Source organism: Bubalus bubalis, chromosome 20 (genome assembly GCF_019923935.1).
Source record: "Bubalus bubalis isolate 160015118507 breed Murrah chromosome 20, NDDB_SH_1, whole genome shotgun sequence".
Classification (NCBI taxonomy): Eukaryota; Metazoa; Chordata; class Mammalia; order Artiodactyla; family Bovidae; genus Bubalus; species Bubalus bubalis.
The window spans coordinates 30,322,514-30,394,602 of NC_059176.1; the positions used below are offsets into that span (position 1 = coordinate 30,322,514).

Consider the following 72,089-nt stretch of genomic DNA (forward strand, 5'->3'; position numbering starts at 1 on the left):
CTGGAATGCCATTTCCTTCTCCAATGCATGAAAGTGAAAAGTCAAAGTGAAGACACTCAATCGTGTCTGACTCTTAGCGACCCCATGGACTGCAGCCTACCAGGCTCCTCTGTCCATGGGATTTTCCAGGCAAGTTGCTTAGTCATGCCTTAAAGGCTTCTTAACAGGAGAGCTAAGAGATAAGATGATGGGGGCAGGGCAGGGGGCGAAGATGTTCCAGGCACAGGGAGTCTGCACAAACCTGTGGAGAGTGAAAACATGGCTCACTCAGGCAACTGGAAGAGGTTCATTATGGCTGGAACAGAGTGAGAAATGGGGATGGAGAAGTACATAGGTCAGACCTTGAAAGGCTTTATATAAGATTTAAGGAAGCTGAGGCTTCAAATCAGTTACGTGCTCATAGAAAAGGGAGAAAAAAAAAGGTAAGGAAATGATTATTCTTTCTATATTCTCCAAAGTATGAACACAAATAGACGTTTTATATCTCCTGATTGGAAGGACGTTAAGGGTCCCCCAAATTATGTAAAGCAATGGTTTTCTAGTTGATCCTAACCCGTATTCTTTATTTAAATAACAACTATGGTAAAGCCGCTAATATTATTGTGTTTTTACTATGATACAGGCAGTATTTTAAGAAACTTATAGATGTGATATTTTTTAGCAATCAAAATAACTAGATAATTACTAATTATATCTGAAATTTACAGATAAGGAAGAAGTAAAGGGAAGTTAAATGTTTTGCTCAATGTCACATAGATAAGTGGTAAAGATTTTTAAGAAGGGAGGGAGTAAAGCAGTTGCTTTTCCTTACGTCTTATGAAGGTAGGCTGGGCATCGATATTGTACATGCATAATAAGGGCTACACTGATAAGCTTGCTTTAGAGAGAGGCAACACATTTTGCATGCGTCTTATACCATGGCTTAGAGAACAAGCCCAGTGAATGGGTAAATTAAGATTTTATCTGTTGAAACCGATGTAATCGCAAACACAGCAATTAAATTGCTTTTCTAAGGGAAAATTTAACAGAATTTTTTAAAGTCAGGGGAGCCATGGAAACTGAAAAATGAAGCTTGAATCCAAACAGATCAGGAACCAGGAAGTCAAGGCAATGTCTGATGCCTCCACTTTCTTCATTTTAGAATAAAGTCACTTTTTATCTTGCCGTATTAAAAGTGTTTAAAAATTATGCACCAGACAACCATTTGAAAATAGTCTATATTATATCTATATATAATTTGAATTGAATAACTTCTAAGCCTTTAGTTTTAATTCATGCATAACATTTATCTTTTAAAAAAAGTCTTTGATTGTTTGACACCAGCAGATGGCACCCTAACAAAATAATTTGTGTGCCATAGGTGAACTTTTTAGTCTTATACACAAATCCTAGGTTCACTGGATCTGGACATGAGGGTAAGAAAGAAAAACCAAAGATAAAACTTGATCTTTTAAAGTCAGACAACTCTTATTTTGAGAGGAAAATGGCAGAAAGAACATTTTTCTTATCATTCTTTATTTTCTGACTACTTAGGTAGTTTGAATCATTATTGTAGGAAACCCTCTATAAATTTGTATTAAAAACCTTACTATCATAGGTACTGTGATTACACTGAAAGGAATAAAATGGACTGATATATTTATTTTCCAGCCCCATCGCCCCCAAAATTTGCAGAACCAAATATTGTTTTTTTTAATCTTTTTTTCTTTTCTTTTTTTATTTTATTTTTTATCTTTACAATATTGTATTGGTTTTGCCATATATCAAAATGAATCCGCCACAGGTATACATGTGTTCCCCATCCTGAACCCTCCTCCCTCCTCCCGCCTCATACCATCCCTCCAGGTCATCCCAGTGCACCAGCCCCAGGCATCCAGTGTCGTGCATTGAACCTGGACTGGCGACTTGTTTCATACATGATATTATACATGTTTCAATGCCATTCTCCCAAATCATCCCACCTCTCCCTCTCCCACAGAGTCCAAAAGACTGTTCTATACATCAGTGTCTCTTACTGTCAAAGGTGACACTAGAATTTTGTTTGGCTTTGCAGTTTGCTGCTGCTGCTAAGTCGCTTCAGTTGTGTCCGACTCTGTGCGATCCCATAGACGGCAACCCACCAGGCTCCCCTGTCCCTGGGATTCTCCAGGCAAGAACATTGGAGTGGGGTGCCATTGCCTTCTCCAATGCATGAAAGTGAAAAGTGAAAGTGAAGTCGCTCAGTCATGTCCGACCCTTAACATGGACTGCAGCCTACCAGGCTCCTCTGTCCATAGGATTTTCCAGGCAAGAGTACTGGAGTGGGGTGCCATTGCCTTCTCCGGCTTTGCAGTTTAAATGAGAATAATTTAAAGAGAAGTCTACACAGAAACATTTCACCACAATATCCATTTCAACATCAGGCCTATTTAGTTGAATTGTTCCAGTTAGGTAACTGGTGTCTGAAAGCCCTCTCTGCTCTTCATGTGTTAACTGTTATTTTGAAAGCAAATGCAGGGATATTATGTAAAGATGCCTTTATCATGATATTGTGTAAAGATCACAATAAAAACATGTATCAGTGATGAGTATCTTCTTGTTTTGAAAGGCATCAGGCTTACTACTCTTCCTTTCTTATTCTTCTACTTATCCTTTTGCTTAATTCCAGGTATTTGAGCTAAGAAATCAACCACATTTATAATTTGCCTATCATTTACTTGTCTCTGAGAAGAGTAATGACATATGCTACTAGCCTTTTTACTAAGCCTTCTCACATGCCTCAGTTTCCCACCAAATAATTCTTTCCTCTATAAAGATATCAGTTGATAATTAATTTGCAAGGTAACAAAGGAAGCAAACTTTGGCATAAAAAGATTCACCGGATCTAAGAGCAGCTCTCTCTCTAAGATGAAAACACCAGGTCTGAGGCGGCCGCATTCTACAAACAGGATCCATCCACCTCCCTTGAGCACTGCTGCAAAGAAGGAAGAAGGACATGGAGGGTTGTGTAGGGCTGACTTCTGAGCTGACACAAGAAGATGTGATCAGTTTGTGAAGATCAGCAAGGAGCTGAAAGAAGAACGGAAGATTCTTCACTGCTTCTCTGCCTCAAGGTCTTGCTCAAGAGAAGGACTGAAATTAAATACTTAATTCCATCCTCTTTAAGATCTTGACTGAGAAGACAGAAAGGCTAGATAGCCCAATTAATTATTTTTGGGATAGGAGTGTGTGGGAAGAAATCAGGATTTGCTTATTGAGAAGAAGGAATGGTTACTGGAGGCAAAACCCTCCTAAGTGAAAGAAGCAGCTCACTTCTACCAAAACCTTGGCAAACACCTGAAGCCAGCACTTGGAAGACAAAATACACTTTGAAGAAAATGAAGCTCAGTGAATTAACAACCTGACTTGAGAAGATCATTCAGCAGCAGATAATAATTGTTAACATTTATTGAATGCAAACTATGACCTCAGGATTCTTTTCAGTAAATATTTTAGATTAATTGATGGATTAATTAAATAATTGTTTAAATTAAATAAATAAATTAATTAAATTAAATAATTAATTAAATAATCTATGTTCTTGGTGCTATTGTACTTATATTTTAAAGCCAATGAATCTGCAGCACAAACAGTTTTACCCAAAATCACCCAGGTGATCTGAGTCTACTTTTAACTACTAATACCTACCACCTTGCCAATAACTGTCTATGAATCTTTTGTGAGTACTGAATTTATTCTGGAAGAAGTCTATCTCCTACTCCTATCACCACTGTCTAAATAAAGATGGAAAAGATGGGGGTTTTATACAGCCAAAAGAGAAGGTGCTTCTTCTTAATTTGGGGATGGTGGAACATTCTGGTTTGATAACAAAGCTCAACACGTCTAGGTGTTTTCACTATTGGGAAGTGTGGTTTAGCTGGACCTGCCCCAGGGTGCCTGGTCAGCAGAGCAGATCCACCATCAGCGTCTGCCGAAGGGGAGAGTTTCTGCTCCTCAAGAGTAATGTCAAGGTAAGCGTGCTCTGAGAGACGGTGGGAGGCACAGAGAGGAATGTGACAGCAGGTGGGAAACTGAGTAAAGGAAACTGGTGCTTTAGACAAACGCAGGAACGCCATTTTGGAGTCACTGGAAAGGAAGGGTCAGTCAGGAAACGTATCAGGATGGTCACAAGTCAGTGAAGTCAGGATTTCACCCTCCACACGGAGAGGCTGTTTTCTCTGCATAAGAGAAAAGGACTATCAGTCAAGTCTCTTGACAACTCTTCTAGCATTCTAAAGTGAAAATCATGTCTGGGGACTCCTTGGCCAAATATCGAGTTACCGGCGTCACTTGTGAGTCAATTCCTCCACCAAATAACACAACGCTTCCAGTCCTGGCAGGTAACTCCTGGATCAATAAAGAGCAATCTTAGGCCTATTTTCTTCACTTTTCTTTCCTTCTTGGGATGCCAAGATGGGGCTGGTTTCTGGGTCTTCTTCTTAGCGACTATCTTTCACAACTCACCTCCCATCAGCCCAACTTGTTTCCCACTTTATCCTCAAGTACTCCACTGAGGGAAGCGAATAAAAACCATGAAAGGCAGAAGTTGGGTAACTACAGTCATTAGCGTCTCTGAAGTTTTTTTTTTTTTCTCCTTCTGTGTATTATCACCATCAAGGCTAGGCTGATGTTTAGCAAAGAGCACCTGTCAAAACAAAAGAAGAGTTTCACACCTCACAATTTTAAGCCCCAGGTAAGAAACTCAGCCTGGTGGATGGGCAAAAAGGAAGACGGGAAACCTGAAACTCTGAGACTTGAGAGTAGAGTTAAATGAGTTTCCTCTGGGTACCAACAGGCTTTTGTTTAACACGATTAAATCCTCTTTGTTTCATTACAGACATCAATGCGAAAACAAACAGTGTGATCAAGATAAGGGCCTGCAGCAGCATTCTGTTTCTCCTTTTCTTCTTTTTCTCAGAGAGCTATCACCACCTCTCAGTGGACAGGCTTAAAGGAACTTAACTGGCTCACAGAAAATTGATGAGCTGAGCTGAGCAGGTGTACAAGAAAGCTTTGGGCTGCAGGGTTAGGGGATTGGAAAAGTGTGAAACACTTATGTCCATGACCAGATCGAGTGATAAGAGCACAGGCTTCCTTTGCTATCTAATTAATTGTCTTTCTTTTCAAAACACAGTCTTTGATTTTGAGAAGCATCTGAAAGAGATAAGACCTAGTCCTAGTGAAATACTACAAGCAAACCCAAAACTCATATTGAAATTTGAGGCAGGTGATGGAAGGATGAAGAGGGAAGGAGAGAGACTTAAACTTAGTCAATAAGCAGAACAACAAAACTATTGACCAGTCAGGAGACAGCAGTCAACTGAATTCTATCAGGGATGCAACAACATTGGAACCGGTGTGCATTTCCAAGGCAATCCTTTCCATATTATTAAATTGCTTCTCTTATTGTTGTTCGACAACACGAACTCCTCTTCCCAAACAAAACATGGACATTGTCGGCGTAACAGCTACACTGAGCTGACAGAAGCTGGGGTCATCCATATACACATTTTAATTACCTCTTTTTAGTTAGGAACATCATTAGAAGTTTATTATTACCAGCCACTATCTTGTGATCTTAATTGGCTTCCTTCACAGACGACACCGTGATGCCAATGCAGAAGCGCTGGCAGCCTCCCAGAGATAGTGACCAGATCAGTGACACTTTACACTGATACTGTCTTCAGCTGAATAACAACCGTCAGGTTAAGTTTTAATGCTAGACATGAGGTGGAAGCTTCTTTTAACACCTGTATGCAGAGATGTTCCTGATTCCGTGGTGTTGAAAAACACACTGAGAGGGAGCAACTTTTCACACGCCTTTTCTAGAGTTACAAGGAAATGGTCTATAGGATAGGACAGGGTTTATGCCAAGCAGCCAGTTATTCCCTGTGGCTCCCTTGGATACTGGTAAAATGAAAAAAGTTTGCTCACCGAATGGAAAAATCTAGATGCGTTGACTCACAAAGTAAATTTGCAACATGGGCCATGGTTATCTGGTTGCTTCCTATTCAGACAGTATGCAAACACCCTTAAATTAATAGTTTTCATTAATAACACTGAGTTTGAATCATTAATAGTTATTAATTTAGTTTTCAAAGCATTGGGATCTTGTTTGGGGATAACGGCAAACTTTGAGGCAGGGGGGAAGAAGAGAATGACTACCCATCCAGTCACGTCCTATAGTATAGATGGGAGACAGAAAGGTCTTTCTGTGAATAGAATTAGTATATTTCATTTTGCAAAAGGAAAAGACATAAGTTCTAAAGTTTTAAATACTGAAGTTAACTCTGTATGACCAGGCTTATGATAACATCTGGGAACAAAGTTACTTGGCTACCTTCTCATTACAGATAACTATATTATTGATTTCTAGCCCTTTGGACAATTCTTCAGATATTGGTAGAAAATGACTGAAGTCACATATATTCTAACTTTAGGTAGTTCTAAAAATTTGGTAAAATTTTGAACTTCACCAAAGAGAAAACAATCAGTTTAAAAAGCTACAAATATCAATGGATTACTTATTCAGAATAATGATGTTTAGAAAGCTTGTTATTTTTATGGTTAAGATTCAAATAATTTTGGTATTATCAATGTATTCCTGACATTCTTTTAAACAAAGTTCTTTTTTATAATTTTATTTGTTTATTATTTTCGGCTATGCTGGGTATTTGCTGCTGCGCCTGGACTATCTCTTGTCACTGTGAGCAGGTGCTTCTCTTAGTTGCAGTGGGTGGGCTTTTCCTTGTGGCTGGGGCTCTAGAGTGTGTGGGCTCAGTGGTTGTTAGTTCCCAGACTTAGTTGCCCTGCAGAATGTGAAATCTTAGTTCCCAGACCAGGGATAAAACCCATGTCCCCTAAATTGGCAGGCAGATTCTTAACCACTGGACCATCAGGGAAATCCCTTAAAAGAGGTTCTTGTCATTTATGATGACCTGCAGATTTAAGGGATGCAGCTATTAATACAAACATACAGAAAGAGCCTAGTAAATGGGTAGACTCTGAGGAGTAAAATTTTCCTTTCAGCGAATTGAACTAGTGTAGATATTAAAGTCTTGAAAAGAACCATCAGTTCACTGTTCTCTCTCTAGAGTTTTAGTTATCAGAAGATTAGTATATTTGCTTTCTTTCTGGACTTTACTCGACAGCAACTCAGAACATGTAGGCTATTTCCACAGGGCTTTATATTAATATTTTACTTTTTAATTGTTCTCAACCTTTTAATTATAGGTAAATGCTATCAACATTTTTGAAGCATAAATGACAAAAATAACTTCAGTTTATGGGATTCCTGCAATATGAGGTCATATCATAGTTATCCATATATAAGTATAATTGCCATGCCATATTTATAGGTTTAAATTTTGAAATGTCTCTTAAGACACAGCATTGATAAATTTCATCTGCAAATATAGCTGAATTCTCTGTGAGAAGAATTTTGAAATTTAAAAAAATGGATGAAAAATTCGAATCACCATAATTACTATGAGCCTGCTACATATGGTTTATACTACATACGTAGTATAAGCCTATGATGTGGGGACTTATAAAATAATTATTTTCCTTCACTACCAATTATAACCTCTTGGTGGCTTTGCTTCTATTACTGGAATGGTCATCTTTTGCCTCCAGAAAAATAAAGGGTTTCCTTCTCATCCTCATTTTTTGTTTATCTGATGGCTTTAGTCTTTTAGGGAGACATGAAAATTTGCTTTACATTTCAACTGCTTTACTGTATTGAAACAGGCTGGTGAAAATACAGCTGTTTGAAACATACTGTGTGGAAAAAGGAAATATTATTTTTAAGAAGAGTTATCATAATCAGGGTGCCAATCACTCTTAGAAGCAGGGTAAAAATTACTTACACTTCAATATTTATATTTTTATTTATGATAAGAAAAAAGTTTTTGTTGTTTTTTTTTTTTTTTTTTTCGGTGGAAAGAAGGTGCAGAAAAGGGCACAGTATTAGCTAAATATTGTACCTTAGAACATCAGTCATTTCCTTCTCAATAGTACTGAAAGGGTCTAATTTATAAGTTTTTCCATCTCCCTGTTATGCTGGTTTGTAAGTTCTGACACTGCTACTGGTATGTTAATGAGAAGCTAGCGTTCCATTAAGAGAAAACCATATGCTCTGCTGCCTACTGTGAAAGAGAAGCATGTAATGTGGCTGTTGCCTTAGTAACACATTAATTCATTTTGTCAGTGTTGGCACAGATCATTTCATTTATAAGAAAACAAGTATAATAGTTTACCACATCTATAATATTTACAGTGTTTCTGTTACAAAACAGTGACAAAATGAGTTTAAAAAATAGAGTTGGTATAATATCATTAAAATACGGAATTTGTGGTAAAATTTTCCCTGTAAAAATGAAAAAAAAATAAAGATTGGTGTAAAATTTCCTTTCACAATTCTACTTAAAGCATTTTAACACCAAACTGTTTGCTTTTTAGCATATTTGTATTATACTAATAATGTGCGTCTGCTGCAAAAAAATTTAGTCCATGAAAAACACAAGTGCATTAACAGTTTTTAATGAATGCTAAACAAAATATTTCATACAACAGTTTTGTTAAATTACAACCATTATAAACCTAATCGTATGCTAGTGTGTTACTCATAACAAGGCTAAACATTTATCTAGTTTTATCTGTTCTTCCAGATGTTTATTAGTATTCTAGCACTCCTAAAATATTTAAATTAAGCCACTCCATTTTCTCATGTGAATGCATTTTGGGTTTTATTCACAGAAAATCTAGTCACATGTATATCTAAATAAATATAGTACACTGTATATGCTTTATGCACAAGTGATACTTAATGTGAATTGAAATAATCCAAAAGCATGATAAAGGAGAGAAGTGATTAGAGGAAAGACAAGTTCCTATTTATTAAAGTCTGCACCTGCAGCAGGATATCAGTTCTATCCATCCTTAGGGTATTCCACACCTGTAAACACACATTCTTAACAACAAACAGTTTGCATCTGTGATGTTCACCTACCTTCTTTAACCAATAAAAAGGGACCTGTATACAATATAGTGAGCAACTATCATTTACTAGTTTATGTAATGATCAAGTTTTATCTCATTTCAAAGGAAGCATTTATACATTTACATAACTCATACAAATGGGTGCAAAGCACCGCAGAGCTGGGCATCTACATAATGAATGGCCAATTATACTTTCAACATTAAGAAATACCTTCCTAAAATATCAGTGTTCAGTTTGGGTTCATCCAAAGCTTCATGAACCATACGTGGGTGTTTCTGTTTTTGTTCTCTCAACTATATTCACAGCAATTCTCCAAGCTTGATGGGATTCTTTCTAATTAGAACCCAAGACCCAAGAGGACTTTTGAGAGTCTCCCTTACAGACCTGCAATGTGATTACTCTGGGAAACACTTTAGAAAATAAAATTTATGATTAGCTTTGATGAAAATGACTTTAGCTTTAACTTCATAATAATCTCTGCTTTGATATGAGTAAAATACTTTGAATGGCTACATCATGAGAAGAGAAAATATAACCAAACATCAATGTGATTTTATATGATGGGGAATTAAATATCTCTGAAATGTAATCATATCACATTGACTCACCCAATAAAAGTAACTTAATGAAGTATTTTATCTAATTCATATGTTTTTACTTATTAGTTTGTGGTGCTTGAAAAAATGAAGCTGAAAACTTTTCAAGATCCTTCTTTCAACTCAAGCTATTTCTATCAATAAAACTGGATTGTCAGCAGTTAAATGGCACCACATTTATGCTCTAAGTACACTAAATTATGGGTAGCTTTATAATAAGATTCACTGATTAGACTTACTATAAATAATGTGATAGATATTACTATGATTTTGGTTAAATAAAAAAATTATCTTGTGGTTGATAACACCTCAAGTTTTAAATTCCTTTAATTTTTTTTTAAGTTTGTTGCTTATCCCCCTCTTTAATTTGATAACTAATGTAAAGATAGAGATTAAGGTTATGAACTAGAAAATATACATATATAAGTGTATTTATATTTATACACATACTTTTATACTATTCCTTATATTATGTTCTTTTGATAAATCACATATTTTATATCTGTATGACCCTAGTGAATTCTCTTATCATTTTTCTCATGATTATTTCCAACATCCACATACAATATTAAGAGCAAGTAAAGCTATTGTTGTATCTGCCTGACCATAACAAAGATAAAAATGCAGCAAAAAATTATTATGTTTACATATATTATAACCTGTAATCACGTTAACTATCCTTTCCTCACTGGAACTATCAGTTTTGTTCACTTTGTTTCCACACAGAAATATGAATAATACAGAATGACAACTGTTAAAGTCAATTTTGCTCAAGGTCAGTTTTATGTATACTTTTGTTAATATATCTGACTCTAAGGAGTTCAATTCGGGTAATATTAAATTATTATGTTGCTTCATAACTGCTTACAATATTATGAAATGATATAATATTTGATCTATAAATAATATGTATTATAATCACTACTTTAAAATATACATGAAATACAATCAATACGTATCAAATAAAAGTAGATTTTTTTCAGCTTTTTGGAGTACTTTAAAAACTGTTCAGTCGCTCAGTCGTGTCTGACTCTTTCCGATCCCATGGACTGCAGCAGGAAATGAAATAGTAAATATATATAAAAATCCCAACATTAAAATATTTAAAAACTCATGTCAAATAATAAATGCTTCATTAATATTTATTCAATAAATGAATGAACATAAAAAATATAAATATACTTGCATTTATATAAACCTTCTTAGTCAAATATATGATACATTTATCATATAACTTTATTGGTGGACCATTTTGATTATAAGAGTGCTGAAAGTATTTAAAACTGAGCAGTAACTAATCAGGCTTAGCCTTTGGATCTGATCTTTTACAGAATAATGTTTCAGTCTAGTTTCATTCAATGTGAATTTGCTAAGTAGTGAAGAAGGGGAAATAATTAATGACCTCGCAAATTCTTAAGAATTTTAAGGTTTGAACAGATAACCTTGCCATTATTTGGAGAAGGATTAAATAATATCAGCTGCACATTTATGCCTTTACAATATCTTTACTTTTGTTTGACATATAGTTCAACAAACTAGTTGGTCAGTAGTTTCAGATGAACTCAGATTAACAATGTAGTAAAAACTCAATTTTCCCAAGAGACAAATCATTTAAAATACATGTCAGAATATGTATTATTCCTGAGTTAAGTAGATTAGCACATTTATATGATATTTTATACAAAGTGTGGAAAATGTACACGTTACAAATTATTGTAAAATTAAAATGGAATAATAATGTAAAGTTTAATAGCAAAGAATTTTAATCTGAGTTATAATTTGTTATTGTCATAACTTAACACAAAATATGTAATATGATACAAATATTAAGCTTTGAATAGTTGAATATAGAAAAAAATTGGTCTGATGCATTATGGGAATAAAGACAGAAATATGTCAACATAATGATAATGACAAGATTTGGGTTTTGTTGTTTTCTGAGAAAATCAAGACCCCTGTTTTGGCTGGTTTATTATCTACTTATATAAATAATATTTCCTAATCAAGTGAGAAATTAAAATTAATATATACACTGTAATATTTTAGTAGATATATGTAGCATTGTTCCATTAATTAATACACTAATAATTACTGGCTATTAGCTTCCAGTGATTAGGCCATTTTAAAGAATCTAGTCCTGAGATATTGTTTTCTAAGGTATATGGTATAGGAGGATACATTATAGCACATGCGACCCACATGTCACATGTGCTATATGTTTACGATAAAACATATAGAAAGGCTTTCCAAAGGCTTGATTTAGAATTTTGGCATGCTAGATAGTTATCTCATATATTTAGTTAAGTTGACTTTAAAAGAACATGTTGTAGATAGAAATTTTTCAAAGTTGATGTAAAGACAGTTTAAACATTGACATTTTTTTGTTTTGTCTCCTATTTAACTCTTGGTCAAATTGATAAGCCGCCCAGCTTCATAGCAGTGTAATATGGAAGCATAATCATCTCTGAAGATAGGACTTTTGACTCTTAGAATCTTAAGTTCTAGCCAGTCCAGTAAAATATTTTCTTTTGCTTGATTGTTTTGTTTTTTCCTCTTTTATCTAGATAAAAGAATCATATGTCTAAAGAAGATTCTTATAGGAAAAATTGTAGCAAAGAAAAATATACAATTCAAATTTGAACTATTTTCTAGAAAATAAAATTTAGGCATTTATACATAAAACCACTAATCAAACCTATGTGCTCATAAACTTCACCTTATTTTATAAAATCAAAGAATAAAATCAAAGAATATTGTCATAAACAAAGAGTGTATACTGAAACACTCATGTCAGAACTGGACCTTTTCATCTTTATTAGACAAATGCTACTTCAGAACTTTCACCATGATAAACTTTTCTCTTATGTTCAGTTCAGGTGCTCAGTCATGTCTGACTCTTCGTGACCCCATGGACTGCAGCACGCCAGGCCTCCGTGTCCATCACCAACTCCCAGAGTTCACTCAAACTCATGTCCATTGAGTCAGTGATACCATCCAAGGAGGTGATACCATGCAGGAGGAGAAGGGGACAACAGAGGATGTTGTTGTCCTCCTCTTGCAGTCAATCTTTCCCAGCATCAGGGTCTTTTCAAATGAGTCAGTTTTTCGCATCAGGTGGCCAAAGTACTGGAGTTTCAGCATTATCATCAGTCCTTCCAATGAATATTCAGGACTCTCTTATGTTAATAAAGGGCAATATAAATTTTTTTATAAATCCCAGTCTAAGTCCTCTGAAGGCTACTTTATTGGTCATATACAAACCTTTGGTTATAACACTCATGCTGATTTTTTTTTCTTTTTTGCAAATATGATGCCACCCAAACCAATATGTAGTTATTTTAGATTTGGTGTATGAAGAATGCTAGACCCATGACCTCACTGAAGAGTTAATCATAAAGACTTGAAAGGTGGGTTCTCTGATTTGTGAAAGATTACTATTCATAAAGTAAATAACTTTTTCTTCATTTTCTTTTTGCTTGAAAAGCAGATCTCCAGTTCTTTTGCTCAGTTCACTCATGCTCCAAGAGGGTGGGAATTTTGTCTTCATCTCTGTATTCTTCATAGCACTAAGTCACTGCTCACTAAACGTTTGACAACATGAACTGAAACCCTGTGATAGGTGAGTTTGTCTACTTAAAAGAGATGATGTTGCACCTTGTAGTAAAATATTTACTAAATTTAGAGAAATAATTAACTTCATAAGCTCAGTTCGGTTCAGTTGCTCAGTCGTGTCCAACTCTTTGCAACCCCATGAATCTCAGCACACCAGGCCTCCCTGTCCATCACCAACTCCCAGAGTTTACTCAAATTCATGTTCATCGAGTCGGTGATGGCATCCAGCCATCTCATCCTCTGTTGTCCCCTTCTCCTCCTGCCCCCAATCCCTCCCAGCATCAGGGTCTTTCCAATGAGTCAGCTCTTCCTATGAAGTGGCCAAAGTACTAGAGTTTCAGCTTTAGCATCAGTACTTCCAATGAACATGCAGGACTGATCTCCTTTAGGATGGACTGGTTGTAACTTCTTGCAGTCCAAGGGACTCTCAAGAGTCTTCTCCAACACCACAGTTCAAAAGCATCAATTCTTCAGTGCTCAGCTTTCTTCACAGTCCAACTCGCACATCCATATATGACCACTGGAAAAACCATAGCCTTGACTAGATGGACTTTTGTTGGCAAAGTAATGTCTCTGCTTTTTAATATGCTATCTAGGTTGGTCATAAATTTTCTTCCAAGGAGTAAGCATCTTTTAATTTCATGGCTGCAATCGCCATCTGCAGTGATTTTGGAGTCCCAGAAAATAAAGTCTGACACTGTTTCCACTATTTCCCCATCTATTTCCCATGAAGTGATGGGACCAGATGCCATGATCTTTGTTTTCTGAATGTTAAGCTTTAAGCCAACTTTTTCACTCTCCTCTTTCACTTTCATCAAGAGGCTTTTGAGTTCCTCTTCACTTTCTGCCATAAGGGTGGTGTCATCTGCATATCTGAGGTGATTGATATTTCTCCCGGCAATCTTGATTCCAGCTTGTGCTCTTCCAGCCCAGTGTTTCTCAAGATGTACTCTGCATATAAGTTAAATAAGCAGGGTGACAATATACAGCCTTGACGTACTCCTTGTCCTATTTGGAACCAGTCTGTTGTTCCATGTCCAGTTCTAACTGTTGCTTCCTGACCTGCATATAGGTTTCTCAAGAGGCAGGTCAGGTGTTCTAGTATTTCCATCTCTTTCAGAATTTTCCACAGTTTATTGTGATCCACACAGTCAAAGGCTTTGGTATAGTCAATAAAGCAGAAATAGATGTTTTTCTGGAACTCTCTTGCTTTTTCCATGATCCAGTGGATGTTGGCAATTTGATCTTTGGTTCCTCTGCCTTTTCTAAAACCAGCTTGAACATCTCGAAGTTCACGGTTCACGTATTGCTGAAGCCTGGCTTGGGGAAATTTGAAGTCCAGCTACTTCATAAGCTAGACCTAGACAAAGTGTAATTCCCCTTCTTGGTTGTCATGTCCTAAATATATGAGTAATTTTGGCCATAATTGTTTTAGTGAATTGTCAGCCTCTGTAAAAGTGTAAATAATATCCAGTTGATTGTATGTGAAAAGTTTAAAGAAATACAGATGTCATAATACCTCATGCTAGAGTAGGTAAGCAATCAATGCTCATATCAAATATTTTTCATGAAATTAACTTTGCCAATCAAGAATTCTTATATATATATATTTGTTATCAATGTTGCTCAATATATACTTATAACCTATCCAATTACATAGGGAAGTTTCCACTCAATTTAACATCTAGTTGTTGAGTTTCATATGTAATTACAGAAAGATTGCATTATTTATTCATGATTAGAACTTAAATACTACTGGAAATACAAAACTTTTGCTAGTTTAGATTGTTTCTAGATACAGCTAATTAGAAATTTATAATTGTAAACTGGTAGCATTAAGTACAATGTGGTTGGGGTTAAGAAGTAAATAAATCTACACAGAAAATTTTAAAACAGACTTATTTCCCTCTCACTCTGCTTAATGTTTAAGGCCAGAATACTAGAGTGGGTAGCTCTTCCCTTCTCCAACAGATCTTTCCAAGCCAGAACTTGAACCAGGGTCTCCTGTGTTGCAGGCAGATTCTTTACCAACTGAGCTATCAGAGAAGCCCCTTCTGGTTATTAAGACCACAATAAATTTTCACTGAATATAGCACCACATAGGTACAAGTCAATCATGACTTACTAACACAGTAATTCATTGAGATTATATATTTTCTAAAGGTATTTATATGTTTGCCCTTAAAACACAGTATTGCTATAAAAATTTTTAGAATTTTAGGCTTTATCAGGATGCTAATGGGTCAAATACTTCCCATCTTGATTTTATAAGTCAAAGGTATTTTAGAGAGTCCTATCTTACAAATAGTTACAAGCTAAAATTTAGAAAGCGGATCTCTGGAATTTCAATATCTTTTTCTACATGTATAATATTATAATAACTAAAAAGGAAGAGGAAGAAGCCTATAGAGGAGGAAGGAGAAAGAGGGGTGAAGGAGGAAGGAAAAGGGAGAATGAGAAAAAAGAGTAGATGTGGGGAAACATTCTTAGAGGAAATTTTTCTAAATTACTAAACAAAAGTGGGAATAGAAAAAAGAAAATTTAAAAAGATGTGTGTGTGTGTGAGAGAGAAAGAGATTAACTAAAGGTAAGTTACGTTATGAGTTTAAAATCAGAGAGAAGGATGAGAGGCAAGAACACTCTAAGGGTCTCATTCCCCTTAAAGGAGGAAGGAGATGGACAGAAATGCATGAGGCAGATAAGGGCCAACAGGTGGCACCAATGGATTGAGACAGTTGTGTGTTTTGGCAAGTGTAGCTGATCAGGTTGGAACTGGAAAGAAGAGGAAAAGACTGAAACTATTGCAGAGACACATATTTGTCCTGAAGACAGATTAAACACAAAATGGTTTCTCCAGTTGAAAGAAAAGCAGGCAATGTAATTTATTTAACAAATAATCATTGAACCACCAACTAGATGCCAACTATTGCTACAGGCTTTGGAATTTACTGGTGAGCAGATAGACATGGCCTCATGGGAGTTTATAGTCTGTTGAGGTCAATAACCAGTACTTATCAACACATCACCAAGTAAGCATTTAAGTATAATGAGTGGTAAGTTGTTTGGAGGAAGTGACTTAGGAGTGTGTTTATAATACAAATACTATACTTGTCCTGGCGGTGGTGTTACTTCTCCATGAAAAGAATGTTCAAGCTGAACTGGAAGCAGAAGAGACATGAACAAAATTAGGCAAAAGATGGTAGAATAAAAAATTTCAGGAGAACCCTAAAACAGGAAAGAAATTAATGTATTTGGGGTACTAGACAGAGGCCAGTGTGGTCTAGAATTTGCTGAGAGGAATGATTAAACATGAGATTGGAGAAGTGGACAAGGAGGATCAGTAGAGGTTTTATGCAATTTTAGGGTTTTATGTATCATGGAAAAATGGTTGAAAGTTCCAAACTAATGCATTGCTTTATCATATTGGTGGTTTCAAAAAATCACCCTGTGATCTGGAGAAAGAATTTGGAGCCTGCATTTGGTGAGAGGTACAAGGGGTGGTAATGGGGGAACAGAGTGTAATTAGGAAAACTACTTTGGAGGCTCTTGGAGTAACTGAGAAGAAAGATGATGGTGTCTTCAAGTAGGGTGATAATGGTAAAGGTGGAGAAGAAAGGCAAGATTCAAGATATACTTAGAAGGTAAAATTTACAAGAATGGCATTACATTGGGTATGGGAAGTGAGGAGGAAAAGGAATGTCAAAAGCTACTTTGGGGATGAGGGACCTTTTCAGATACCATAACTAACAATTATTTTTTCACATTATCTTGCAGTCTGGTATGGAATTCATACATGATTGTAAAATTTAAAAATGTGATTATTTGCAAGACATCCCTAAATAGAAAATCACACTGTATTGGTAGCTCTGCAATCATGTCCTTCTCCGAACTCTGAGTGACTGGGTGTTCTATTGCTCCTAAGGTTCCTTTCCTAAAGGTGAGAATTACAAGCATCCCTGTTCCCTGCTTATTCCTCTTACATTCCATTGTTCAGGATGCCCCTAAATTCCATCATAGATTATTGACTTTTATTCTTTACAAGTGGTCCCCATTTGGTTATGGTAAGACTATATAAGTTCAGGGTTGTATCAGCTTCAAGGAAAAAAAAAAAGGCTCTTGGCTACTTATTATCCAATTTTACTGTCAAGATAATATAATTTAAAGTATTTAAGTTGAAAAAAGTATAAATAGAATTCACATTATTGAATTTTCTTATTCTCATTTGTTATGAACATTAAGCATGCCATATAAAATTATACAATTTTTAAATTTAAAGGATAAGGAATTAGCAGGTATTGAAATGTGGCCATCGAAATAAAGCCACTCAATAATGGTAAATGTGATTTCTTTTGAGTCCACAACACACATTTAAGCTTTTTATCTAATAATTATTGTTCACTCACTAAGTCAAGTCTGACTCTTTGTGACTCCATGGGCTACAGCAAGCCAGTATTCCCTGTCCTTCACTATTTCCTGGAGGTTGTTCCAACTCATGTCCATCGAGTCAGTGATGCCAACCAACCATCTTATCTTCTTTTGTCCCCTTCTCCCCAACCCTCAATCTTTCCTAGCATCAGGATCTTTTCCAATGAGTCAGTTCTTCACATCAGGTGGCCAAAGTATTGGAGTTTCAGTCCTTCTAGGGAATATTCAGGGTTGATTTCCTTTAGGATTGACTGATTTGATCTCCTTGCTGTCCAAGGGATTCTCAAGAGTCTCTATAATTTTTAAGCTTCAGCTAAGGGCAAGGAAATTAATCTCATGTAAATCTTACTAAAACCCTATGAAGTAGGTTATTCTTAGTCCCATATTTCAGAATAAGAAACTGAATTTTTTTTAAATCAAGTAATTTCCCCAGACACAGGACTGTCTTATTTCAAGGTTTTATGTCAGGTCATATTCTTAAGAAATTTCATGTTTATATCTTTATTGAAAACCTTTGTAGAATGAATCTTAGAAAACACTTTTCAACATTCTTTTTGTGTTTTTAAATTATGTTAAGTATTCTTGGTCCAAAACAAAGTTTTAGAAATAAATTTTAAGAAGTACCCATAGCTTGCTATTTGAAAAGCTTTTGCTGATATGTGACTTTCAAATATATGTATAAGTGAAGCCAATGGAAGTCACGTGTTGACCCACTGGGCGTACAGCGATGCACTCACTTTTGTCTCTGAGCAAGTCATTTAACTGCTTTGATCATGAATTGTTTCATTTCCAAATACGAATAGTAAAATTTTCTTTTAGAATATTCAGGCTGACCAATGAATATAAAAGACAATTGGTTAAAAATGAAAAATAATTTATGAAAGAATGGTTCTAACTAATTTGATATATTAATTATCTTTTAGCTATCACATTGGGAAAGGTGCTATGACCCTAAAAATTCTCAAGAAAAGGTTGAAAAAGGATCTTTTCATAATATCTAGAGTTCTCTTACTATGCACATCAAAGCAGAATACAATAATGGTAGAATTAGATTTTTCCTAAGTGTTTCCAATAATTACCTTATACAGGGAATAGTATAGTCACAAGTTTTCTGCCTCAATTTCAAAACATCACATAATCATAGCTTATTGAAAAAGAGATATGTTAATCTGATCAGATAAAATGCAAAACTACTTTTTGTCATAACAGTTATAGCTTGGATGTATTAAATTACTTTAGAAAAAAACAAAATAAAGTAAATAGGGAAAAAGGCAGTTGCATTTTTGGAGACTGTCACAAGAGGGCATTTATGGATTAACTCAGTACATTTTTCTATATTTGAAAACACTGAGATGCATTTCTAAATCCCAAAAGCAAACTAAGAATAATTAATTAATAAAGCAAAATAAAGGCTCTAAAATTTTTATTTTATATTAATTCCACTCTAGGAAATTGGCTGTTCTTTTTCAGGTGTCTATCAAATGAAATGTAATATATACTTTCAAAGTGTTAGATGCTATTCATTTCTCCAAAGTATTGAGATCCTAAAAACCTTGTATTAACTAAAAGAAAAAAAGTCCACGCATGTTTTGTTTCTAGCATTTGTTTGTATACTATTACAAAACAAATATGTAAAATAAATCCTATTACTGCAACTGATAAAAGGTAATTATGTTTTTAAAACATGATTTTATCTTTTGTGCTGAAAAACAAGCTAATTAATATTCCCAAGTATTTTGAAAACAGGTGCCATTTAGACAGTACAAGCACAAATGCCTTAATAAAATAATGAAAAGCTTGGTTTCATTAGGAAATACGTAACTGAATTGCTAGAAAGAGTGTTTGGGGCCCCAGTTAAGGAAAAAAAACTTGAAACTAATGTTAAAATATTTTTACTCATGATATCTTAAGCTCTTTAAAAGCAAGTTCTTTGACATCTTCATCTTTGTAATCCCAGCCCAGCATCGTGCTGAGCATACAGTAGGTACTCAATGAATAGAGCTAAATGAATAAATAAAAGAATGTCTTTAATTGAGGATAAATTTAGAAGTGGCAGGGCTAGGGAGAATTTTCAGTGATTATTAATTAAATTAATGACTTTCTTGTTGCATTAATTGATGTCAAACCTTCAAATACAAAGGGAAAACTTCATCCAATCACCTGGGGTTTCCAAATAACTGCAGAGTTGGTGCCATATAAACAAAACATCAGGAGAGCTAATGTGATGATTGGTGTATATTCAATTGGGAAGAACAAAGAAGTTGCAAATACAGGAACAACAATGTATATAATAAGCTCTGGGAATCCTAGAGCTATAAATATCTTCATGATCATCTAACATATCCCAATATTACCCAGTTTATATCCTGAAGAATCACTATAATTTTTACCCAATTGATCAAATATTTTGTAATGTTTTCTTTTTATTCATCAAAGACCTGTAATGGGCTATAAGAATGTTTAATAAGCATTATATAATCCTTGTTATCGTATGATTTTATATAGTTTCAATCAAAAGTAAAGAAATGTGACATTTTAGATAACCTGCAGTCATATTACAGATAAACATACAATTTCCTTTAGGCATTTTTGACATAATTAAAACTAATTTCAGATTTGTTTTCCTACTTATGCCAAAGCACAAGTTTTCAAAAGCCATTTTTATTATTCCATACTCAGGGAGGACAGTGAGGTACAGAGAAACAGTCTTACTGTTTATTTGAGTTAATAGTCCTGGATTTAGAGCTCAACTCCAGTAGTTATCAGAAAAATTATTTACCTTGAATCTGTTTTTTATCTATAAGATTGGATAATATTGCCTACTTTTTCACCTATAACGATTGGATAATATTGCCTACAATACTGGATAATATTGCCTAAGGTATATAGTTATAAATTTTAGTTCTGCAGGTAGTAAGTTTTAATTGCCTAATAAATGGAAGGTAGTCAGTAAATGCCAGCCTTTATGGTCAAAGATTTTAGAACCTCTGTTGAAAAATTTGAAATGGCAGATATAGAAATGATTACAAAATATCCCATGTGATCCTTTGTATTTCTCCAACATCTTTAGACCATAAGAATAGTTCTGGGCAATTGGCTGTGATGGGAATTGTGTGCATCACTTTCTGGCTGAGATAATTCAAAGCTATGTGCCCCCTCCACCAACATCCTTCCTTACCATGGTGCCCTGTGAAGTCTGGTCCTGCGATTCAGGTGGTGTCTCAACATAAAAAGACCTCTGCCAGCTGGGTTGCTGAGTGACTAAATGCAGCAGAATCTTTGCAGACCAATGTTGGACATTGAGAAAGATTTTACATTTGTGTGTTAGACCACTGATATTTAGGGTTAAATTATCAACTGCAGCATAATTAATAATCTGATTTAATACAAACACTTCATTTTATTAATAAGGATATTAAAGCCCAATGAAGTCAGTTTTTTTCACAGCCAAGAAGACTAGACTGCAAGTGAATACATAGCTGTCATGTGTCCTTTCTTAAGTTATATATTATGAATCACAAAACACCTTAATAAGGTCCTGTGTATAAATATACTTGATATAAATTCCTCTACTGAAACTGACATCTCAAGGTTTTTAAATCTTTTGTTTGTTTCCACCCATATTCAATATAAAGTCCTTCTGATCAAATCAAATAGTCTTCTGGGGAAAAAGCTTTCTGTTCATTTTGGTCTTCATCTCTTTCCAAATATCATCGTTATTTTGTGTTTTATGTTATGGTCCAGATTTCAAATCCTATTCATTAAGACATATTTGGAACCAGAAGTTCTTCACCCAGATGTTTTTCTCTGACTAATCATTGACTGACTTTGAAAAAAAATTAAATATGACTTTAAAGTACTTTTAAGTTCTAAATGAAATATGTCATCTATGTACTATATTTATATTTTAAATTTATAATTTATTGATTTTTCAGTTTGTATCTAATTTGCATTTTTATGGTTACATTATCATAACTGATGACAGTTAGAGCTTAAATAGAATTCGCATTTGTGCACATTTAGGTGGCACAAAAATACAAATAATACCACCAGTATGTTAGAAGAGGGTTCTGTTATAAGAGGTACATATCTCAAATATAAGAAAAACTGTACAAAAGTTTGGAGAAGGCAATGGCAACCCACTCCAGTTACTCTTGCTTAGAAAATCCCATGGACGGAGGAGCCTGGTAGGCTGTAGTCCATGGGGTCATGAAGAGTCGGACACTTACTGAGTGACTTCACTTTCACTTTTCACTTTCATGCATTGGAGAAGGAAATGGCAACCCACTCCAGTGTTCTTGCCTGGAGAATCCCAGGGACAGCGGAGCCTGGTGGGCTGCCATCTGTGGGGTCGCACAGAGTCAGACACGACTGAAGCGACTTAGCAGCAGCAGTACAAAAGTTTGCTTCATACAGTAATGTAGGTGAAAGCTAGATTCCTTTCATCTATGGAGAGTTTATGGTAAGAAAACAGTGGTTATGATGATATAATACATCCATTAGAGAGATGTGATGGGAAAAGGAATAAGAAAAGTCGAATAAATGGTAGAGAAATCAGCTGAGCTAAGCAGGCTGGGCCAAGACAGAGAAGGGAGGCCAATATGGTTAGAAAGTCGTGCAGAGTTCAGGAAGAGCAGATTATGCCTGGAACATGAGCAGATTATGGTGCACAGATGATTAAGATCCGTCCTGACACCTGCCGTATGGAAACAGCCTGATGCCGCGTGGTAACTTGCCACTGGCTCCGACCATGAAGCGGTCCTGTGCTATCACCTGGGGCATCACCATCTTGTCCTTCTCTGCTTTCTGCCGGAGGTCTCTTCTTGGCGGGGATCCTCAAGCTTGCCTGGTGAGAAATCATGGAGGATAACTGTTAGAGGAAAAATTCCCCAATCCCATGCCAAATATCCTGAATCAAAATCTTCAGGAGACTAGTCTTAGAAACTGTGTTATTAATGGGTTTCTAATGTGTTATGATCATCTGGTGCTTTTTGTGGCATGGTGAAGAGCACTTCTCAAAACAGCAGTTCACAGAGGAGCGGTATCAGCGGTATCATTGTTCATTTGCCCAGTCATGCCTGATTCTTTGTGACTAAGAGTGATGATGTAGATAGAAGTAACTTTGAGTCTGCTCTAATTTGTTTTAAAAAGTAATTATTTGGAAAATGTGGTGGTTTATTATTAGCAACAAATTACTTGAGGTCTATCACAATTCATCAAGGCATACCACATTACTGAGCTATTTCAAGACTGAGAACAACAAATTAACATGTATGGAAACTGATCAGATTTTAGACTCCAGATTAGAGTCCTTCAGCCTGAGAAACATAAAATTATTTTGTCCGGGAAAGTGCATACAGAGGGATTAGGTCTTGGTGTCAATGGATTTAGAATGAGACTGAAAGCTTCCTTCATTACCCTAATTGCCATGGCCAGTTTCCTTTAAAACTAGACTCTTCCTTTCTTGAGATTTAGGAGGACTTGCAAATAAAGAGTTATGCAGGGGGAAGAACTGTTCAATTTTCTCTATCTAGCGCAGACCTGGGATGAACTGGTACAGAGCAGTGGTTGGGTCATGTATCAGCATTGTGAGGATTATTGTATCAGAGACCCTCATTTTACATGTGAAGAAATAGACCACGAGAGTTTGTCCCTGCCCATCTTTTTGTGTGTGCCATTCTCTCTTAGTTATGAGTCAGTTCAAAGAAAATGTAGGTGAAGATGAGTAGGATGATCTCTTTTTTCTTTGTGATACATCTCCTGGGATTCTAACTCATTATCCAGAGCCTTGGAAAGATGAACTCATGACTTCTTTATTAGAGGATGGGAAGAATACTAGTCACTGAGGAAAAGAAAACTCCTAAATTGAATGGAAAAATAAGAAAAGGACTGGGATGATTAGATGAATAATAGCAAGGGAATAAAGGCAAGGAAAAAAAAATGAACATGAATTCCAGGTCATTTAATAGAAGGACACTATTTTTAGGTAATATGTCAAGTGTTACTTCCAGTTTCTGTGGAATTCTTTAGAAGTTATTATATCTGCACAATCACACAAAATAGGTCATTATATCAGACTGTCATAAACTTCTCAGAGAAGCCTTGATAAATGAGTATAGAAGTTGGGCCATCTGATGAAGATGGAACTCCAAAAACAGGGAATGGAATTTATTCATCCATTTACCAGTTCCCTTATTTTTTATTCATTCACTTACCCACACACTCATTCACTCACTGAACAAAAATTTATCAAGAGCCTTTGTCGTCCATTTGCCCAGTCCTGTCTGACTCTTTGCAACCCCATGGACTGTAGCATGCCTGGCCTCCCTGTCCCTCATCATCTCCTGGAGTTTGCCCAAGTTCATGTCCATTGCATTGGTGATGCCATCCAGCCCTCTCATCCTCTCATGCCCTCTTCTCCTTCTGCCCTCAATCTTTCCTAGAATCAGGGACTTTTGCAATGAGTCAGCTGTTTGCATCAGTGACCAAAACACTGGAGCTTCAGCTTCAGTCCTTCCAATGAGCATTCAGGGTTGATTTCCTTTAAGATTGACTGGTTTCATCTTGCTATCCATTGAGAGTCTACACAGACACAGACTCTGCTCTTATGAGCTTTAACTGAGTACTGAAACTCAGAGGCTTGATATAGTACAGTTCGTTTAGAGAACTTTGAGGAGCATGGTTTGGTGTGACTAAGGGAAGAGATTCTCAGGGCGGCACTGGGGGATGAATTTGGAGAGTTAAGGAGAAACTTGGAAAAAATAGGAGAAACTCAGAGCTAACTTTAAAAGGATTATTCAAGCTATAATGTGGAGGGATTGATTAGAGATAGTAAATTTAGAGGTATGGAGCCCACTTAAGGAGCTATTATATTTGTCAGAGTCAGAATGGAGGAAGACTATTGTGGACTATTTCAGTGGGGAAGACTGAACAGGGTGACCACTGCAAATGGAAAGGTTGATAAGCAGCCTAATTAGACACCCTTTTGCCATTTTGTTCCAGATGTGGCTCTTGTATAGAAAACTCTCCACGTTGTTTAAATTGTTGTTGTTTGGTCCCTAAGCCTTGGCTGACTCTTTGTAGCCTCATGAACTGCAGCATGTCAGGCTTCCCTGTCCTTCACTATCTCCCAGAGTTTGCTCAAACTCATGTCCATTGAGTCAGTGATGTTATCTAACCCTGTAATCCTCTGCCACCCTCTTCTCTTGCCCTCAATCTTTCCCAGCATCAGGGTCTTTTCCAGTGAGTTGTCTTTTAGCATCGGTGGCCAAAGTATTGGAGTTTTAGCTTCAGCATTCAGGGTTGATTTCCTTTAGGATTGATTGGTTTGATCTACTTGCTGTCCAAGGGACTTTCAAGAGTCTGCACCATACTTCAAAAGCATCAATTCTCAGCTCTCAGTCTTCTTTATGGTCCAACTCTCACATCCATACATGACCACAGGAAAAACGATAGCTTTGACTAGACAGACCTTTGTGGGCAAAGTGATATCTCTGCTTTTTAATATGCTGTCTAGGTTGGTCATAGCTTTTCTTCTAAGGAGCAAGCATCTTTTAATTTCATGGCTGCAGTCACTGTCTGCAGTGATTTTGAAGCCCAAGAAAATAAAATCTATCATTGTTTCCATCTTTTCCCTGTCTCTTTGCCATGAAGTGATGGGCCTGGATGACTTGATCTTAGTTTTTTGAATGTTGAGTTAATTCAGCAATATTTGGTTTTGAATATAGGAATTGAATCAGTTCATATTATTCTGGGTAATTAAATTTCTTTTAGTCCTACCATCTTTTTCTTTTCTATTTTGTTGCTATTTTATGATATTCTCTGCTACTCTTTTAATTCACTTTCTACTTTCCTCTCATCCAGTTTCTTGCTTTTGCTAAGTTGATAAGGATGTGTTCGGAATTCTTTCTTTTTTATGGATATTTGGAAGTTCTACTATGCCATCTAGTTTTCTAGTGGTTACCTTCATACATTTTTAACAAATGCATTTAGATACCTTGCTTATTACTTACCTAATTTACATGCATAAGGACAAATTAAACTAAATGAAGAATAGAATAACATTAACCGTCATCTTCCAAACAATCTTACAATAGAATATCTATAATTTCTTAGAAATAAAAGAGTGTATAGTAATATATTCACAGTCTAAGATTTTAATATATTACCTTAGAACAATTTAACAGATGAACTAGACAAAATATACTAATAAAAGATTTGAGTAACAAACATAAAAATATTAATTATACCCCTAAATACACACATGTACACACATGCACACATACTGAGGAAAAGGGAGAGTATGTGTCCTCCAGAGGATACAGAGGTTTAATTTTCACAAAATATTTGTGAAAGTAAAAGAAACTTTCCTTAGGAAAAAAGGTTACAAATAAAGCCTGAATTATCATTCTTAAAATGTTCATTTTATGAAATATTTTCTCTACATGATTAAGAAATTAAAAATAAAAATATACCAAAAAATTAGAAAATTTAGAGAAAAAGAGTTATTCTAAATAACATATGGACTTAAAAACCAATCAAAAGTGAAGCAAATGATTTGAAGTTGAGTAAAATAAATATGAATGTATTAAAACATATGACACAATGCAGGCTGTAGTTAGCCTCTATGGCCTTATATGGTTTGTTGTTAAATGAGCATTGAACAAAAAGTAAAAGATGAAAAGCAACAAAAAGCAAGGCACATGAGTGTAGATAAAGATGAATAAGTTTTGAGAGATCTGCTGTACAGCAGTGTACCTATAGCTAGCAATACTGTATTTTCAGTTAAAAGTATATCAGAAGGGTTAATCTCATGTTAAGTGCTCTCACCTCTATACAGAAAACAGCTAAACAGTAAAATAGAAAAAAATGTCAACCCAAGTTTTCACTTCAAACTGTTGAATAAAGTATACAATGCCTCACATGCCTAAAAATGTATAATTTTATAATTTTAAATTTATATTATAAATGAAAATAGATATAATTATGTAAATACGATATTACCAGTATTATATGAAAATATACGCACATGTCAATAAATTATAACAGTAACTGTGGAATATATAAAAAATATGGTCAAAGATGTAACACTAGGTAAAGTTACAGTTCAAAATAATTTTGTGTGTACACTATATTTAATCTCTAAGGAAGCAGTAATCCCACGGTGTTTTAACTATTTCTGTGCACAGAAAAAGAGATCTTCCCAGTTCATTTTAGAAAAAGTAAGATATTAGTAATAATAAAATGTCATACATTTACTTTCCATACAAAACTCTACAGACCAATCTCATTTTTTCATGTACAATTAACAATATAAATTACACAGTTGTAGTCTATGTTACATTAAAAGGTTTTTTTGTTAACAATACATAGCAATAAAATATCATTTATTCCAGGAATGCAAAGACTGCAAAATTCTGGGAAATAGATCAACATTAGAAAAGAATAATTTATAGAGGTTATGAGTGTGCATTCTGGGTATGAATCCAGACTGCCGAGTATGAATCCTGATTGTTCCACTTGAAGCTGTGTGACCGCTTTATGTATCAGCTTCTTCATTTTAAAGTTGGGGTGACATACCTCAATGAGTTCATAAATATAAAATGTTCATGTCTGGCATATAATGGAACTACAAAAGCAGTAGCTATTAATAAAATGATGGCCAAAAAAAATGATTATATATAACGGTCCTGAAGAGTACATGACAAAATTCAGTCATTTCTGATAAATTCCATATAGGTAAAGTAGGAATAATAGATACACAGTAATCATTTAAAAAAAATTATAAAAAACATCAAGAACCCACTTGCTAACACAGGAGACAACGAGACGTGGGTTTGATCCCTGGGAAGATCCCCTGGAGGAGGAAATGGCAACCCACTCCAGTATTCTTTTCTGGAGAATCCCATCGACAGAGGAGCCTGGCGGCCTACAGTCCATAGGGTTGCAAAGAGTCAGACATGACTGAAGCAACTTAATACATAATTTTTTAAAAAAATATCAAAACATCAAACATGGAATCATATTAAATGCTGGAATATTAAATACTTTCCATCTTAAATCTGTATCAAAATAGGATATTCACTATTATTTAACATTACTGGGAGTTCCAACTAATGCAATGTGAGTAAAATGGAAAAAGTTACCAACAGAAATAATTAACAATAGAAAATAAAATATACTAATTTCCTCAGTTGATAGTTACAAAATTTACTTAAAGAATGTGACAGACTTTACAAAAACAATTTTATAAAGTTGAAGGATACAAAATAAATATGCAAAACTCAATAAGTTTTTTATTTATACCAGTGAAAACTGGCTAGAAAATATGGTGTCAGGAAAGATTTCAATCACATTTGCATTAATAACTATAAAATGCATAGGAATTAGTTTTGTAAAAATGATTTGTATGTGTGCATACACATAATACATTCATGTGTATGTGTGTACCTCAAAAACTTTACTGAAAGATGTATGAATCTGTCTACTTAAATAAATAGGTCAGTAGGACTTCAGTTATATAGGGAAAATAAGGCTTTTCAGTGAATGGTTTGGGAAAAATTAACAACCATTGAGAATAAAATTAAAATAGATCCCTGTCTCACTGCGTAGTTGACTAAAAATTCTGGATGGATTAATGTGTAAATATGTTTGCTTATAGTATTTGAAATAATTAACTTTTTTGTTAAGATTACAGAGGCATAAGGGGAAATTTTACATTTTTTCAAGGTGGAGTTTATTTAATAAATTTATAGGAAGAAGTCAGAAAAAAGGAGGTTTGGACCACGGGCGTGTAAGAGAATGCTAAAAGGAATAAAGTCGCTGAGAAGGCACGAAGGATGGTGACACCGATCACACCGTTGATGTGTATGTGAGGAAGGGTGATTCTGCATTTGCAGCCAGTGTTGAACTACCGTATGTAAAGTTGTGTTTTCGGTTGTCTATAAGACACAGAGGAGCTAAATGTGTGTTTTCCACCATGAAAATTAAAGATAGGGATGAAAAATTATTTCTTTTGAAAAAACAGGAAGGATCTTCCAGAAAAGCACTTAAGAGAATGGTCTTTATCTAGAAGAGAAGAGAAAGACATCAGAAAAGTGTGAACACTGGACACTCTGGTTTCAATGACCTAATGCTCTAAGCTGTTTCTTCTGTGGTGGGGTGTGGTTCTAGGAAGCAATTAACCAAGTGCAGTTATAATGTTTTCTGCTTCTATTTCTCTGGAATCATCCTTTTGAGATTTCTCTGACCATTTATGAAACATTCCTTATTTCTCTATTGTAGCACCAATACTGGGTGCTACCCACTTGTGTACTGGGTTGGCTAATAAGTTTTGGGGTTTTCTGTAACATCTTATGAAAACATCCAAATGAACTTTCTGGCCCAATATATGAACTGAGGAAGACTTGCCAGCCAAGTGGTTACTTTGGAAAGGAGAAATTATTTTCCCTAGAATATTTTAGGAGGCTGTCATAGATATGGGACTGTAAGGGTAAAACTCTCTTAGCACCAATGAGATTAGATAAAATTTTTGATGAATTAACTACTAGTTTGAAATTTATTTCCTATAATTTATAGCACAAATTCTTCTTTTTCTTCTTTCTTTTACAAACCAAAGAGATGGCCAGCTGACTTCTTTAGCGACAAAATAGCTGGAAGAAAAATAGGAGCTGTTAAGCTGAAACTGCTATGCCAAGTTGTAAACTACAGCAAATTTTCATGGTTGAGTGGAAAAAAATCCTGAAAGACCGGACTTATAATGGAAGTGCTGACAAAAACCAGCTCTAGCTGCACAAACGCAGGACTATTACCAGGCCCTTAGGGTGGACTAGTTGATATCATTTGCACTTTAAGCAGTTTAGGTGTTAAATTGCATGCAATTGCACAGTGTGATAAAACACCCTTCAAAGATATGAAATAATCCCTCTTTTTTTCCTGCACTATTTTCTTACAGGAAATCTTAACTCATAAATAGTAGTACTGGGTAATTTGTTTCTAGTAAAATGCACCATAATCCATTTAGTTACAATTCTTATCCTGTTCCAGTGGCAAAATGTAACAGGTGTAGGGTGTATTCAATAGACAGTGAGCCTAATTTCATAGATCTGAGTTTAGACTCTGATTTTCCTTCTTATTGTTCCTTTACTGATTTTTAATGGTGATTTCTAACAAAACAGGAGTACAGCCAGAAGTGGATTTTTTTTTTAATGTCAAAGTATTAATCTAACTGCTCTTCTCTCACCTCTTCTGCTAAGACTGAGAACACAATGAAAATACTCTCTCCCATTCTGGGATATATATGGTTAGCTTGTTCAGTTTTGTTCACTAGTGTCATTTTGGTTTAATTCAGTGAGCAACAGCTGTCATAGGATGATTAACCTACAGCTGGGCTGATAATACAGAAATAAAGTAAAAATGATTTTCGGTTTTTGGCAAAGGCTTCTTGAGAGTGACAGGCTCAAGAGGAGGATTTTCTCTATCACTTTACGGAGACTGTCAATCTTGAATTCAGACACATTATGGCAGGCTTAATGGAAATGTTGGTTAGAGGAGTTCAAAAACATATTTTAGGACACCTTTGGAAATAAAATCTTAGCATTATTTGATGACCCTTGTTAGAAATTGAGAAATAATTTTTTAGAGAAATGAGAAAAGGGGAATTGAAAGAACCAATGAAAATAATTGACCAGAAGATGGAAATATACTCAATTTCTTATAAATGAGGTTACTTGTTAATCACTTGGATTAACCTTTTTGGAGGGTGAAATTTAAAAACTGTATTCTTATTATAACATATCAACACAGTAAAGTCAGGACAATGCCTAAATGTTAGCAAAGGCTGTTTACTAATTCATTCATTTGTTTGTGCTAAGTTGCTTTAGTCATGTCCAACTCTTTGTGACTCTATGGACTGTAGCCTGCCAGGCACTTCTATCAGTGGGATTCTCCAGGCAAGAATACTGGAGTGGGTTGCCATGCTCTTCTCCAGAGGACTAGAAATCCTTTACATTAAGTTCTCTCTGATGAAACAGAACTGAAAGTTGTAAGTGAATATAGCCATCCATCCATCTATCTATTCATCAATACTTCATTTCACCTACCCATCATTTAATCCACCAATAGAATATTTATTTTCTATTTCTATTTTCTATGCCAGTCATAGATAGATAAATTGATGCTTTTGAAGTATGGTGTTGGAGAAGACTCTTGAGAGTCCCTTGGACTGCAAGGAGATCCAACCAGTCCATTCTGAAGGAGATCAGCCCTGGGATTTCTTTGGAAGGAATGATGCTAAAGCTGAAACTCCAGTACTTTGGCCACCTCATGTGAAGAGTTGACTCATTGGAAAAGACTCTGATGCTGGGAGGGATTGGGGGCAAGGGGAGAAGGGGACGACAGAGAATGAGATGGCTGGATGGCATCACTGACTCAATGGACGTGAGTCTGGGTGAACTCCGGGAGTTGGTGATGGACAGGGAGGCCTGGCGTGCTGCAATTCATGGGGTCGCAAAGAGTTGGACGTGACTGAGCAACTGATCTGATCTGATCTGAAGGACAGAACAATGAAAAAATTTTGATCTTTATCCTCAAGGAATTTAATGAACAGTGACTGAGACATTCAAAAGCAGTAAATTCATTGATAGCAAAACTGAAAAACAAGATTGTAAAAGTAGGCTATGTAGCAGGCAAATGCTGTTTGTTTTAATGAATGGGTTGGAAGTGAATAAGATGTGAGTGTTTGTGAGTGTTTACATGTATCATTTTCTAGGTAGCTATGTGACCTGCAGGAACTCAGAAATAACAACTCTCTCAACTCAGTGGGCTATCTTAAGAAACCACAGGAAATCACAATTGCTACTGCTGACTGAACCACAAATGTATGGACATGACAAAAATGTTGCAACAAAAGTTTTCAATTTTTAAAGAGGCATTTATGTATCACCGAAGCTACTACAGTGAACTTTAGCTAAGAAATTTGGCTAGAGGTCATGGCGATTTTCTAAATAATATTTTCCACTTAATTAGTCTGTGCATTGAAATAGCTTCAGACAAAGTTACCCTGACTTGAATACAGGTTCTTGTATATTTGAATTTTTTTCACTTAGCCTAATTATGTTGGCTAATTGCTGAGGATGGGGGATCCATACCTGCTATCCTGGATGAGATGGGGACTATTCTTGAGCTCAGTAGTTTAGGTCTCACAAAGTTTTGAATATCCTTCATGTAACCACTCTTTATGTTTGTGTCCTTTCGGTTTCATTCTGTTTCTTTACACACACACACACACACACAAACACACACGCATAAGTTTCTTTTCAACATAAACAGAATCATTGTTCTGTAATTTGCTTCCAAACAAAAAAATTTCAAAATAATATTCAAGTCATGAATTGCATATTTCAATGCATTTTGAAAGATACCTAATAAAGATGCCGAGGAGGATTGTAATAGACCTTAAGTGAATAGCTGCAGTGTTTGAAAGGGGACCTCAAAACAAACCATGATCTCAGCTCATGGGTGAGTTTGCCCAGAAGAGAAAGTACCCAGAGAATAAGTAGAAGGGAACTTTTAAGTGTTCTTTTCAGGTAAGATCTTTCTCATATGTTTAAATATTCAACATATTTATGATTATTAGGTTTTCAAAGTTTCAGGCTTGTGATTAGTAAGGTTAGCAGCCTTTGAAATAGAAACAAAGTTCGCAAGATATGTTTAGTCATGCTTCTCCTTTCATTTTGCTTGGTACTAAGTGGGCTTTTTGATCTTGAACAATTGAGTCTTTAGAGAATTTTCTTTATTTGACTCTTCCTTCTGTTCCATTTTATTTTTCTTGAAAGATATATATATATATATATATATCTTCACACATATACATATATAATCTGTGTATATTATATATATATTATCTTCTGGTGCTGTCTTCTTCTCATTATCTTTGTCACTTCATTCTGCTGTAAGAATATATATAGCTGATATTTAAATGCATTTACTATCTCCACAGCACTTTGAAATTTAGTACGGTTTTTCCTTCAGTTTTAGAATTTCTTCATTTTTGAAATGAAGATAATAACATCTCTCTTATAGTAGTATGTGAATTAAATTAGAATGCAAAATTAGTGCTTAGTGAATTCCAGTCATTATTGAATTGTGGTAAGAGAATGTGTTCTATAAATGTATTCTTTTGGAAATTACTGAGGCTTATTTTGTTTCTTAGTGGTTGATTAATTTGTTTATGTGTCTTTAGAAAAAAAAATGTTTCTCAGTTAGGTACAAAGCTCTTTGTATATGTTTACCAAGCACATTTGTCAATCATTCATTGAGTTCTGGTCGTGTCAAATTTTGAGCTACGTCTCTCCACAATCAAAGTTTCATCAGATTATTCTTACACTGTTGATGTCTTTTTGCCTTATATATTTCAGTGATACATTTACTGGTACATAGAAGCTCCTGGCCACGTATTTTTGAAAATTTTAAACTAATAAAATATCCACCCCCATTTCTCTTCATTTAATGATTTTAAGTTGATTTCTACTCATTTTTTATGACTATCTCTCCTGGAAATCGTATACTTTCCTCCCAGATCCACACGCCACCCTTTTCTGTTCTTCTCTGCCTCTTGTATGGACCACTCGCATCAAGAAGTGACCCTGCCCCCTGGTTTCTGGTTGGGTTAGGCTGACAAGGACTGCTGGCAAGACATCTCAGGCAGGGAGGTGAGGGAAGTTGGGATGCCTCTTCCACAGACTCCTTCCTCATGGAGTTGCCATGTGACTCAAAGTATTGACCAAGGGTCACCACTCCTGTCAGACTGCCCTCTCCTTATAGCCTGTGTGTTCCCATAATAGCTCCTTCCCTTTACCCATGCAGACATAGAGGGTGTAAGAATTTCTTGCTATAAATAGCTCTGGTCTTCCTAAACTCTGCCCATCCTTTCTTTTTATTAAGCTCTCTTCTCAAATTTTATTTTATTTAAACTCCAAACTGACTGTACTAAATAATTTTTGCCAGGACACTTACTGATATATTATTAATTTTCAAACTTGCTTTATTTTCATTTCTGATATCTTTTTACTTTTCTTGTTTTAATCTTTCTGTGTTATTTTAAGTATGTCTCTAAAAATAGCATTTATAGATTTTCCTTTTTGTTTATTCAGACTGAATGTTTGGTCTTTTAAAAGGGACTTTTTATAGTCCTTTCATATTTATTATGACCTCTTATGTATCTTTCCTAACATCTTATGTTTTGCTTTCTCTTTATGCTATTTGCATCCATTTAATTTTTGACTTATATGATCATGTTGACTTTGCCTTAAAATAGACTTAAACTAGACTTTCTCTAGTGGTTTGGAAATTTTTACATCCTATTTCTTTTTCCCCTCTATTTCTGTAAGATATTTGACCTCATATTTAATTATTATCATAAAGAATATTGATAATCTAATCCTCAAACAAGATCTGACTTTGGCATTCTTTTGTTGTCTACCACTCCAGACTCCAAATTTATCTAAAAATCAGAAATTTTACTTCCAAATTGCCATAAAAGTTTATTTTACAATGAGCACCAAAGGTGAGAAGATTGTCCAGGATAATTATAGTCTTGGAGGTGTTAGAAAAGATATCCATTTCTCTATATAAAAAGCTAAATGTAATTAATGCTAGACTTACTTGCTGTTATTTATTATTGGAATTTTTTTCCTGGAAATAATAACACTGTTATTGCCAATTTGAAATTCTACAGTCCAAGTTCCATTTTTTTCTTAGTAAAATTTAGTGCATATGTGATGCTAAGTTGCTTCAATTGTGTCTGACTCTGTGCCACGCTATGGAGACGGGCATGGCAACTCACTCCAGTATTGTTGCCTGTAGACTGCCAGGTTCCTCTGTCCATGGGATTCTCCAGGCAAGAATACTGGAGTGGGTTGCCATGCCCTCCTCAGGGGGATCTTCCCGACCCAGGGATCAAGCATGCATCTCTTATGTCTATGGATTCTTTACCACCAGCACCACCTGGGAAGCCCAGTAAAAGATAGTACTGTCAAGTAATTTTTGACAGTAGATACTTTCTCATTGATGCACCAATTGTATTACAATACAGACTATTTTAAAATTTATTGACCTGATTTGTGAATTATTTATTCCTTAATCCACCACATAGTATTGAATGCCTGCTGCTGCTGCTAAGTCGCTTCAGTCATGTCTGACTCTGTGCGACCCCATCGACGGCAGCCCACCAGGCCCCCCCGTCCCTGGGATTCTCCAGGCAAGAACACTGGAGTGGGTTGCCATTTCCTTCTCCAATGCATGAAAGGGAAAAGTGAAAGTGAAGTTGCTCAGTCATGTCCAACTCTTTGCGACCCCATGGTCTGCAGCCTACCAGGCTCCTCTGTCCATGGGATTTTCCAGGCAAGAGTACTGGAGTGGGGTGCCATTGCCTTCTCCAATTGAATGCCTACTGTGTGGCAAACATCAATGAATAAATTAAACAAAATATTCATGGGGTGAAAGAAAAAATAGATTACAAATGAATAAGACCATTCATTGGCTTGAATTATTTGCTTCAGGTTCTGAGTGAATCTTCCTGCTTTTCTTAAATCTTTGATGTCTTCTGAGGTCTTCCAGACCTCAGAAGCGTGATAGCAGCTGCGACCTGCACACTAAGCACGGCCGAGAGGAGCTACCCCACGTCCGAGGTCAAGGGCAGAAGCCTGGAGGACCCCATGCCCGAAGGGCAGTGGCCAAGAGGAGTTACCCCACGTCTGAGGTCAGGGGCAGCGGCCAAGAGTGCCAGGCTGCAATGGTGCAGGAACGGCAGAGAAGAGCTACCCTGTGTCTGAGGTCAGGGGTGGCGGCCGGGAGGAGCCACCCCACGCCCCCACGTGGGAGGCCAGGGGTGGAGGCCGGGAGAACCAACCCCAGGTCCAAGAAGTGGTGGCTGCACGGGCGCAGGAGAGCCTAGAGGCGCTATGCCATGTTGAAGGTCAGGAAGGGCGGCAGTGAGGAGATACCCCTCGTCCAAGGTAAGAGAAACCTAGGTAAGATGGTAGGTGTTGCAAGAGGGCATCAGAGGGCAGACACACTGAAACCATACTCACAGAAAACTAGTCAATCTAATCACACTAGGACCACAGCCTTGTCTAACTCAGTGAAATGAAGCCATGCCCGTGGGGCAACCCAAGAAGGGCGGGTCATGGTGCAGCGATCTGACAGAATGTGGTCCACTGGAGAAGGGAATGGCATACCACTTCAGTATTCTTGCCTTGAGAACCCCATGAACAGTATGAAAAGGCAAAATGATAGGATACTGAAAGAGGAACTCCCCAGGTCAGTAAGTACCCAATATGCTACTGGAGATCAGTGGAGAAATAACTCCAGAAAGAATGAAGGGATGGAGCAGTCACACGAGTGTATGTTCCTCGGTTCTTTGTTTCATCACAACAAAGATTTGGAGCGACAGACATTAAAGCCCTCGGCATGTCACAGCTCTTGGGTCTTGGACAAACCGTGTTATTGCTCTTAGGCAAATCAGTGTTACAGCTCTATTTTATTTAGAAGATAGCAGGAGAGAGAGAGAGAGAGAGACAGAAAGACAGAGATAGAGCGCACACACACAGGAGAGAGTCCATGAGAAAGCGCTTTGGCTCCTCCTTTTATATGTTTTTCCTCCACCTGGGCCTGCTCTATGCAAATTGGGCTTAGCCAGGAGTGCTGTTTGTTCTGCCTGAAGTCTTCACTCTGGTCCTCGGACCTTCCTTGTCTTTTAGCCACCGCCATTTTGGACTCCTTTTCCCTATTCTACCTACCAAACAGAGCAAAAGCAAAAAGAATACCCAGCTGTGGATGTGACTGGTGATAGAAGCAAGGTCCGATGCTGTAAAGAGCAATATTGCATAGGAACCTGGAATGTCAGGTCCATGAATTAAGGCAAATTTGGAAGTGGTCAAACAGGAGATGGCAAGAGTGAATGTCGACATTCTAGGAATCGGCGAACTCAAATGGACTGGAATGGGTGAATTTAACTCAGATGACCATTATATCTACTACTGCAGGCAGGAATCCTTCAGAAGAAATGGAGTAGCCATCATGGTCAACAAAAGAGTCCGAAATGCAGTACTTGGGTGCAATCTCAAAAACAACAGAATGATCTCTGTTCATTTCCAAGGCAAACCATTCAATATCACAGTAATCCAAGTCTATGCCCCAACCAGTAACACCGAAAAAGCTGAAGTTGAATGGTTCTATGAAGACCTACAAGACCTTTTAGAACTAACATCCAAAAAAGATGTCCTTTTCATTATAGGGGACTGGAATGCAAAAGTAGGAAGTCAAGGAACACCTGGAGTAAAAGGCAAATTTGGCCTTGGAATATGGAATGAAGCAGGGCAAAGACTAATAGAGTTTTGCCAAGAAAATGCACTGGTCATAGAAAAAACACCCTCTTTAAACAACACAGGAGAAGACTCTACACATGGACATCACCAGATGGTCAACACCGAAATCAGATTGATTATGTTCTTTGCAGCCAAAGATGGAGAAGCTCTATACAGTCAACAAAAACAAGACCGGGAGCTGACTGTGGCTCAGATCATGAACTCCTTATTATCAAATTCAGACTTAAATTGAAGAAAGTAGAGAAAACCACTAGACCATTCAGGTAAGACCTAAATCAAATCCCTTATGATTATACAGTGGAAGTGAGAAATAGATTTAAGGGCCTAGATCTGATAGATGGAGTGCCTGATGAACTATGGAATGAGGTTCGTGACATTGTACAGGAGACAGGGATCAAGACCATCCCCATGGAAAAGAAATGCAGAAAAGCAAAATGGCTGTCTGGGGAGGCCTTACAAATAGCTGTGAAAAGAAGAGAAGCAAAAAGCAAAGGAGAAAAGGAAAAATATAAACATCTGAATGCAGAGTTCCAAAGAATAGCAAGAAGAGATAAGAAGCCTTCCTCAGTGATCAATGCAAAGAAATAGAGGAAAACAACAGAATGGGAAAGACAGAGATCTCTTCAAGAAAATTAGAGGTACCAAGGGAACACTTCATGCAAAGATGAGCTTGATAAAGGACAGAAATGGTATGGACCTAACAGAAGCAGAAGATATTAAGAAGAGGTGGCAAGAATACACAGAAGAACTGTACAAAAAAGATCTTCATGATCCAGATAATCACAATGGTGTGATCACTCACCTAGAGCCAGACATCCTGGAATGTGAAGTCAAGTGGGCCTTAGAAATCATGACTATGAACAAAGCTAGTGGAGGTGATGGAATTCCAGTTGAGCTATTCCAAATCCTGAAAGATGATGCTGTGAAAGTGCTGCACTCCTTATGCCAGCAAATTTGGAAAACTCAACAGTGGCCACAGGACTGGAAAGGTCAGTTTTCATTCCAATCCCAAAGAAAGGCAATGCCAAAGAATGCTCAAACTACCGCAAAATTGACTCATCTCACATGCTAGTAAAGTAATGCTCAAAATTCTTCAAGCCAGGCTTCAGCAGTATGTGAACCGTGAACTTCCTGATGTTCAAGCTGGTTTTAGAAAAGGCAGAGGAACCAGAGATCAAATTGCCAACATCCGCTGGATCATGGAAAAAGCAAGAGAGTTCCAGAAAAACATCTATTTCTGCCTTATTGACTATGCCAAAGCCTTTGACTGTGTGGATCACAATAAACTGTGGAAAATTTTGAAAGAGATGGGAATACCAGACCACCTGATCTGCCTCTTGAGAAATCTGTATGCAGGTCAGGAAGCAACAGTTAGAACTGGACATGGAACAACAGACTGGTTCCAAATAGGAAAAGGAGTATGTCAAGGCTGTATATTGTCACCCTGCTTATCTAACTTATATGCAGAGTACATCATGAGAAACACTGGACTGGAAGAAACACAAGCTGGAATTAAGATTGCCGGGAGAAATATCACTAACCTCAGATATGCAGATGACACCACCCTTATGGCAGAAAGTGAAGAGGAACTAAAAAGCCTCTTGATGAAAGTGAAAGTGGAGAGTGAAAAAGTTGGCTTAAAGCTCAACATTCAGAAAACTAAGATCATGGTATCAGGTCCCATCACTTCATGGGAAATAGATGGGGAAACAGTGGAAACAGTGTCAGACTTCATTTTTGGGGGGCTCCAAAATCACTGCAGATGATGACTGCAGCCATGAAATTAAAAGATGCTTACTCCTTGGAAGAAAAGTTATGACCAACCTAGACAGCATATTAAAAAGCAGAGACATTACTTTGCCAACAAAGGTCCGTCTAGTCAAGGCTATGGTTTTTCCAGTGGTCATGTATGGATGTGAGAGTTGGACTGTGAAGAAAGCTGAGCGCCGAAGAATTGATGCTTTTGAAGTGTGGTGTTGGAGAAGACTCTTGAGAGTTCCTTGGACTGCAAGGAGATCCAACCAGTCCATTCTGAAGGAGATCAGCCCTGGGATTTCTTTGGAGAGAATGATGCTGAAGCTGAAACTCCAGTACTTTGGCCACCTCATGTGAAGAGTTGACTCATTGGAAAAGACTCTGATGCTGGGAGGGATTGGGGGCAGGAGGAGAAGAGGACGACAGAGGATGAGATGTCTGGATGGCATCACTGACTCGATGGACGTGAGTCTGAGTGAACTCCGGGAGTTTGTGATGGACAGGGAGGCCTGGCGTGCTGCAATTCATGGGGTTGCAAAGAGTCGGACACGACTGAGCGACTGAACTGAAGTGAACTGAACTGAGGTCTTCCATATGGCTGACCTCCTCTTTTTTTTTTTTTTTCTCTTCCATTCTGAGACTACAATAGCCTGATCAATTCTTCATTTCTATTTCTTCTTCTTCTTTTCCTTCATGAGGTTCTCTACCTTTTTCTACCCTTTAGCTGTGATTACTTTTCTAAATCTGAGATCTTGACCCACTCCTTTCTCCACGGTCCCAGAGATTTTATTTATTTTCATATTTAAATCATTGCATCTGCAAAAAGTTTTCTAATCTCATGTTGCCCAATTTCTGCTAGATATTTTTTTCTTTGCTGATTATTTTTGGTCTTAAAAATTACTGTCCCCCCACCTCTGCCGCCCCCATTTTGTCAGTACCATCATTATTCTTTTCTTCATCAACTCTCAATATAATAATAACACAATGATAATAAAAATGATGGTAGTAATAAATAATACTTATTGGACTCTTTCTAAATGTCAAACACTGTTCTAAGAACTTTACATTAATAACCCACTCTTAACAAAAAGCCTATGAGGAAGGCAAACTTGAGTTCAGCATTTTACAGATGTAGAAACTAAGGTACAGAGAGGTAAAAATTTTCTTATTAATCACCCAATATCTATAACTTTCACTGCCTTATCCAAGCCAACTACCAAAAAGGCACTAAATCAGTGTTTTCTAAAACTTTCTTTTTAATTATGTAAAAGTCTTAAACTCTTAAATGTTTGTACATTGTATATTTACTCATAAAATAATTATAATTTATTGAGGATTTACTACATGTATGAACTAATCTAAACACATGGGCCAAAGTTGCATGTGTTTAGATTAAACTTGCATGTACCAGCAAGTGGTTTTTACTTTTTTTTTTATTTTAAGGAAACATTTTATTTTAGAATAGTTTTAGATTTACAGAAAGTTTTCAATGGGAGTACAGAGAATTCCAATATATTACTCTGTTGCTAACACCTTATATTACTGTGATAGATTTGTCACAACTACATGAGCCAACTTTGATACATTATTACGATCTAAATATCATATTTTATTATTATTACTACTACTATTGACTAAACTCCACTGGCATTCATTAGTTTTGCTCTAAAGCCCCCTTTTCAGTTCTAGATGTTCCATATGGAAAACATAAATGTGGAAAATATATTTTCCTCTAATGTCCAATAACCTACACATGTACTGTTAGAAACCCAATTTTTAAAATTCAATTTCCCCATCTAATATTTTTGTTATCCCAGGGGAATTTAAATACTACACATTTATTGTCTTGTCACATCTGCCTTCACTGAACCACTTCATCATGAGCCCTTTTCTAGTTGACCCATTATCTTCTGAAAGCACAGACCAGGACTTCCACAGTAGCCTTGTAGGTTCTGGTTTACCTTTCATTGTAGAAGCCAGCTCATCTGCCCTACTTTCTAATAATAGAATCCTAAAAACTTCTCCTTGTAAATGGCTTGTTTTTCCTAGTGTCCATGAAGAGTTAAACAACTCTTAATATAATAAAACTTTAACATTAAATGATTTTCAGATCTTCAATACACTTTCAAGATATTCGTATTTTTACCTGCCCACTTTCCAGATCACCAGATCTTTTTCATTCTTCATTTGCAACATCTTTGGAATTACCTATCCTTGTTTTTTTTCTTTTTCCATCCTATTGTAACAATAGACCAAACTTCTTTCTTTTGAAGCTTGGTGTGTTTCTGCTGTGTGAAGAACTCACTATGAGTCTGTATATATCTGAATAGTGTTTTGTGTTCTAATCAGATACAACTTTCACATTTAGAGGTGTGCTACAGTCCATGGGGTCACAAAGAGTCAGACACAACTGAATGACTTCACTTCACTTCATGCTCACTATTCAGGATTGATTTTCTATAGGATTGACTTGTTTGAAGATCAAAGCAGTCAGTCCTAAAGGAAATCAACCCCAAGTACTTATAGGAAGGACTGATGCTGAAGTCCCAATACTTTGGCCACCTGATACGAAGAACTGACTCTGGAAAAGACCCTAATGTTGGGACAGACTGAAGGCAGGAGGAGAAGGAGGTGACAGAGAATGAGATGGTTGGATGGTGTCGCTGAGTCAGTGGACATGAGTTTGAGCCAATTCCAGGAGATAGTGAAGGACACAGGAGTCTGGTGTGCTGCAGTCCACGGGGTCACCATCAGACATGTCTTTGTGACTGAACAACAACAGTGCTCCCTATTAAGCAGCATTACAATTTAGGCATGTTATAAGCAGTGGGCATGAATGACTGGAACTGGTATTTCTTTTTGTTGTTGTTTGTTTTAGCAGCCTCCAAGATATAATCTACTGACTTACTGAGGACCCCTCCCAGAGTTTCAGGATTTGGCATAGAATTTTCATTTATAGAATGACTTGTACACATTTACACTGTTTATTATCATAAGATAAGCTAGATACTAGTGAAATGATGGAACTTCAACTATGAGCAGCATTGCCAGTTGTTACACTTGTGGATTTGAAGGAAATCGATACAAAAGACTAGAACATTTAAGGTCATAATTCAAGAGTAACAGCCACTAGGAAAATGGTATGACACAGAGAAATGATCTTTCTATTTAGGTGTTGTATTTCAGGATTGTTTCAGTATATATAAAGTGAGCTTGGAGTAAAATTCTTTGAACATAGTAGTGCTTTTTGTTTTTGCTTTGGAGCAATATGGCTTCTGTGTCATTCTGAGTAGATCCATATTAATCTAGATGGAAAAGAATTCCCTTGAAATATGCATTTATTATGAGTAGACATGCAGGTAAGAGTATGAAGTCTTGTCAGTCAACTCTCTGCTTTCCTAGCCTTTAATAAACAAGTGTTTTCCAGTTTAATCAAAATTTAAGGAGTCAGCTTTGGTGTGTTTGTGTGAGTTCAGTGGTCAAGTTGTAGACCTGGTTAGAGTGCACCCGATTCCCAGGTTCTGTCCCACAATGAGCTGAGGTCTGGTCAGATATCCCTGGTTATTTTAAAGCACAATGGTTTGGTGAGAAAGAGAGGACAAAAGCATCTTCTGTGTCCATTTCTTTCTTCATTTCCCCTCTAAGAGGGAGCAATGCTATGGTTTCTTCCAGGTTGCAGGATTTTGAGTGAGATGCATTTGCCAGTGAGTATGGTCACTGGGGGTTAAAATTTCCCCCTTGCCTTTATTTCCCTTATTTCTCTTTTTTCCTTTCCCTTTCCCCTGTTCTGCTCCCCAGAACAGGGTGAACAGGGTGAACCCAATTTTATGCATTCAATAAACTGGTTTAGGGCTTTCCTTGGGGCCAGATTTTTCTCCTCTTTCTTTACCTTAGTTTATTGGTCACTGCTTTGTGTTTACAGATGTAGAAACCAAGGACAGCATGATCCTTCCAAGATCTAGATGGAGAATGGATAGAGCTGGTTGGAAGTGGTGGGGGAGCTTTTCTTACATGTGTTACCACCCAAGTTTTCCAGAGTTCTGTTCACTGGAGAACTGAGTGCTGGTCCAACTGTTTTAAATGTCCTTTGATTCCCATTTTGCAACTATTTCTTGCTTGTAGCACCGCACGTGGCACACTGCGAGAGCAAGTAACAGGTAGTTCTGGGGTCTAACCTTCCTAAACATAATCTCATCAAATTCCTGCAAAATTTCACCTCAGTTCTGAACAGTGGGATGGTTCAACTTGCTACGGAGGCTCCCAGAGGGAGACTGGGGGTGGGCCGGCCTGGAGGTGGAGAGAGGAGCACTTCACTGCGTTCTCATTCGATGTTATCCCTCAAACTTCTGCTTAGTGCCTTTGCCTTGTGGGGAAAGCCCAGGTGGAGACTCTGAGAACAGACTTGTCATGGCACCTCCCTCCCTTATTTTGTTACCCTGAGAATGCCATTCCTCCCACCAAGGAGAAGTGTGATTGCTTGCATATGCCATCTGCTTACAAACCCCAGTGAGCTGAAATTCTCCCCCAAAAGGTTTATGTAAGCCCCCTGTGAACTCAAACCACTATGTTTTGCTCAGCTCAAATAAACATCGAAAAAGTATCTAAGCATTTGAACTTATAATAACATATTTATCCCAACACATGAGGCTACTCATCATTGGTGTATGTGTAATATATAATTGCAGCATGCAGAAAACAAACAGCTCTCGATCAGAGAAGTCTCTGGATCCCACGGGGCACTAATCATCTACCAAAAATAGAGATGGTTGGGGAAAATAACTTATAATTGCATTGGCAATCCACTATTAAAGTATAATTTCATGTTGTTCTCATTTCTAGCAAATAAATAATAAAAAACTGATTTGAAAAAATTGCTTATTGCACTAACCAGCAGACTCCAACATGAAATCTAGAAATTGAGTATGTATACATATTTTCATAAGTGTGCATTTAAAAAATCTAAGAAAAAATATGCACACACATATATATGAACTTGAACTCTTAATTTATAAATAAAATTTAGTTTATATTCATAAAATTTAAATTATACTCCTTAAAATATAAATTTATACTCAAGCTATGAATAAAATTATGAATCTATATTTCTCTTTAATGGTTTTAAAATATTTATATTTATAAAGACCTAGTTTTGCTATATGTTCTCAAAATAGGGAAATTGCATTTTAACTGTATTTTCATATGAAACATTCAATTGCTGGTCAACCAAGAAGCAGAGCCAGAAATTACATAACAGTAATTGAACCTGGAATTATTTGAACCAGAATTTATGTTAATTAAAATCATATAGGCTTAATTAAGGTAGAATAAAAATGATGTCATAAGGCAGATAAAATAAAGGAAGCTAAACATCATGGGTGACCAGTGCCCACTGGCAAATATTTTGTCATGTGTCCCCTTGTTGCTATTTCAGTGAAATTTGTTCATGAGATGGGTCAGGTCTGTAGCATGGTAGGGAATTATAATACCTATCATCTCTAAAATATTAACCATGTAAATCTCTTTTAAAGCTACCTATCTAATGGCTTGTTGTAAATATGAACAAAAAACAAAATAGCCATTTGTTACCACAACAGAATGATAGGTATCACTCTTAAAACAGTAGCTATAATAACAGATACTTAGGAATAAGACTTTATTTTCCAACTTATATGTTGGAAGAAAGAGTGCCCTCCAAGGCCTTTAAGCGAGGTAGGCTGTTTGCTCTAGACATGGCCAGCAGTGTGTCCCCAGTCCAATATGTCACTTCAAATAGTACCTTTTGGTGCTAGAATATACTCCTTAGAGCTGTTACCTTTAAAAAAGATATAAGACAGAATTTCTAGTTGCTGAGAAGAACTAGTAGGAAAGACATCTTGCTGAAGCATCCACCTGTAGCAGGAGGTTAAATACAGTTGACTCACAGGTTAAGGCAGGGATTCAAAGATGACCCTGAGGGTTTCCTATCAGAAAAAAAAAAAAAAGGCAACATTTTAAGGAATAAACTGCACTGTACATTGGTTTGATTTACTAGTCTATAAAAAAAGATCCCCAGGAGTGTCACTTTTAAATTACAATTTGCTTATTGACTGGCTGGGGAAATGACTACTGAGTAGTAGGTTTATTGATGAACTGAGCTGAACTTCCAATGGTTAGGACCTTTGTAAGGTGGGCTATTAAAATGAACATTGTTTTATGGGTGACTATAAATCAGTCAGTCTATAGTTAAAGATGAAAAATATGGAGGAAACCCCACAGAAGTCCAAGCAGGGGTAGAGAAAAATCTAAGACAGCTAGTTGTGTGGGTTTTACATAACATATAACCTTTTTAAATAAAGTGATCTGCATTGGCTCATGTAGACTGTGGGAAGGCTTGGCGAGGAATGCTTTTGGGTATATTCAAGTCTGTATAAATGACTCCCGATGTGTCATCTGAAAGCTGTTAGGATTGAAAAAGGCACTGGAACCAATTCTTTCTTTTGTCTCCAGGAGGATTTGAACAGCCCACTCTCCTGGACTCAGAGAGAAGTTTTTTCACACCTCTTCCAAAGACACTGGTGCCGGAAGCATGCTTTGGGCCATATGTAAGAAGCAGCTAGTGCAAAGATAGCCTTGCCCAAGTATTCCCAGCGGCCTTTAAAGGGCAGAGGTAAGTTGGTGTAACACCCTCATACCCACTCATGCTTTGTAGCCTTTCTGCCACGTATTGTGCCGCATTGGGGGTTTTTGCTCAGAATGGTTAAGGAAATCTTATGAAGCAGTTTTATTATTGCATAGGGGATGCAGTCTCTGAATCTGAGTTTCTCAATACCTCAAATGGGGGATCACATTACTCTAAAATGCAAATGAAATAATAAAAACATTTCAAACCTTGTCAGGTGCTAAAAATAAGATATTATGGGCTGGTGTAAAAAACTCAGTTTCAAGAAGAAAATATAACAGCACTGCATTGTGAAATGCGCCCTGTCTCTAGCCAGCAAAAGTCTGAAGATTCTAGTTTTATAAGATCAGCAGTGATCCCCATCATGTCAGAATCAACTCATTCCAAGACACTGGACTGGTTTTGTGGTCCTTCAAGGAATTCTCCCTTTGAGTGTGCCAGCTGTATTCCAGGGCCACCAAATTTTACACAAATCAAAATTATTTGGTAAGGCTATTTGAGCCCCACACAAGCAGCCCAGATTTGAACTGTACTGTTTTGTCGTTGTTGTTTTGTTTTTGTTTTTGGCTGTGCCGGGGGTTCACTATGGCTTACGGCTTCAGGCTTTCTCTAGTTCCGGTGCTGGGGCTTCTCGTTTTGGAGGCTTCTCTGTTGCGGAGGTTTCTGTTGTTGCCGAGCACTGGCTCTAGAGCACTCTGGCTTTGGTGGTTGCGGCACATGGGCTCAGTTTAAAGCAGGGTTGCTCTAAAAGAGAGACAGGGACTGTTGGGAAAAACAGATTCCTAACCATTGAAGGCTCTGATGAATATGAACAGTAATGTTCATATTCATCAGATATTTCCGAAAATAGAGAAAAACAAGGAAAACCAACCCAGAGACTGACTCTTGGGTATTTGTGCTCCCAGAAGCTCATCCAACTAAGAAGGTGAACATTCTGCATCCATGCAGAAAACTCCGGGTGGTCTCGAAGGCTGGCATTAAGTATAGAGTTTTATAACAATTAGCCTGGAGGTTTGAAAAAAAAAAAAGACTGAATGGATGGGTATTTCACCACATTTATGCAAACAGCCCCACATCAGATGCTACTTAAAGGAAATGTGTATTTCTAGGTTTTAAACAAATATCTGACTTCTGTGTTTCTTTAATTTTATAATTTCTCTTCTGTTAAATACACTAAATGAGATTCATGGAAAAAATAAAACTAAAAGCGAGCACATTTTTAAGGTTTTTAATATATATGAATTTACTTTTCAGAAAGGTTATATTCCTATAAATTCAGTTGAAGATTCATTTCCTTGCACCTTTATCAACACTGAATGTTATACTTAAAAAATGGCCAATTTAATAGATGAAAAATGCTACATATCTTTATTGCTATTTTTTTTTTCATTTGTGAATTCAGACTTTATGTTATCTAAACTAATTTTAAGACTTTTGGTGGATGTTTACAATAGCTTGGACATGGAAACAACCTAGATACCCATCGACAGGCAAATGGATAAGAAAGCCGTGGTACATATACACAATGGAATATTGCACAGCTATTAAAAAGTATGTATTTGAATCAGTTCTAATGAGGTAGATGAAACTGGAGCCTGTTATACAGAGTGAAGTAAGTCAGAAAGAAAAACACCAATATAGTATATTAATGCATATATATGGAATTTAGAAAGATGGTAATCATGACCCTATACGTGAGACAGCAAAAGAGACACAGATATAAAGAACAAACTTTTGGACTCTGTGGGAGAAGGTGAGGGTGGGATGATTTGAGATAATAGCGTTGAAACATGTATATTATCATATGTAAAACAGATCACCAGTCCAGGTTCAATGCATGAGACAGGGTGCTCAGGGCGGAGGCACTGGGATGACCAAGAGGGATGGGATAGGGAGGGAGGGGAGAGGGGGGTTCAGGATGGGGAACACATGTACACCCATGGCTGATTCATGTCAATGTATGGCAAAAACCACTACAATATTGTAAAGCAATTAGCCTCCAATTAAAAAAAAAAAAAGACTTCTGGTGGAAAATCGATAACTCTCAGGTTCTGTGACAGCCCTTGTCAGTAAATTATTTTTTTAATCCAAACTATTAAATTTAAATCTCACCTATCATCAAAAATAATGTATCATGTTTACTGAGCATTAACTATGTACCATACACTCTGGTTAGGGCTTTCAGACACCACATCTAAGTCTAATTCTTTGTCTTCCAGTCACTTGCCAACTTCTCAACTTTCCTGGACAGTAAAACTTAACAAAAGTCCACACTTACTGCCTCCAGTTTGTAAGTTTCCCCTCAATTTTTGCCTCAGTCCACTTAAATACAGATTCCATCTTCCATTTCACTGAGTCTTAAGGATACAATGTCCTTGTCACCTAATTTAAAAATCATTTTCTGTTTCTAATCTTTCTCCACACCTCAGCAGACATTTACAAAATTGAACTGTTGTTGAAAAAAGAATTTAAATGAGTGAGTCACTTTTTTCTCACGGCTTCTGTGACATCACAGTCTTCTGGTTTATTTTCTTCTCTGGGTAGGTTTTTCACTCTATTCTCTATGGGCTTCTACTTGTCCTGTCATCCAATCAGGGTAAGATGCCCCAGAGGTCAGTCCTGGATCCTCTTCTTGCCTTCTACATTTCTTTCTAGAGGATCTCTTCATAGAATATTAGCCCCACAAGGACAAGAATTTTTATGTGATTTTTTTCCAGTGTTGTTTTCCTACCACATAAAACAGTACCTTGTTCATCAGAAATGCTCAGTAGATATTTGTTGGATAGATGAATTGCAGAATGACTCTGAGCTCAAAGCACTAGTTGATAACCTTCTGCTGGGCTTCCCCACCTTGTGAACTCCAGATCCATGATTCTGGTCCCCTCCTGTATCTCCACAGGAATGGGTCACAAATACTTCCGACTTGTTACGTCTGAATCCCAGCTCTTGAAAAAATCCACCTGTCATCCTCAGTCTTCCTTATCTCACAGCAGTATTACGTGAAAAAACCTAGTATTCATTCTTGATTCCCCAGCCCCACTTGTAATCCATCAAAAGGTCCTTTAGAACTGTTTCCAGTGTATCCTAGATCTGTCCATCCTGCACCATCTTTGCTGCCACCTCCTCTGGTGAACCCACCATCACCTCTCCTATGGACTGCCAACCCCACTTCCTCACGCCGCATCCTCATATTTATCTCTCCACACTAATCCATATAGAACCCTGACAGCGTGTTTCAAAAATGTTATTTCACTGTCTCCTGCTTAGTACTATCTAATGGCTTTTCACTGCCTTGATTATACAATCTAACTCCTTACTAAGACCAAAGAGATAATCATCCATAGCATCAACTCAGAATGTGCACTGGATTATAGAGTATGTCAATGTCTGCAAGATTTAGAAGTTTGCTGTGTTTTCAGGTGGAAGGTAGCAAAAGCCTCACCTCCACAATAGCCTAGACTAGCTAATCAGATTTTTAAGTTCCAGGCTTTATTTCCTAAAAGCTGGTGCTCTGTGGAGAGGAGGATATGAATACAGAACATTTCACAGCTATTAGGACAGGTAGTAAAAGAATATTTATTGTAAATGAATACTACAATACTGTAAGCAGTGCTTAAGGCAAATGTTTAAAGTAAATATTGTATTTATACTTAAGTAAATAGGAATACTGCAACATCAGAAATGACCACAGGCTGTTGTTATTTACCTACAATTTGGGGAATAGTATTTCTTATTGTACAGAAGTTTTTCAAAGTTATCACACATGGTATTACATGTACTTTTATGATTGTGAATATTGGATGTATGCATAAACACAATCTGAACACTGTGGTTCTATTTGCTTACCCATGGAAATGAAAACTCTATTTTAATGTAGAAGCACACTAGACAAAAATAAGTTCAGAATATATGATTTTCATTTTTTTCACTCTTGATAAACTTTTAAGATATCTAATATTGTGTTAAAAGACGCTTACCCCTTGGAAGGAAAGTTATGACCAACCTAGATAGCATATTCAAAAGCAGAGACATTCCTTTGCCAACAAAAGTCCGTCTAGTCAAGGCTATGGTTTTTCCTGTGGTCGTGTATGGATGTGAGAGTTGGACTGTGAAGAAAGCTGAGCGCCAAAGAATTGATGCTTTTGAACTGTGGTGTTGGAGAAGACTCTCGAGAGTCCCTTGGCTGCAAGGAGATCCAACCAGTCCATTCTAAAGGAGATCAGTCCTGGGTGTTCATTGGAAGGACTGATGTTGAAACTGAAACTTCAGTACTTTGGCCACCTCATGTGAAGGGTTGACTCATTGGAAAAGACTCTGATGCTGGGAGGGACTGGGGGCAGGAGGAAAAGGGGACGACAGAGGATGAGATGGCTGGATGGCATCACCGACTCAATGGACGTGAGTTTGAGTAAATTCCGGGAGTTGGCGATGGACAGGGAGGCCTGGAGTGCTGTGATTCATGGGGTCACAAAGAGTAGGACACAACCGAGTGACTGAACTGAACTGAATATTGTGTTTAAGGTTTTACAAATTGATATGGAGGTATTTTATATGTTTACTATTTTCAAAAATAGGCATATTGTCTCCTCAGGTGTATATTTTCATAATAATACATATTTCTACAGTAGATTCTCAGGATATCTGAAGTACTGGCATTTTTAATTGTATTTGTTATTGTCATTTGCCTTGTTACTGAATGATGGACCTTCATTCACATTTAAATTGCCACTCTCTTCAAACATGTCTAGTTTATTGTCTCTAGCCTTCTTTTACAACTTTACCATATTTGTGAGAAGGAAATAAGAATTTAAAGCATTAACCAATCAATTCAATAATCAAGCTTGTCCACTTCATGTTTTATAAAGCTAAATTAGCACACTGCTTTAGAACTCCTGTATCATCTGTTTTTAATCTTTAACAGTAGTATGAAAAATGAACTTCTTTTTGTGTTTGTTACTGTTCATTCAGTAGCAGTCTGCTATTAAAAAGATTTTAAAATAAAACTTTATATTTATTGTTGTTTTAATTTTGACATTATTGGACTATAGTTGATTTACAGTGTTGTGTTAGTTTCACATGTACAGCAAAGTGATTTAGTTATATGTATGCATTCAAGCTGGTTTCAGGAACCAGAGGAACCAGAGATCAAATTGCCAACATCCGCTGGATCATGGAAAAAGCAAGAGAGTTCCAGAAAAACATCTATTTCTGCTTTATTGACTATGCCAAAGCCTTTGACTGTGCAGATCACAACAAACTGTGGAAAATTCTGAAAGAAATGGGAATACCAGACCACCTGACCTGCCTCCTGAGAAATTTGTATGCAGGTCAAGAAGCAACAGTTAGAACTGGACATGGAACAACATACTTGTTCCAAATAGGAAAAGGAGTACGTCAAGGCTGTATATTGTCACCCTGCTTATTTAACATATATGCAGAGTACATCATGAGAAACGCTGGACTGGAGGAAACACAAGCTGGAATTAAGATTGCCAGGAGAAATATCAATCACCTCAGATATGCAGATGACACCGCCCTTATGGCACAAAGTGAAGAGGAACTCAAAAGCCTCTTGATGAAAGTGATAGTGGAGAGTGAAAAAGTTGGCTTAAAGCTCAACATTCAGAAAACGAAGATCATGGCATCCGGTCCCACCACTTCATGAGAAATAGATGGCGAAACAGTGGAAACAGTATCAGACTTTATTTTTCTGGGCTCCAAAATCATTGCAGATGGTGACTGCAGCCATGAAATCAAAAGATGCTTACTCCTTGGAAGGAAAGTTATGACCAACCTAGACAGCTTATTAAAAAGCAGAGACATTGCTTTGCCAACAAAGGTCCGTCTAGTCAAGGCTATGGTTTTTCCTGTGGTCATGTATAGATGTGAGAGTTGGACTGTGAAGAAAGCTGAGCGCCGAAGAATTGATGCTTTTGAACTGTGGTGTTGGAGAAGACTCCTGAGAGTCCCTTGGAGATCCAACCAGTCCATTCTGAAGGAGATGAGCCCTGGGATTTCTTTGGAAGGAATGATGCTAAAGCTAAAACTCCAGTACTTTGGCCACCTCATGCGAAGAGTTGACTCATTGGAAAAGACTCAGATACTGAGAGGGATTGGGGGCAGGAGGAGAAGGGGACGACAGAGGATGAGATGGCTGGATGGCATCACTGACTCGATGGACGTGAGTCTGAGTGAACTCCAGGAGTTGGTGATGGACAGGGAGGCCTGGTGTGCTGCGATTCATGGGGTTGCAAAGCATCGGACACAACTGAGCGACTGAACTGAACTGAATGCATATATTAAATCTTTTTAAGATTTTATTCTCATATAGGTTATCACAGAATATTGAGTAGAGTTCCCTGTGCTATACAGTAGGTTCTTGTTGGTTATCTTATACATAGTAGTACATGTATGTTTATTCTAAGTTCTTGATTTATCCCTCCCCTTCACATTTCCCCTTTGGAAACCATATGTTTTTTTTTTTTTTTTTTCCCCTGTATTTGGAAATCTGTTTCTGTTTTGTGAATAAATTCATTTGAATTACTTTAAAAATTAGATTCCATATATGAATGATATCATATATTTGTCTTTCTCTGACTTCACTTAGCATGATAATCTCTAGGTCCACCCTTGTTGTTGCAAGTGGCATTATTTCATTCTTTTATGTGGTTGAGTAATATTCCATTGTACATATGTACCACATCTTTATCCATTTCTCGATAGACATTTAGGTTGTTTTTATGTCTTGGTTATTGTACACAGTGCTGCAAATAACATTGGGATGCATGTTATCTTTTGAAATTATGGTTTTCTCTGAATATATGCCCAGGAATGGGATTGTTGTATCATTGGGTAGTTCTGTTTTTCATTTTTTAATGGACCTTCATACTGTTTGCCATAGTGGTTATACATTTACATTTAGGAATTTACATTCTTACCAACAGTATAGGAGGGTTCCCTTTTCTCCACACCCTTTCTAGCATTTATTATTATTTTTTATATTATCTATTTAATTAATTTATTTTTTCTGTCCTGATCTTAGTTGCAGCATATGGGATCTTCAGTCTCCTTTGTGGCATGCAGGTTATTTAATTCTGACATATGGGATCTCGTTCCTTGACCCGGGATCGAACCTGCTGCTGCTAAGTCACTTCAGTTGTGTCCAACTCTGTGCGACCCCAGTGATGGCAGCCCACCAGGCTCCCCCATCCCTGGGATTCTCCAGGCAAGAACACTGGAGTAGGTTGCCATTTCCTCCTCCAATGCAGGAAAGTGAAAAGTGAAAGTGAAGTCACTCAGTCATGTCCGACCCTCAGCGACCCCATGGACTGCAGCCTTCCAGGCTCCTCCATCCATGGGATTTTCCAGGCAAGAGTACTGGAGTGAGGTGCCGAACCTGGGCCCCCTAAATTGGTAGCATGGAGTCTTAGCCACTGGACACCTGAGAAATCTCTCCAGCAATTATTTGTTTGTACACTCTCATAATGGTCATTCTGACTAGTGTGAAGTGATGTAGTTTTGACTAGTATGTAGTTTTGATTTGCATTTCTCTGATAATTAGTTATCTTGAGTACCTTTTCATGTGCCTCTTAGCCATCTGTATATCTTCTTTGGAGAAATGTCTGTTTAGATCTCTGATCAATTTTTGATTTGTTTTTCTGATATTGAACTTCGTGAGCTGCTGTATATTTTGGAGATTAATCCCTTGTCAGTTGCTTCATTTGCAAATATTTTCTCCCATTCTGTGGTTGTCTTTTCATTTTGTTGATGATTTCCTTTGCTGTGTAGAAGATTTTAAATTTAATTAGGTTCCATTTATTTGTTTTTGTTTTTATTTTCATTGCTCTAGGAGGTGAATAAAAAATATTGCTGTGATTTATGTCAAATAATTTTCTCTCTCTGTTTTCCTCTAAGAGTTTAATAGTGTACAGTATTATACTTAGGTCTTTAATCTGTTTTGAGTTTATTGTTGTGTATGGTGCTAGAGAATGTTCTAATTTCATTTTTTTACATGTAGCTGATCCAGTTTCCTAGCCCCACTTATTGAAGAGACTGTTTTTCTCCATTGCATATTCTTGGCTCCTTTGTTATAGATTAATTGACCATAGGTATGAGAATGTATTTCTGGGCTTTCTATCTTGTCCCATTGATTTATATTTCTATTTTTGTCCCAATACCGTACTGTTTTGATTACTGTAGCTTTGTAGTATAGTCTGAAACCAGGTTGTCTGATTCCTCCAGTTCCATTTTTCTATCTTAGGATTGCTTTGTCTATTTCAAGTCTTTCTATTTGTTGTTAATTTAAATGAGTTTCAAAATCAATCTCTTAAATTCTCTTGATATCTAATAATTTTTTAGTTCTTTTAAGTCATTAGTTAAACATTACACATGAAGGTAGCTTATCATTAATTCCATGTGTGCATGCTAAATTGCTTCAGCCATGTCCAACTCTTTGTGACTCTATGGACTATAGCTCTCCATGCTTCTCTGTCCGTGTGATTCTCCAGGCAAGAATACCGGAGTGAGGTGCCATTTCCTCCTACAGGGGCCTTCCCGACCCAGGGATTGAGCCCATGTCTCTTACATCTCCTGCACTGGCAGGCAGGTTCTTTATGACTAGCACCACCTGGGAAGCCCCATTAATTTCATACCAACTCACAAAGTAGTGTCTTCCGCAATCACTAAGAAAAACTAAATGAAATCACAGCTCTATTGCTATTATTTTAAATACAGGAACATCTGTTGCCAATATGTAATGTACAGCTGAAATTTCAAATGTAGATTTGACTTTCCACATACAATATGTCAGCACACAATGATATTACATTGTTATTGACTATATTCCCTACCCTGTACATCCCACACCTGTGATTCATTTTCTTTGCAAGTGTAATTTTGTACCTCTTAGTCCCCCTCATCTATTTCTTTCCTCTCATCTCCCCTTCTGGCTTCCACCTGTTTGTCTCCATATCTATAATGATTTCTGTTTTGCTATGTTTGCTAATTTGTTTTGTTTTTAGATTCCACCTATAAATGAAATTATTCAATATTCCTCTTTTTCTGACTGACATTTCATTTAGCATAATACCCCCTCAGTCCATACACAGTATCTCAAATGGCACGATTTCATTCTTTTTTATAGAATTACCTGGTGATTCAGATGGTAAAAGAATCTGCTTGCAGTGCAGGAGACTCAGGTTTGATCCCTGGGTCAGGAAGAGCCCCTGGAGAAGGAAATAGCAGCCCATCTCAGTGTTCTTCCCTGGAGAATTCCATGGACAGAGGAGCCTGGTATTTATGCTGCTGCTGCTAAGTCACTTCAGTTGTGTCCAACTCTGTGCGACCCCATAGACAGCAGCCTACCAGGCTCCTCTGTCTCTGGATTCTCCAGGCAAGAACACTGAAGTGGGTTGCCATTTCCTTTTCCAATGCATGAAAGTGAAAAGTGAAATTGCTGAGTAATATCCCATTGTGTGTATATATACCACATCTTCTTTAGCTATTGAACTAGTGGCTGCTTCCATATTTTGGCATATCTTGAATATTTTTAAGATACACAAAAATATAAAGGATCATAAAGCAATAACTCAAGTTTCATTTCCATGTTTCTAAGTCAAGATTTATATTGACTTTGATTATTAGATCAGATCAGTGAGAGAGCAAACTTAGAAATTCTTTTTTTCATAATCAGTGGACAATTATTTTTACTTTACAAAGGCTATATTAAAAAAATCTAAGATTCAAAAATGACTAATATTTAGTTAATAAAAAAAGTTTGGGTGATTAATAAAGCACAGAGTTTATAAAGAAGAATCAAAGGAATATTTTGGAGAATGAATCTTGGAAATATTTTCTTACTTGTTCTCAATTTTTATTTATTAATTTTTATTTTTAATATTTTATTTTATCTTTTTAAAATTTTATTTTATTTAACTTTACAATATTGTATTGGTTTTGCCATATATCAAAATGAATCTGCCACAGGTATACATGTGTTCCCCATCCTGAACCCTCCTCCCTCCTCCCTCCCCATACCATCCCTCTGGGTCGTCCCAGTGCACCAGCCCCAAGCATCCAGTATCGTGCATCGAACCTGGACTGGTGACTCGTTTCATATATGATATTATACCTATTTCAATGCCATTCTCCCAAATCATCCCACCCTCTCCCTCAATTTTTAAAATTTTATTTAGGTTTACTTTAAACTTGAAAGTACAAAGATCAAAATACAAACATAAAGACAGAGGGTTAGATGCTTCAAGTTTATTTAAGTTATGACTGCTCTTGACAGTAGAGTAAAACTTTATTGATTACAACTTCTAAATGCATTATCAGAATATGTACTAGACAGATGGTTAAGTGAGTGCTTTTTATTTGTGCAACAACTCATTAGCAGTTTCATTTCATTAACTGTGTGTTTTATTTTGATTTACAAAAATGAGACAAATATGTTATTCAACCTAAGACACTAAAGGCTCTGTGATCTGTTATAAAGATAGTTCATTACCCCTAGAATCTTGTTTTTGCCCAAATTTGGGGGATGAAAGTTTTTTAAGAAGTGTTCTAGGACAAATCTCATGGGACAGACAAAACTGATACAAAAGTTTTTTTGTTTTTTTTTCTAGGCTCAGACAGCAAAGAATCTGCCTGAAGTGCAGGAGACCCAGGTTTGATCTCTGGGTTGGGAAGATCTCCTGGAGAAGGGAATGGTTATTCACTCCTGTATTCTTGCCTGGAGAAGTCCTTTGACAGAGGAGCCTGGCAGGCTACAGTCCATGGGGCAGCAAAGAATTGGACATGACTGTGACTAACACTTTCATTTTTTATAACACAGTATTTTCAAAAATTGTATACTTAGTGAAATAAGAGTAATTATTTTGATAAAATTATTAGACAAGATTTTTTCCAATATTAGTGATATCGCATATAATAGAAGTGCTTCTGAGAAGTTATAAAATCCATGATGATGTATTATAATAGCTCATTGACCTATAAAGTACTAATGAAATTCTAGGTATCAAATTCTAACTTAAAAATTACTCTATCAACCATGTCTTTCTTGATTTCCCAGTGAAAAGTTCTGTTTCCTGTTTATCTTCATTGCTGAAATTTAATTTGTAAGCCCTAATGACTCTGCATGTACTAGCTAATTTATATAGTCTTGACACTCTGTGAGGGATGTCCAACTTTATCACCTTTTATAGATGTGGATTTTGAGAGGAAGTGAATAGCCAGGATTATAGACACACACAGTCCAGCTCTAGAACTAATGCTCTTAATGACTGCTGGTACTTTATTTCCTAGTTTAAGGATGATACCAGCCTTACCATTTACATTAAGTAGGGGAAAATTATATTGGGTAATCCACTCCATGAAATCCCTCTGTCAGTATTCCTAATCTAGTAACAGTTATCTGCATTTACTGCAGAATTACTGTGTAAAAGGCTTAGACTCAGATTCTGGGAAAATACAAAGGTACACATTTTGGTCTTAGAGAAACCTAGATGGAAAAATGGGTGTGTTCACAAATAGAGACACAAGCAAAAGATTGTGATAGTATAGAGAAAATCATGAAAATTCCAATCTGAGGTGGCTGAAGGGAATGAGGAAGGAAAGAGAGCAATCACTATTAAGAAGACCTGCATAGAAATTGATAACATACAGTATTTGACAGCAATCAATATAGTTTCTTAAGCAAGTACAAGAAGTACAAAGAATTTAAATTCTCAATTGTTTTTCCAAAGGGACCATTAATCTGAAGATAGTATCTATGCTTGTCCTTTAATACACTCATATAAGCACACAGTATGAACAGTATGAAAAGGCAAAAGGATATGACACTGAAAGATGAACACCCCCCCAACCCCCACCCCCCAGGTTGGTAGGTGTCCAACATGCTACTGGAGAAGAGGGGAGAAATAGCTCCAGAAGGAATGAAGAAGCTGAGCCAAAGCAGAAACAGTGCCCAGCTGTGGCTGTGTCTGGTGGTGAAAGTAAAGTGTGAGGCCATAAAGAATAATATTGCATAACAGCCTGGAATATTAGGTCCACAAATCAAGGTAAATTGCAAGTAGTCAAATAGAAGGTGGCAAGAATGAACATTGACATTTTAGGAATCAGCGAACTAAAATGGACTGGAGTGGGCAAATTTAATTCAGTTGACCATTAGATCTGTTACTGTGGGTAAGAATCCCTTAGAAGAAATGGAGTAGCCCTCACAGTCAACAAAAGAGTCCAAAATGCAGTACTTGGATGCAATCTCAAAAACGGTAGAATGATCTTGATTTATTTCCAAGGCAAACCATTCAACATCACAGTAATCCAAGTCTATGCCCCAACCACTAATGCCCAGGAAGCTGAATGGTTCTCTGAAGGCCTAAAAGACCTTCTAGAACTAACACCAAAAAAAAGATGTCCTTTTCATCACAGGGAACTGAAATGGAAAAGTAGGAAGTCAAGAGATATCTGGAAAACAGACAAGTGTGGCCTTGGAGTACAAAATGAAGCAGGGCAAAGGCTAATAGTTTTGCCAAGAGAATACATTGGCCATAACAAACACCCTCTTCCAACAATGCAAGTGAAGTGAAGTCTCTCAGTCGTGTCCAACTCTTTGTGACCCCATGGACACCAGGCTCCTCCATCCATGGGATTTTCTAGGCAAGAGTACTGGAGTGGGTTGCCATTTCCTTCTCCAGGGAACTTCCCAACCAGGGATCGAACCAAGGTCTCCCACATTGTAGACAGATGCTTTACCATCTGAGCCACAGGGAAGTCATGAGCGCAGTCTAATTACTCTAAGACATGTCTACATTAGATAGGTCAACATTAATATCAGGTATTTAATACTGAATATTTCCCAGTTCACATGAACCTGGAATTTATTGTTTAATTTAGAATTATTTGATTTGTAAGCGCTTACCTTTTTTTAAGCCAAATAAATAGAGCTTATTTACAAATTAACCTCAAAAATATTACCCAGAGACAAAGACATACCAAGACATATTTAGACAGACACAGTTCAAGATCTAGCTTCATTTTCTAAGATTAGTCATGAATTAGATATTATAATACAAAATTTACTAGTTTATGAAAAAAACAGTTGAAATAAATAAAATTTTTTAAATCTTTAAATCTTTTAAAAACAATGCAAGAGACAACTCTATATGCAGACATCACCAGATGATCAATACTAAAATCAGATTGATTATAGTCTTTGTAGCTGAAGATGGAGAAGTTCTATACAGTCAGCAAAAACAAGACCAGGCACTGACTGTAACTCAGATCATGAACTCCTTATTGCAAAATTCAGACTTAAATTGAAGAAAGTAGGAAACACCACTAGGCCATTCAGGTATGACCCAAATCAAATCCCTTATGATTATACAGTGGAAGTGACAAATAGATTCAATTAGATCTGAGGGACAGAGTGCCTAAAGAACTAGAGATGGATGTTTATAACACTGTACAGGAAGCAGTGATCAAAACCATCCCCCAAAAAAAGAAATGCAAAAAGGTAAAATGGTTGTCTGAGGAGGCCTTACAAATAGCTGAGAAAAGAAGAGAAGTGAAAGGCAAAGAAGAGAAGGAAAGATACATGCATCTAGCAAGGAGAGATAAGTGAACTTAAGTGAACAATGCAAAGACATAGAGAAAAGCAATGGAATGAAGAAGACTAGAGATCTCTTCAAGAAAATTAGAGGTACCAAGGAAACATTTCATGCAAAGATGGGCACAATAAAGGAAAGAAACAGTATGGACCTAACAGAAGCAGAAGATATTAAGAAGAGCTGGCAAGAATACACAGAAGAACTGTACAAAAAAGGTCTTAATGACCTGAATAACCATGATAGAATGATTATTCAACTAGAGCCAGACATCCTGGGGTTTGAAGTCAAGTGGGCCTTAGGAAGCATTACTACAAACAAAGCTAGGGGAGTGATGAAATTCCAGTGGAGCTATTTCAAATCCTAAAATAGTTGCTGTTAAAGAACTGCATCAATATGTCAGTAAATTTGGGAAACTCAGCAGTGGGTGTTGGAATGGAAAAGGTCAGTTTTCATTCCAATCCCAAAGAAAGGCAATGCCAAAGAAAGTCAAACTGCCTCACAATCATGTTCATTCCAATGCTAGGAAGGTAATGCTCAAAATCTTTTAAGACAGACTTCAACAGTACCTGAACCGAAAACTTATGGATGTACAATCTGGATTTAGAAAAGGCAGAGGAACCAGAGATCCATTTGCCAACATCTGTTGGATCATAGAAAAAGCTAGAAAACTCCAGAAAAACATCTACTTCTCCTTCACTGACTACGCGGAATTCTCTGACAGTGTGGATCACAGCAAACTGTGGAAAATATTTAAAGAGCTGGGAACACCAGACCACCTCGCTTGCCTCCTGAGGAACCTGTATGCAGGTCAAGAAGCAACAGTTAGAACCAGACTTGAAATAATGGACTGGTTCAAAATTGGGAAAATAATATGACAAGGCTGTATACTGTCACCCTGCTTATTTAACTTATATGCAGAGTAGGTCATGTGAAATGCTGGGCTGGATGAAGCTCAGTATTGCTGGGAGAAATATCAATAACCTCAGATATGCTGATGACACCACCCTAAAGACAGAAAGTGAAAAAGAACTAAAGAGCCTCTTAGTGGTGGTGAAAGAAGATAGTGATAAAGCTGGCTTAAAACTCAACATTTGCAAAACTACGATTATGGCATCTGGTCCCATCACTTCATTACAAGTCGATGAGGGAAAAAAAAATGGAAACTGACAGCCTTTATTTTCTTGAGCTCCAAAATCACTGTGAACGATGACTGCAGCCATGAAATTAAAAGACCCTTCTTGGAAGAAAAGCTGCTGCTAAGTCGCTTCAGTCATGTCTGACTCTGTGCGACCCCATAGCCGGCAGCCCACCAGGCTTCCCTGTCCCTGGGATTCTCCAGGCGAGAACACTGGAGTGGGTTGCCATTTCCTTCTCCAATGTATGAAAGTGAAAAGTGAAAGTGAAGTCGCTCAGTCATGTCCGACTCTTGTGACCCCATGGACTGCAGCCTACCAGGCTCCTCCATCCATGGGATTTTCTAGGCAAAAGTACTGGAGTGGGGTGCCATTGCCTTCTCCGGGAAGAAAAGCTAGACAGCATATTAAAAAGCAGAGACCTTGCTTTGCCAACAAAGATCCATCTAGTCAAAGCTATGGTTTTTCCAGCAGTCATATACAGATGTGAGAGTTGGACCATAAAGAAGACTGATAGCTGAAGAATGATGCTTTCAAACTGTTGTGCTGTAGAAGACTCTTGAGAGTCCCTTGAACAGCAGGGAGATCAAACCAGTCAATCCTAAAGGAAAATCGACTCTGAATATACATTGGAAGGACTGATGCTGAATCTGAAGCTCCAATACTTTGGTCCTCTGATGCAAAGAGCTGACTCATTGGAAAAGACCCTGATGCTGGGAAAGATTGAAGGCAGGAGGAGGAGGGGACAGCAGAGGATGGGATGATTGGATGGCATCACCAATTCAACGGACATGAGTTTTAGCAAACTCTGAGAGAGAGTGAAGGACAGGGAAGCCTGGCATGCTGCAGTCCATTGGATTGCAAAGAGTTAGACACAGCTGAATGACTGAACAACAAAAAATACATTCACAAAGAGATCTATAAATTACCATTTTCTGAGATGAGTCATGGCCTCCCCTTCTTAATTTAATTCATGGGATAGGGACAGTCTCCACAACATCAGAGTGAGTGGTGAGGCATTTCTAGTGGAGTTCTGTCATTGGATCTGCTTCCCTGCAACACTCACATCTCCAACTGTGTGGTTGAAGGTTACCTGAGGTCCAGTGGAAGATGATTATGAAAAGTAGTAGACCATCCTTACTTCTTCTTGATTGAGAAGTGTGGTTTGCATATATACATATATAAAGTTTAATTTGTTTGCTTTATTTATTTGGGTGCATTGGGTCTTTCTGCACACGGGATCTTCTTATTATGGCATGTGGGTTCTCTAGTTGTGGCACAGGAATGCACTCCAGGGCTCTGGAATGCACAGACTCAATAGTTGTGGCATCTGTGCTTAGCTGCTCTGCAGCATATAGTATCTTATTTCCACCACCAGGAATCAACCTGTGTCCCCTGCACTGCAAGGTGGATTCGTAACTACTGAAGCACCAGGGCAGTCTTGGTATATTTTCATTTAATTTACATATCCTATCTCCTTCCTGAAGTCACAGGTTGCAACACCTATGATGACCGATACTAATATTAATAATAAAACAAAAAGCCATTATTTCTCTGGATCAAGGTTACCTCTTTACTAGTCATGGATTATTAATAATTGCAGCTGGACCTAGGGGCTTCCCAGGTGGTGCTAGTGGTATGGGATCTGCTTGCCAGTGCAGGAGGCCTAAGAGACTAGGGTTCAGTCCCTGGGAAGATCCCCTGGAGAAATAAATGGCAACTTCACTCCAGTATTCTGGTCCAGGAAATCTCATGGACTGAGGAGCCTGGCAGGCTAGAGTCCATGGGGTCACAAAGAATCAGACATGACATAGTGAGTAACAAAAATAGGACAACAAAAAATAGGCTATTAGCAGAAGTCATATGTGTCCGTTATGGTCTGAAGCACTTAAAAAGGGCATAAGTTTTCCATACTCTTTGTTTCCCACCTGTGGTAAGCTTTGAATCCCCCTGTTGAAATGGTAAATCCACACAGTGTAAGCATATTGGATTGTCAGATCCCAGTGTGAAAGGAAGTTGTTCTACAAAACTGCTGGATGCTCAGAGCAACTTGTATGAATGAGAAATGAACTTCATGTTTAAAATCATTAAGACTTTAAGATTTACATATTTCTGCAGCATAGCCTAGTCTGACTGACTAATAATGGGTTAAGAGCAAATTCGATAAAAAACACAACTAAAATATTAAATATTATGCTTCTTCAGAAGATAGTATTAATGCATTTTTTGTAGTTTGGTTTTCACCCTCCTATGTAATCACATAAAGACAACTACATAATGCTTAAAGTTTTTATTTTTATCTTTAAATTTCGGAAAGGTGATTTTATTGTAATTACATTTTTCACTACTGAAATTTTTTTCCAGGTAAGGGCATATTCAGGGCTACTATAGACTCAATAACAAAAAAATAAATACATCTCTGTATAAAACAATATTTACCTCATTAAAAAAAACTCTTAGTTAAATTCAGATGTAGTCATTCTAATGCCCAAATACATATTTTGATACTAATGATGCATTGTCCTTTTATAGCAATGGATAGGTAGCTATTGTGGACTATTTCATTTCAATAGGGAACTGAATTATTGTAGCCATTTATCTGCCCAATGTAAGTGACTCTTTTGGACATATACATCAGGAAATATGAAATCTTTAGAGTTGAAATGTCTTTTGCCCATCAGATGTTAGTGCAGTGGAGTAGGCATTTGCAGATTGTTTTAATAGATTACTATGGAATACAGCAATGTAAAATATCTATGATGATGTTGTTCAGTCCTAAGTCATGTCTGACTCTTTGTGACCCCATTAACATGCCAGGCTTCCCTGTGTTTCACTATCTCCTGGAGTTTGCCCAGATTCATGTCCATTGAGTCAGTGATGCCATCCAACTATCTCATCCTCTGCCACCCCTTCTTCTCCTGCCCTTAATCTTTCCCAGCATCAGGATTTTTCTGAGTGGACTCTTTGATTCAGGTGGTTAAAGTATTGGCGCTTCAGAAATTGTCCTTCCAATGAATATTCAGAGTTGATTTCCTTTAGGATTGACTGGTTTGATCTCTCCTCTCAAGAGTCTTTCCCAGCACCACAGTTCAAAAGCATCAGTTCTTTGAGGCTCAGCCTTCTTTATGGTCCAACTCTTACATCCGTAAATGACTACTGAAAAAACCACAGCTTTGACTATATGGACCTATACTGGCAAGGTGATGTCCCTACTTTTAATACGCTGTCTGGGTTTATCATAGCTCTCCCTCCAAGGAGCAAGCATCTTTAAATTTTATGGATGCTGTCACCGTCTGCAGATTTTAGAGCCCTGGACAATAAAAATCCATCACTGCTTCCACTTTTTCCCCTTCTGTTTGCCATGAAGTGATGGGACCAGATGCCATGGTATTAGTTTTTTGAAAGTTGAATTTCAAGCCAGTTTTTTAACTCTCCTTTTTTACCATCTTCAAGAGACCCTTTAGTGCCTCTTGGCTTTCTGCCATTATAGTGGTATAATCTGCATATCTGAGGCTGTTGATTTTTCTCCCAGCAATCTTGATGCCAGCTTGTGAGTCATCCAGCCTGGCATTTCACATGATGTACTCTGCATAGAAGTTAAATAAGCAGAGTGACAACATATAGCATTGTTATACTCTTTTCCAAGTTTGGAACCAGTCAGTTGTTCCATGTCTGATTCTGACTGCTGTTTCTTGACCTGCATACTGGTTTCTCAGGAAACAGGTAAAGTGGTCTGATACTCCCATCTCATAAGGACTTTGCCACAGTTTGTTGTGATCCACACAGTCAAAGGTTTTAGTGTAATCAATGAAGCAGAAGTAGATATTTTTCTGGGACTCCCTTATTTTCTCTATGATCCTACGAATGTTGGCAATTTGATCTCTGTTTCCTCTACCTCTTCAAAACCCAGCTTGTACATCCAGAATTTCTTGGTTCCCATACTGCTGAAGCCAAGCTTGAAGGATTTTGAGCATAAACTTGCTAGCATGTGAAATGAGTTTAATTATGTGGTAGTTTGAACATTTTTTGGCATTGCCCTTCTTTGGGATTGGAATGAAAATGGACCTTTTCCAGTCCTGTGGTCACTGCTGCATTTTCCATATTTGGTGAAATATTTAGTGTAGCACTTAACAGCATCATCTTTTGGGATTTGAAATAGCTCAACTGGAATTCCATCACCTCCACTAGCTTTGGTGGTAGTAATGCTTCCTAAGGCCCACTTAAATTCACACTTCAGGATGTCTGGCACTAGGTAAAGGACCACACCATCGTGGTTATCCAGGTTTTTAAGACCTTTTTTGTATAATTATTTGTATTTTTGCCACCTCTTATTAATTGCTTTTGCTTTTGTTAGGTCCTTACCATTTCTGTTCTTTATCGTGCCCCTTCTTGCATGAAATGTCCCCTTGATATCTCTGTTTTTCTTGAAGAGATCTTTTGTCTTTCCCATTCTGTTGTAGCACATTTCTAGATGAAATAAGGACTTCAGTTGATTTATATCAGTGGTAACTTAGAACTGGTGGATCAAATGAAATGTTCTCTCATCCTAGATCATTTCTAGCAATGCTAAATCAACCCAATTGAAGTGAATTTTCTAATCAAGTCAAAGCCTTTGACTGATAAACCTGGAGATTTTTTAATGTGAATTTGTGTTATGTTTATTTTTGTTTACTTACACAGTGATCCCTTAGTAGATATAGTACACATTCATAACCATAGTGAAAAATAAAGTTCATGAGTCAGAAAAAACACATTTATTCTTTTGGTTGAAGTATATATTTTTAAATGCAATTTAAACTAAAATACTAATAAAAATAACAAACATTTGTTAAAGTCTTACTCTAAGTGCTTTACATATATTGACATCTTACAGGTGAAGGAACTAAGTCATAGAGAAGTAAGTAGCTTGAAGTCACTCATACCACCCAGCTAGCAAGTAACTGAACTAAAATTAACATCTAGACAGTTTGTTTTCAGAGGTCATTCTTTTAACTACTTCATAATGATGCATCTCAATTAAAAAATAATAAAATTAGAATATAATAATAATTACTAGTTACTCTGGCAAATAAAAATAGGGGAGGTATTAGGCTGTAAGGATTAGCAAAATTGTACTACTGAGATTATTGATGGATCTTCTAGGTCCTTAGCAATTAGTGTTCCAGCCATCGCCTGCTGCTGCTGCTGCTGCTGCTAAGTCGCTTCAGTCGTGTCCGACTCTGTGCGACCCCATAGATGGCAGCCCACCAGGCTTCCCCGTCCCTGGGATTCTCCAGGCAAGAACACTGGAGTGGGTTGCCATTTCCTTCTCCAATGCATGGAAGTGTAAAGTGAAAGTGAAGTCGCTCAGTCGTGTCCGACTCTTCACGACCCCATGGACTGCAGCCTACCAGGCTCCTCCTTCCATCGAATTTTTCAGGCAAAAGCACTGGAGTGGGGGTGCCATTGCCTTCTCCAGCCATCGCCTACCTCTAGTCAAAAGACTGAAAGTTGTATCAGGTATATCACACATTTGGTCAACTATAGACTGAAATATTAGCTGACATTAACTGAGATGAGGATTAAAACAAATTTCCCACTGCTTCACAAACTCTTCTCCTCAAGAACCTCAAATAAGAGAGAAGAAAGAACTGGCACTCCATGGAGACCTAGCAAGGGACCATGCTTGAACTGAAATATCATGCTGAAACTTATCTTACAGATACATATGAGAACTTCTTATGCAGAATATATTCAATTTCCCCCAAATCTCTTTGTATTAGTACAAAAATATGTTTTATCCAATACTTTGCAATAATTTGACATTCTGGGGAAAAACACCATGTTGAATCTGGAAATGCAAATTGAGTTTTAAGAAACAGAGGATTCCACCATACATCTATCAGGATGGCAACTATCAGAAAACCCCAGAAAATAACATGTGGTGGTAATGATATGAAGAAATTAGAACACTTTTGCACGGTTGGTGGAAATATATAATGCTACAGACTCTGTGGAAAACAATATGATGCTTTCTCAAAATATTAAAAATGAAATTACTATATGACTTGGCAATTCTATTTTTGAGTATATACCCAAAAGAACTGAAAGCAGAGTTTATACCCAAAAGAATATTGAAGATCTATTTGTACACCCATATTCACAGCAGCATTATTCACAATAGCCAAAAGTGGATGCACTCAAGTACTTATCAATGGCTGAATGGAGAAACAAAATGTGGTATATACATACAATGGAATATTATTTAGCCTTAAAAAGGAAGGAAATTCTGACACATGCTACAATAGAAATGAACCTTGAGGATATTATGCTAAGTGAAATAAGCCAGTCACACAAAAAAAGGATAAATACCGTATGATTTTATTTATATGAGGTCAAATTCATAGAACATAAAGTAGAATGGTGATTACTAGGGGTTTGAGGGGAGGGAAAATGGGGGGTTATTGTTTAATAGAGACAAAGTTTGAGTTTTGATGATGAAAAGAGTTCTGCAGTTGGATGATGGTGATGGTTGCACAACCATGTGAGTGAGCTTCAGCTCAGCTCAGTCGCTCAGTCGTGTCCGACTCTTTGTGACCCCATGAACTGCAACACTTCAGGCCTCCCTCTCCATCACCAACTCCCAGAGTTTACCCAAACTCATGTCCATTGAGTTGGTGATGCCATCCAACTGTCTCATCCTCTGTCGTCCCCTTCTCCTCCTGCCTTCAATCTTTCCCAACATCAGGGTCTTTTCTAATGAGTCAGATCTTTGCAGCAGGTGGCCAAAAAATTGGAGTTTCAGCTTCAACATCAGTCCTTCCAAAGAATACCCAGGATGGATTTCCTTTAGGATGGACTGGTTGGATCTCCTTGCAGTCTTCTCCAACACCACAGTTCAAAAGCATTAATTCTTCTGTGCTCAGCTTTCTTTATAGTCCAACTCTCACATTCATACATGACTACTAGAAAAACCATAGCCTTGACTAGACGGACCTTTGTTGGTAAAGTAATGTCTCTGCTTTTTAATATGCTGTCTAGTTTGGTCATAACTTTCCTTCCAAGGAGTAAGCATCTTTTAATGTCATGGCTGCAATCACCATCTGGAGTGATTTTGGAGCCCCAAAAAATAAAGTCAGCCACTGTCTCCACTGTTTCCCCATCTATTTCCTATGAAGTGATGGGACAGGATGCCATGATCTTAGTTTTCTGAATGTTGAGCTTTAAGCCGATTTTTTCATTCTCCTCTTTCAGTTTCATCAAGGGCTCATTAGTTCTTCTTCACTTTCTGCCATAAGGGTGGTGTCATCTGCATATCTGAGTGTACTTACTGTCACTTAGAAGTGAATTTGCTCAGTTGTGTGTGACTCTTTGTGATCTCATGGACTGTAGCCTACCAGTCTCCTATGTCAATGCAATTTTCCAGGCAAGAGTACTGGAGTAGGTTGTCATTTCCTTCTCCAGGGCATCTTCCTGACCTGGGGATTGAACCCAGGTCTCTAGCATTACAGGCAGATGCTTTACCCTTTGAGCCACCAAGAAAGCCCTACTGTCACTTAACTGCATCCCTAAAAGTGGGCAAAATGAAGATTTTTAGGGACTGTATATTTTGCCATGATGAAAAATAAAAAGAAAGAAAAAAGGAGACATAGGGTTATGTAATAAAAATAGCAATTTCCCATGTGTAATATGCTTTACTTCACTGATACTTCATCCTATCCAAGCTACCTGGACCAGTGTCTCACTAGCTGGCCTCCATAGCCTCAGACTCTCAAGTGACCATACGTTTGTCCCCCAAACCTTTGATACTAAAACAGGGCACTATTAATAATCATCCCAAGACAATTTGCATAAACCAAGATTAGTCTGTTCTCAACAGAGAAGCCACAGTGATCTTTGAAAAAAGTCAGGTCAGAATCTACTCAATACCTCTAGCAATCTCCTGTTTCCACAAGTAGCTAATGGCTATCATATTTGACAGTGTTGAGCTAGATGATTAGATACCTAAGCTCTTTATTTTTCCAAAAAAATGACCTTTTTCTCACTCTGAGAAGTTTAGTAGTTTTCACAGAGACTGCATGTTTATTCACTCCTGTATGCCCAGTGTTGTCTCTCCTGTGATGTATCTCCAGAATTCAGTTAAGAGTCTGGCATGAAGTAAGGACTTAACATATATTGAAATAAACAATAATTGTATTAGCAGTTGTTGTTGTTCAGTCGCCAAGTTGTGTCTGACTCTTTGCAACCCCATGGACTATTGCACACCAGGGTTCTCTGTCCCTTACCATTTCAAAGAGTTCGCCCAAGTTCATGTCCATTGAATTGGTGATGCTAGCCAACCATCTCATCCTCTGCCTCCCTTTTCTCCTTTTGCCTTCAATCTTTCCAAGCATCAGAGTCTTTTCCAATATGTCAGTGCTTCACATCAGGTGGCCAAAGTTTTGGAGCTTCAGCTTCAGCATCAGTCCTTCCAATGAATATTTGGGGTTGATTTCCTTTAGGATTGACTGGTTTGATCTCCTTGCTGTCCGTAGGACTCTCAAGAATCTTCTCTTCTCCAGCACCACAATTCGAAAGCATCAATTCTTCAGTGCTCAGCCTTCTTTACAGTCCAACACTCACATCTGTACATGACTACAGAAAAGACCATAGCTTTGACTATACAGACCTTTCTCGGCAAAGTCATGTCTCTATATTTTAATATGCTGTCTAGGTTTGTCATAGCTTTCCTTCCAAGAAGCAATCATCTTAATTCATGGCTGCAGTCATCATCCAATACTTTATTAACAGTATTCAAACAGAACACGGTTTTGTTTTCAGACCAGAAAATATTTAGAAATTCAGTACAATGTTTGAGGAATACTCCCCTGGAATTATATTTGTTTTCTATTTCCAATTTCTGTGATAAATATTATGATAGATAACATGAAAATGGTTGGTCCAAAAGGTAGATAAATAGACATTAAAATATCAAGGTATCGATGTAACTGGTACATCCTGTTGGAAAAGTGAACACAATATTTGAACCTTGTCTTTCCTTAGCCAGTACTGAGTTTTTCACTTTTTCCTGGTATTTCTTTTACACAAAGGAGATACCTGTTACAGTGGCTTCTACTGATCAATTGGATCACCTTTTGCTAATCACAACCTTTCATAACCTTCACTTCTGGAGAGAGAGGGAGGTGGGAATGGGAAATATTGGTGGTGTGCAGGACTCACAAATAAATGCCAAGAAAGACCATGTAAAGTCCTACTTCTTCTCCTTGTTTTTATTTAAGTTGGCTCAGATAAGAAATGTGTAAAGCTTCCTATGGGGTCTGTGTGTGTGTATTAAAGAGAGAGAGGAAGAGTGGGAGGGAGGAACCTGTGCTTGCTCATGAAAGTCAGAGACTGAAACCATGGTACAGGGACTTGTATCATTACGGCTGTGTGTTCTGGCCATACTTCTTAGAGATGAGTCAATGGATTTTTCCATTTCATCATATTATAAGTAAATTTTTAATAGTGTTTACATTTTATTTATTTCTGCATTATTCACAGCACCAAGCTCTCAGTAGCCTGTCCCAATATGTTTTTTTTAAATAAGAGTTTCCCAATTAGCATTTGTTATCAACTGATGGCAACCAAAATTATATTTTAGTAGTAATAAGTGTATATTGCCCAAATGTGTAGAGATTAATTGGATGAGTATTACTACAACCAGGGAGCATTTAAAAAGCTCAGCATTTCACATATGCAGTACAAGTATCTTCTTAATATTACTAATTATTATGATAAAAATTTTATTATTGCTGAACAGATGACTAATGATGCGGTAAGGAATATTGAAAAATATTTTTGTTAACTGCATGGACAATGCGTCTAAAAGCTTTTGAGGAAAGTGTTTACTAAACGTTCATCTACACATGACCTCAAGCACTGTAAGAAGAAATGTGTGTGCGTGTGTGCATGTAGCAAGTAAAGACCAATGGGAATACAGGTTTTTATTCTTTAATTCATGACATCAAATTCATAGTTAGCTCATGGGCACACAGGGCTTAAACTCTTTCCTCTTTGCCATTGTTTTCTTTTGTCATTTGTTTACCATGAAGAGGTTGGAGAAGCTTGTTAAAGTACAACGGCAGGAGAATAGAGGGTCACAGAAGAAATCCAAAAACCAAACCACTCTGCCTGGCAAGCAGCCCGTTGGAAGGCATGGCTCTGAAGAAGTTGGTAGGGGCACTTAATTATTGCAGCCTTTAATTCACCGTGAGTTGCCCAAATACCAGGAGTTTGGATCTGTTATGTATTAATTTAGTTAAAATAGGCACTTTTTTTCCTCAAAATAAACTGGTGTGCAGTGTATCCCTCTCAAATCCTGATTTACAGCCGTTCCATACTTGAGAGATAAGGGTTTAGGTAGTGTTGCATTTAAAACAAACACTTTGCCATTATCTGTAAAAATGTGGTTATTCTGACTTCAGGATTGTCTTTCCAGAGTCTTTTCCCTTCACACACACGCGTACTCACACGTACACCTCATGAATGATGATGACATATAATGAAATAATGTTACCTTCTCAAAGCCACTTACTTTTGAACCCACCCGAAACAATGCCCATTTACACTGATTATGTGGCAGTTGGACCAGATGCATTCTGACTTCTTCGCTATTGAAGTTGCATTCTATAAATGACAGAAGCTTTAACCTTTATTTAGCAGGAGAAGCCATTAATCTGTCTTCTGACTTTCCCCTACCTCCCCACAGAAAAAAAACAATTTGCTCTTCAAAAGTTTGTTTGGAAATGAAACCAAATTCGGTGTTTCCTCTACAGATGGTTGACCTCTTTCAGTTGGTGGCTGCTTTACTCATTTAAACAATCATACAGGTCAATAATGTATAATCTAAATTATTTAGTCTCTTAGTGTTTTTCAGACACTACTGACAGTTGGAGAAGCTCCAGCTGCTGGTTGTACCTGGATTTGAACTCCACCCAATGATAACAGAGTTTTAGTGTGAATTCCAGAGCCCATCCATGGACAGTGCCTACGAACCCACTTGACAGTCTTGTGCATCAGTCCATAGGGATTATAGCTTAAGAATCTGTATGTTGACACATGACGATTAATTATTTTCAGACGAAAAGTTTAAAATCTGAGTGATTTTCAAAGGCTCATTACTACCTGGACGGTCTTTCTTCTGAAGCCTAACTTTAAAACACCTTTCTTTTTTGTTTGTCCCCCACAGGGAGCAATTCAGCTCTACCAAATAGACTAGCAAAATATTATGATAACCTTTTCTATCCTAATTTGTACTGGAGGCTGAGTGCGTTCGAAGATCAACATTAATTACTGTATAACATTTCAGCAGTATGGTTCATGGAAATGTCAGGGACTTGGCTAAAGGGGACTTGGGGTCTTGGAAACATCAGGGGGGAAAGCAACTAAAGAACGTGTGCTCCACAGGACAATGGGGATTTACAATCACAAAATTTAGGGCTAAGGTGGAAAAAATAAATAAAAACAAAAACAAAACCCCAAGTCTGAGGTGTTAATGCCAGGCAAATCCAATATAAGTTAGGTTTATCAAGGTAGAGAAAAGGCACAGTGCAATTCAATTTGGTGATCTTTCTGCCATTTTTAAGTAATTTAAAAATTATTAAAAATTTAAGTTCCAGCCATGAACACAGCAGCTTGTAAAAACCAATTATTTACCATAAGGGATCTAGTTTGTTAAAGTTAATATATCAGTTTGAATTAATGAATTTTCAATTCAGATTCCTTTTGCAGCTTGAATTCAGACTAATTACAGGTTTTAAATTGTCACTAGTCGGAGCTCAGCCAAGGCATATTTCCTCTCTTCTTTACTTGTACCCTGAGAATTCATGAATCAATTTTTTTCTGGGTCATGACTTTGCCCCACCAGGAGCAGAGAAAACCC

The 72,089-nt window shown here is 37.2% G+C and overlaps 1 long non-coding RNA gene across 2 annotated transcripts; it reads left to right on the top strand.

Moving 5' to 3' along the window:
- The first annotated feature begins 3,638 nt into the window (after window positions 1–3,638).
- LOC123330814 lies at window positions 3,639–56,136 on the top strand. Of its 2 annotated transcripts, none has more exons than XR_006546991.2 (3): window positions 3,639–3,989; window positions 45,279–45,438; window positions 52,493–52,692. It is a non-coding gene; the product is annotated as an uncharacterized LOC123330814 (long non-coding RNA). The 2 variants fall into 2 exon arrangements; XR_006546992.2 differs by lacking the exon at window positions 52,493–52,692 and adding an exon at window positions 56,076–56,136 and having other exon boundaries at window positions 3,644–3,989.
- Window positions 56,137–72,089: the final 15,953 nt, after the last annotated feature.